Source organism: Camellia sinensis, chromosome 8, assembly GCF_055761805.1.
Source record: "Camellia sinensis isolate YWXY chromosome 8, ASM5576180v1, whole genome shotgun sequence".
NCBI lineage: Eukaryota > Viridiplantae > Streptophyta > Magnoliopsida > Ericales > Theaceae > Camellia > Camellia sinensis.
Genome location: NC_138968.1, coordinates 146,211,721 through 146,283,809, shown reverse-complemented (window position 1 = coordinate 146,283,809; position 72,089 = coordinate 146,211,721). Strand labels below are relative to the sequence as shown.

The 72,089-nt window shown below is 36.7% G+C and overlaps 2 protein-coding genes across 2 annotated transcripts; both read right to left on the bottom strand.

Annotated features, from left to right (window-relative positions):
* Positions 1-36,067: 36,067 nt before the first annotated feature.
* LOC145797180 (wax ester synthase/diacylglycerol acyltransferase 4-like) lies at positions 36,068-43,837 on the bottom strand. Its single transcript, XM_082883702.1, has 5 exons — positions 43,562-43,837; positions 41,872-42,471; positions 38,006-38,374; positions 37,111-37,248; positions 36,068-36,394 (listed from the first exon to the last, which is right to left on the bottom strand). The coding sequence occupies exons 1-5, from the start codon at positions 43,766-43,768 to the stop codon at positions 36,227-36,229; spliced, it is 1,482 nt and encodes a 493-aa protein (XP_082739828.1). The 5' UTR covers positions 43,769-43,837; the 3' UTR covers positions 36,068-36,226.
* A 19,554-nt stretch (positions 43,838-63,391) lies between these two features.
* LOC145797181 (wax ester synthase/diacylglycerol acyltransferase 4-like) lies at positions 63,392-71,063 on the bottom strand. The gene is made up of 5 exons (XM_082883703.1): positions 70,773-71,063; positions 68,824-69,423; positions 65,330-65,698; positions 64,436-64,573; positions 63,392-63,724 (listed from the first exon to the last, which is right to left on the bottom strand). The coding sequence occupies exons 1-5, from the start codon at positions 70,977-70,979 to the stop codon at positions 63,557-63,559; spliced, it is 1,482 nt and encodes a 493-aa protein (XP_082739829.1). The 5' UTR covers positions 70,980-71,063; the 3' UTR covers positions 63,392-63,556.
* Between the last annotated feature and the right edge of the window lie 1,026 nt (positions 71,064-72,089).

Sequence of the window (72,089 nt, the reverse complement as noted above, 5' to 3'; positions counted from 1 at the left end):
ATCATATTTAAAATTTATATGGTTAATTAATTGATATTTTAAAAGATAAAATATTAAGTTCAATTTGATGATAAATTTTAAAAAGATTAAGCATAAATATATGAGAATTCTATAACAAACTAACAAAAGATATATATAGATCGTTAAAAAAATGTCATCTTTTTGGGATATTTACATCCCAATCTTAATCTTTTTTATTTAAATATTTTGTTATCTTTTATTTGAGTTTTCATTTTGCAATTCAAATCTAAATAGTTATATTTTTATTTTTGTATATTTTTTCATCTCTATTATTTTTGTTATTCATATATAAATTGTTATCTTTTTTATTTTAAAAATTATCGGACTCATAATCTTTTTTATTTGAATATTAATATTTTATTTGAATTTTTATCAATTCAAAATATGGAATTGTATTAAATTTAAACTTTATATGGATAATTAATTGATGATTTTAAGAGGTAAAATAATAAGTTCAACTTGAAGATAAAATTTAAAAAGATTAAACTGAAATATATGGAAATTTTACAACAAATTCACCGAAGGTAAATATAGACCGTTAAAAATTTATCATCTTTTTGAGATTTATATCTCAATCTTAATATTTTTTATTTAAATGTATTTTTTATCTTTTATTTGAATTTTTATTTATGGAATTATATTATATTTAAAATTTATATGGATAATTAATTAATGATTTTAAAAGATAAAATATTAAATTCAACTTGAAGATAAACTTTAAAAAGATTAAGCCGAAATATATAAGAATTCTACAACAAACTCACATAAATATAGATTGTTAAAAAATTTATCATGTTTTTTGAATTTATATCTCAATCTTAATATTTTTATTTAGATATTTTTTTTATCTTTCATTTGAATTTTTATTTTTCAGTTCAAATCTGAATAGTTATATATATATATATATACATTTTTATCTCTATTTTTGTTGTTGTTCATATATAAACAATTATCTTTTATTTTAAAATTTATTTAAGTCATAATATTTTTTTATTTAAATATTTTGTAATTGCTCATATATAAATAGTTAAATTTTTATTTTTATAATTAATTTACTGGTAATATTTTTCATTTTGTTATATTGAATCTTTTATTTGACTCTTTATATTATTTTGTGGTTGAAATTTGAATAGTTATCTATTTATTTTATTTTGTAATTTTATCTTTACCTCTTTGTTGTTCATATCTAAATAGTTATCATTTTATTTAAATATATAATCATTTTGGCTTTTGAGATTTAAATAATTGACAAATGATTAAAAATTAGAAAAAGTGGAAGGGAAGACTTGAGATGTGACATGTAAGAGAGAGAATACGTAAGAGTTTAGCATTAAGAGTTTGAAAATTTTTCATATTCCACTACGCTTATATATATATAATATAGATAAGAAAATAAACGAAATAGAAAATTTAAATAAATAAAAAATTAAAAGATCTTAGTCTTAAATAATAATCCTAATCAAATACTAAAATAAAAAAATAAAATATATAATTTTTCAATTTCAATCTCCATCATTCTCCCCACTTGAAAAAAACTCGTCATCGAATTTGCATTACTTTAAGTAATTTTATATGTCTATACTTATTTGCATCAATCTTGTACTTCAAATTAACTTTTTTTGAATTTTAAAAAGAACTTTTCAAAGATTAGAGAAACAGTATCACCATCACCAACATGATCCAAAACATATCAATCCCTGACAACTTTGACAGAGAGTCAAATAAAATGTTAACAAGTTGTTTGTTGAAAGAAATATTATGACTGTGGTATTTATTAAGTAAAATGAATTTAAAGTTATATGTACCCTTGGTGACATTGGTATCAATTCAAGACTCCAAATTTAGACCAATAAATCTTAATGAGTTCTGAATTTTAACTTTTTTGTTTTCAACAATTTGAATCGATCTTCATCGTTACTATCCTCTCTAACAAGTAGAAAATCATCTACTTGTTTTAGATACTCGTCAAACTTTGGAGGTAAATCCCAATTAATTTGTGATTCCAAAAACAAAATATTTATGTCCAATAATATCTCATTGAACTCTTCCTCAGTCAAGCTAAATATTTTATGGATCACAATATCTTCTAGATCAATTTCAATTTCAATTTCATCTTCAACATCATTGATAAAATCTCCTACATCTCCCTCAACTAAAATTTCTTTTATGGCTTCTTCATTATCTTGATCATTATCATGATCCCAATGAATACTTGTTCTAACTTTGTGTTAGCAGATATTTTAATATTATAATATGTGTTATAGGTTTGATTTTCTTTTCTTTCCCTCCAAATTTTCTTTGCCTTTAAGTCAAGTTTTTCTTCTTCTCCAATTCTTCCAAAACTTACCCACCAAGTCTCCAAATCAAATCTTCATTCTTATCCACCAAGTCTCCAAGAAAACTTGGCCACCAAGAAAATTTGCCTTCGAAGTTACCTCTCCTATAAATTGAGCCTTTCACCTCTCTTTTTGGTAGCTCAAGTTTCTTATTTGAGAGATTATCAGGCAAAGAAATAAAAGGTGTATGTAATGAAGCTTTGGGTGAGACTTTACCTAACCGCAGAGAGCTTGAATCTCCTTAAAGAGAGCGAATTTTCTGCGTCTCAACCTTTACAATAGTTATTGTAATTTTTTTTATTTGTATTTTTTGGTGTTTTATTTGTAATTATCACAAATAATTTTAAGGAGATTCAAATAGTAAAATTCATGGAGCTAGTATTGGAGAAGCCCAACAAGAATACCGGCGATCTCAACAAGCCCTTCCGGTTCAAGGGAGCCTATTTCAAGAAATGGAAAGGTAAGGTGCTTTTCTACCTCAGTCTCTTCAAGTTGGCCTATATTCTGTCCGAGAAAAATCTGAACAAAGTTTCCATTGAAGAGATGACTGACGAGGAGCATGCCGCTCATTTTGAAAAAATCGAGAAATACAACACAGATGAGTATAAATGTCGGTATTATCTTTTGAATTGTCTTTCAGATCAATTTTATGATTATTATGATACTACTTACACCACTACCAAGAAAATTTGGAAAGCCTTGCAGAATAAATATGACACTAAAGAGGCAAGCGCTAAAAAATATGCAGCAAGCCGCTTTTTCCGCTATCAAATGATAGATGAAAAATCAGTGATAGAGCAAGTACAAGATTTTCAGATGCTAGTGGCTGAACTTAGATCCGAAGGCATCAAAATTGAAGACAATCTTGTTGTGGCAGGTATTATTGACAAACTACCATTATCTTTGAGGGAGTTTCAGAAGTCAATGTGTCACAAGCAAAAAGAAACGTCCTTGGAGACTCTAATCACACAGATTCGGATGGAGGAGGAAGCACGAGGACAAGATGCACTTATGGCACAAGAGTATTCCACTATAAAGGTAAACTTAACTTCTGAAAATACTTTACCTAAAGGTTGATTTCATAAAAATAGTCACTTGAAGCCAGTTAAGAAAATCTGAAAAAATACTGGAAGGCCACAAAATAAAAATTACCTGAGGCAAAAGAAATGGAACCAAGAACCCCCTTCACAAGATCTGACAAATGTGACATGTTTTGTGTGTGGCAAAAGTGGGCATATTGCTCGAACTTGCAAATTTCAGAAACAATAGTCTCGACCACAGGCTAATGTTACCGAGGAACCATTTGTGGCTATAATTACAGATATTTTTATGGTTCAATCTGTGGAAGGGTGGTGGGCAGACTCTGGTGCCAATAGGCATGTCTGCTATGATAAAGATTGGTTCAAAGATTTCACTCCTTTTAATGAGGAGAGGACTGTTATACTTGGTGACTCCAGTTTAACCAAGGTGCTCGGATGTGAGGATGTTGAGCTGAAATTTACCTCTGGACGTGTGCTTGTTCTAAAAGATGTGTTGTACACACCGTCTATGAGAAAAAATTTGATGTCGAGTTATTTGCTCAACAAAGCTAGTTTCAAGCAGACTATTGAATCTGACCAATATGTAATCACTAAAAAAAGCATATTTGTGGGGAAAGGGTATGCCTGTGATGAAATATTTAAATTAAATGTTGAGAATAAGAAAGCACATGTTTCTGTTTACATGCTGTCTTCTATGAATTTTTGGCATGCTCGTTTGTGTCATATTAATAGCCAATATGTGGGAGTCATGAGTAGTTTAGGATTAATTCCCAGACTAACAAATAAGTTTGAGAAATGTGAAGTTTGCAGTCATGCAAAAATAACCAAAATGCCTCATAAAAGTGTGGTGAGAAATACTGAATTGTTAGAATTAATTCACACTGATTTATGTGAATTTGAAGGAATTTTAACACGTGGTGGAAATAGATATTTTATCACTTTTATTGATGATTTTTCAAAATACATTTATGTATACTTGTTGAAATATAAAAGTGATGTTTTTGAAAAATTTAAAGAATTCATTCTTGAAGTTGAAAATCAATTTGGTAAAAAGATTAAAAGATATAAAAGTGATAGAGGCCGGGAGTATGAATATTTTGAATTCAACCCGTTTGCTCAGTCTTTGGGAATAATCTATGAAACTACTTTACCATATTCACCTACGTCTAATGGTGTAGCAGAAAGAAAAAATATAACTTTAACTGATTTAACAAATGTTATGCTAATTGAAGCAGATGCTCCTTCAAATTTGTGGGGAGAAGTAATTTTAACTGCATGTTATGTTATGAATAGAGTGCCATATAAAAAAACAAAAGTTACACCTTTTGAGTTGTAGAAAGGGCATAAACCAAATTTGAGATATTTGAGGGTTTGGGGTTGTCTGATTTTTGTTAGACTTGTGGATCCTAAAAGACCTAAATTAGATGTGAAAGCTACCACTTGTGCTTTTCTTGGATATGCAACAAATAGTACAGCCTATAAATTTTTTGATATTGAAAACAAAATAATTTTTTAATCAGGTGATGCAATTTTTCATGAAGAAAAATTTCCTTTTAAATCTAAAAATGGTGGGGGTCAAAATTATTAAGAAAATATTTTATTTGAAACAAGTTCCTTTACTCCTCTTTTATAAAACCAAAATACTGTAGTTTTTGAACCTAGAAGGAGTAAAAGAGTCAGATTAGAAAAAGATTTTGGCCATGATTATCATGTTTTTAATGTGGAGGAAACTCCATTAACTTTACAAGAAGTTTTGGCATCTCCTGACTTTGTTTTTTGGAACGATGCTGTAAATGATGAGATGGAATCATTATTATCCAATAAAACTTGGATATTAGTAGATTTACCACCAGGTTGTAAAACTATTGATTGTAAATGGGTTTTGAGAAAAAAACTTAAGCCGGATGAAATTATTGATAAATATAAAGTAAGACTTGTTGCAAAAGGCTTTAAACAACAAGCAGATCTTGACTTTTTTGATACATTTTCTCCAATTACTAGAGTTACATCCATTAGATTAGTAATTGCAGTGGCTGCAATTCATGATCTAAAAATTCATCAAATGGATGCTAAAACAACATTTTTAAATGGACACCTGGGTAAAGAAATCTATATGAATCAGCCTGAGAGTTTTGCGAAACCCAGTAAAGAAAGCAAAGTGTGCAAGCTAGTTAAATCCTTATATGGCTTAAAACAGGCCCCTAAACAGTGGCATGAAAAATTTGATTCCTGCATGATTGAGAATGGCTATAAAATGAATGAATGTGATAAATGCATCTACTATAAATCTGAAGAAAATTCACATGTCATTATTAGCCTCTATGTGGATGATTTACTTGTATTTGGCTCTAATTTGCATATCATCATGGAAACTAAAAATATGTTTAGTAGCCATTTTGATATGAAAGATCTTGGTGAGGCCAATTATATTTTAGGAATAAAAATTACAAAAACTTGTGATGGTATATTTCTTGATCAGTTGCATTATGTTGAGAAAATATAATTTTTATAAGTGCAAGCATGTTCTTACTTCTTTTGATCCTTATGGGCGTTTGTAGACACCCCATTTTTGACCGTCCTCAAGACTTGGATGTCACCGCTCGAACACTTGGTGATCATCCATGTTTTGTGTTCGCCTTGAGTCCTCGGAAGTCTCGGCCACGCGCCTTGCCTCAGGACCTCTCGACTCGACTGTTTTGTGTTCGGTTTTGCACTAAACACTTGTGTTTTTGCTTTAGAGGTCAGGGAATGGCTTGTTGGCCATCTCCACACTCCACCGGCCATGGCTTGAGGCCACCGGCTGTGTTTTGTTGCCATCGGCCAAATGTTTGGCTGACCGGCACTCTAGATGGTCGACCGGCCATCTATTTTGGTCAAATTACATTTTTGGCTGGCCGACCACTGTTCATCTGCTTTTTCAGATATTTTTGTGCCAGCTGTGATAGCTGGTACCCACTTTGCTTCCCTCCATACATGTGTATGGAGGGATCTCCCTCTTGACTAGCATACTTGAGAAGCTTTGCAAGAGTGAGCTCTATAAGAAGGAGCCTCTTCTCCCTCCATTAGGGTTGACAAAAAAAGCTCCAGAGCTCTGAGTTTTAGGGTTAGGGTTTACATATACTCTATCTCTATATCACTTCCTCCTTTTGGTGTATTAGTGTGTGTTAGTTCTTACTATTGCACACAAACACCTACCATTACACCTTTCCTTAGTTGCTGAGGCATTAGAGGGTTGATCTTGAACTTTTTAAGCTAGTTTTGATCCAAGAAGAGGTCTGGTCTTGTAATCTTGGATGTGTTCTTCAAGGGTGAGTGTTCTTGCCCTTTATTCCCCATTTTGCATTGCTTTTTTGACTACCTTACACCTGTTTTCGAGCTTAGCTTATAACATATAAAAGCCTTGTTTTTGCTTGCTCTAAATAGTTGTTTAAGAGTGTTTTGTTGTTTGGGGTTATTTGACCCCTCTTAGCCTTGTTTGGCTCTATTTTTGTGCTATTTTGGTGAGCTCCGGGACCACTTTGTTTGGGCCTCCTCACCACTGAAATCTTGAGGGATTTCAGTGGTGAGGATGGTGCCTTAAGGTCCTAAGAAGGAGAGGGCCACCCCCTCTCCTTGTTGTCCTTAAAAAGGTCCATTTTTGCCTCATGTGTGAGCACCTAGTTTAGGTTCATGTTGACCATGCATTAACTATTATTTGGTAGTATTTTGCCATGTATTACCTCTGTTTCATGTTGATTTGGACACACCTTGCATGCCTTGCATACATGTCTTGTAATGCCACATTTTTACCTTAACATGCTTTAGGTTTAGACCCTTGTTCTAGCATGATTTAGGCTTAGCTTTGTGAAGCTTTTATGCTTATTTTAGCATGTTGAAGTTCTGTTTTTGGTTGCTTTGGTCGACCATGGCATGCTTAGTATAGCCTCTTTGCATTCTTGGCTTGTGAGCCTCAAGTGCATGGACCATTGAGCATGCATTACTTGCATTATTTCAGTGGTTTAAAACCATTTACCATGTTATTTCAGTCCTTATAACATGCCTATATGCTTGCGTTTGATGCTCCTTCAATGTGTTAAAAGGTTGTTGCCTTATGTTCCATGAATGTGCCTCTTTGTATGCTTGCATATTTAGACCACCTAGATGCCATCTAGGTACATCCTTAGCTTCGTTCAGGTCTGCATTGGACCTGTTCTAAGTCCCCCTAGCCTTGTGAGGCTTGGTTGACTTAGCCTTGGTTTAAGCCTCCTTGGCTTGCCTCGAGTTTTGGCCATGCTTGCATGCTTTGCTTGTGTTGATTGGTCGGTTTGGCACCTATGTTCCATGCAATTTCAGAGCTTATAATGCATGCCATTGGTCCATGTTTATTCTCTTTTAAGTGTGCTTAAAAGTTGTCTCTACGTGCCTAAGTGTTGGACCTTGCATGCATGCCTATTTGTATGTGTTTTGGCCTCTATCCTTGAGCATGTTGGCCACTGTTTTAGGCTTGTTTGAGGGCAGCCTAAATTAGTCTAAGTCCATTCTCGCATGTTGTGGCATGCTCACCTTGTGTGTTGATTGCATACTTGGCTTATCATGTGTTGTTGCATGTTTAAATGGCTTTGCACTTGGCATGCATTTATCTTGGTTAAGTTGCCTAACATGTTGTCACATGCCTTGCCTACTTGCATGCCCACATTACATTTTGTATGCTTGTCTTTCCATGCCTTGCATGATTGATTCCTTAGGTTGTGTGCCTAGCATCATGACTTGCTTGCATGTTCATATTGCATGCCTAGTTCACATGCCTAGGTTGCATTACATTGGCATGCATGCCTCACCTCTTGGTCAAGCCATGATAGAGGTTGAAGGCTCCCTTGTATGTTTATATGCGTTGCATTACTTTTGAAATCAAAATGGTACACCTGGTCTCTTGGGCCATCACACATTGAAATGCGCGATTGGTGGTCCGAGAACCAAGAACCATGTCCCTTTGAGTCATAAACATGATAAGGGATGTGTTGGTGCACACATTTGCTTGGAATGCATTGTCATGCCATGTTTTGCCCTCTGCTGCTGTCAAAACAGGTTTCTGCAAGAAGCTTTGGCCGGTCGACTGAATAGAGTGCCGACCGACCAAAGATGGATGGCCGAGAGCTCAACAAATGGTCGATGACCATCCCACCATGGCCGGTGAGGTTTCTACTTGGTCGGTGATGATCCACAGTGTCCATGGAGCATTCCTTAGGAATTGTGCCATTTTCAGAGGAGCAGAGCAGGGAAAACAGAGGCAGCTTGTGCATGGCGACGGATTTCCGAGCAAACCCGAGCACGCGTGCATTGGACCCTCTTCCCGAGACCTTTTATTGCTTAATTAGCTTAGTTAATTTGCTTAACTAGTTAATTGTTTGTAATAATTAATTAGCTTATAGATTAATTAATTGTATTATTCTTTCGGTCCCTCCGAGCGAGGGTGAATTTGTAATAAGTGTGGGTGCGTGTGTGCATGTCTTCCAACCCCCACTTCTTTCTCCCTTTTACTTACCTGCTTTTGATGGTTAGTATTAGGGCATATTTAATTTAGCATCCTTATGCTATGCATGCGTGCATCATTCATCAGTATTGCATGCACCGGGCTCGGCGCATCATGCTAACTGCATAATATATTTTAAATCTAACTTGAATATATGTTATTTGTGCATTCCACATGCCATCCTAGGATTAGCCAAGCCTATTCTAGTGACATTCTGTATGCGTTGCATTAGCCACTTAACATGGACTTGGATCATGCATGATTGCTAACATGTTCCTTGTTTTGGCTTGGAGTAAGTTGTAAGTATTTATGCTTTAGCATCTCGCATGAGTGTGAATGTTAAACATGACAGTATGCTTGCCATGAGGCTAAATGCTTAGCTGATATAACTGCCTGAATGCCTGTGGGTGAAGGTTGGATCGCTTGAGTTGGAATAACTCATCAAAATCCGTGTTTTAGTCTACTCGCGAGTAGCAAATTTCAAAACATTTTCCAAACAAACGGATATGCGATGCTTTGTTCCAAATTAGGCGATCTAGTCTATACTTGTTTGCTGTGCGCATAACATAGTAAATCTAGGCTAATAACCGGAATAAGAACATGTAATGTTTTCAAAACAAGATATCATGGTTAGTAGAGGCCGATCTTTGATCGAGCGAGAGGGGGTGCTCATAGCCGACCTTCCCCAATCGTACCGAAGTTCCTGAGCCGAGGCAACTTTGGTGATGACGGACACGTGGCCTTTGGCATCGAGTCAGGGTTTCCTAAATTTTCCAAAATAAAATATTTAGGTGGCGACTCTGTATCTGGCAAAGCAGTCTATGTTTGGCACTTCTTTTTTAAAAATCTGCTTTTCTCAAAACGATTTGCCAGATTTGGACTCTTTGGTTCAGACTAAGAACCGTGACAATTTGAGAGTCCTGAACTGTAGTGAACCCACCAACGAACAGAACGGGACTCATCCTCTCGGGGCGTTCGGGGACGTCTACAGTTTCTGGCGACTCTGCTGGGGATTTTTGGAGAACTTGACTCGAACTCATGATATCTTGTTTTGACTACACTTATGTGTTTCTTTGCATTGCATGTGCATTGGTGCGCCTAGGACACCGTGTTTTCCATCTGCCATTCCTGAACGGTTTGCCGGAGGCTTGTCTTGTCAAGGCATGACCATAAGGCTGACCGGTTACGGGCTCTGCCAGTATGGGAACACAAACCCGGTTTTTACCGAGGCACCCTTTTTGGCCATTCGACCTAGTGTATATCGAAATTCGTAGTGACCATTCCAAACTAGGACAGGTTGCTTACCCGATGTTAGGTTGTTTGAAACCGCTGCGTGCATAGCGAAACCCTAGCTCCTGACAAAATAGGACAGGGAAACCCTACCCCAACATAGGGGTGTTTTGGCTCTCACTTTACTTGCTATGTGCTTTTAGAGTGTATCTCTACAAGAACGCACATATCAGTTTGCAAGTTTAGTGCTAGGCCTGAGGGCATCAGTATCAGTGTTTTGGGGAATCGGTTATATCTGCAGGTATCAGGTTCAGTTTTTTGGGACAGTGATTTTGCGGAACAGTGATCAGTAGTAGAGTACAGTTATTCAGCTATGCCTGTGTCTATTTCGTTTGGACTGAAATGCTGCTTGTTTTCCCTTTCAGTTCAGAGATTTGGTGTTCTCTTTCGCTGAGGCAAGGCAGACGTCTGATCTGTCAATTGCCGGTTGCATAATCTCCGTTCAAGTTCAACGGACTTATGACGACCCAAAGTTCAGAGGAAATTGTGGTTATGGCAGCCGCGTTAGACCAAGGGATCATCTTGCAGGATGAGACCAATGTTGATGTACCGCACCCGCCCAAGTCGCCTGCTGCACACCCGATCTGGACCCCCCAGTTGTATCAGGCTCGTGAGCCCACCACGTTTGAGTTAATGGGAATGATCGGCGACCTCCAGAGATCCGTGGCTGATCTGGCATATGGAATGTCGGCTTCGCCACCAGCCACATCATATGCCGGGAATCTTGTACCACAAGAGCCCCCGCTACTGGGGCGGATTGTGATCGAGCTCAGCCAACCAGAGGTTGCCTCCAGCTACAGCAATGACGTGTCAACAACAACTGGGTTTCGCTCTGATATAGTAACCCAAACCCTTGATCAGGCTGAGGCTAGAGGTAAGAATAAAGTGAGAACAGATGCTGATCTTGTTAAGCAATTGCTATGGGCAGTCGAGGCTTTGACAGCCGGGGGGATGAATAAGCAGCAAGTATTCACAGTTGTGGCTAAAGCTGTGGATGATGATTTCCCCACTCCAACCGAAGGCAGTTCAAGCCAGGCGGAAAATCGGGATAGGCCCCACCATGCCAAGACAGTTCCTTTCATTCCCAACCCTGCACCAAGAAAAGATCAGAAAGCCAAGGCAGTGCCTGCCGACCCTTTTGCTAGTGCACCTAGCAAGAACCCTCAGACTTCGAAGTACCTGCCTCGAGGGCGTAGAGTCTTTCACGCCCTCTACATGCCTTTATCTAGGGCATTTCAAATTTTGGCTAAAAAGGGACATCTTAAACCCCTCGAGCCTCGGCCTCTCCCGAAGAATCTCCCTCTTACACATAATGCTACCTTGTACTGCACGTACCACCAACAGTCCGGTCACAGCACCGACGGTTGTTTCCGCCTTCGTCATGAAGTGCAAGATTTGATCGACAATGAGGTCATCCTCCGACCTACCTCAGCAAAGTTTGTTACCACTGAGCTGTTGGACTTCGAGGATACTGCAAGTATGTGATCAGGGGTTAGACCACCTGCGAGCAGCGCTCTGTGTGCTTCAGATGTGGCGTTTGGCACGCACTGTCAGTCAGTTCTTTGTTTTGTTTTGGGTCTGTCTCATTGTCTTAAGTCAGTCTTTTTGCTTAAAGGGTCTGTCTTGTTGTGTCAAGTCGGTCCCATTGTATAGAATGTCAGGTGATTCCGGGGTTGTTGCTTCGAACACCGTTTTGTTTTGTAATTATCCTTTTGCTTTCTTTTGAGTCTGTCTCTGCGGTGGAGCCAGTTGCAACCAGGGAATCTGAATGAAACAGCTGCGGCTATCATGTTTCCGTGCTTACTGCTATTTTGAGCTAGTTGTGCCAGAGGATTTGAATGGAATAGCAGTACATTCCACTTGCTCTCTTGTGCCCTGAAAATCATTGCATTGACCTAAGTTTTTCAAAACCTTTTTGAACACTGCGGTAAAAACAAAGGGGAAGGAATTCCTCGGGATTTGCAAAACTTTGATCAAATTGAGAGAAAGAGAGGTGTGCTAAGCCCTTAATGATTAAAATCATGCTTGTCAGTGTGAGTACTGAGAAGGACCCTGGCTTGATCCAGACTGGTTCCACACTATCTTCAGCGCGAGCGATTTGTCGTTTCTTTAAAAACTTTCAAAAACAAAATGTTTTGCGCGGTCCTGCGAAGACCTGTGTGGAATCGCTCTTGAGATTGTGCAGCTTAGGATCGCTCTCAGCCTCAAGACTTGAGCCCTTGCTTTAAAACCTTGAACCACAATTCGGAGTGTTCAACGATCGACCATCAAGAGAGGCCTGCGTGGCCAGATTGGAAGCAGCCCTCGAATAAGAGGCACCAAAGTCAGACCAAGAAGATCAAATCTCATCAGAGGAAGTTTGTGAAGCTAGAACAGAAGCACCCCTCCAACTAGGGGCAAAAATGTCCGATGTGCTCGAAAAGCCGAAGATAGGTCCTTCAGCAAATCAATACAACAGTCATTTTCCTGGATTCAGATGACTTCAGGATCTCAAAACCATTTGGCATGGACTTATTACACTTTTACCCTTTGAGAGGCTCGCTGGGCCAAAAACCCGGAAGGGCGACCCAGGCAAAAGTTAGAGCAAGAGAAAATACAAAAAAAAAATGAAAAGAGAAAAAAAAAATGAAAAGAGAAAAAAGAAAAAAAATGAAAAGAAAAAAAAAAGAGAAAAAAAAGAAAAAAGAAAGAATTGAAAAAGGAAAGAGGAACAAAGCTCGCAAGGTCGAAAACCCGCAACGCGCACCTTGGCAAAAGTTAGAGCCTAAAAAGTGAAGGTTAATACCCGAGTGTACCTTAACCGGAACTACGTAAGGCTTGATTCCCATGTTTGGGATACGTAGGCAACTTCATCCTGAAGTCCAGCCCCCAACGCTTTCATAGCGACTAAGTCCATGTAATGGTTTTAATCATCCTTGATTCTCATGTTTGGGATACGTAGGCAGCTTCGTCTTGAAGTTCAGTACCACGCACTTTCAAAGTGACTGTGTTCATATATTGGTTTTGACCATCTTCGTCTTCTCCATGTCTGAGAGTTCGGTTGTGATCATCACTAATGAGGACTGTTTACAAAATACTGCGGCGTTATCCAGACAAAGGGTAACTTTCCGTTGCCATGAGTCACCGTTCAAACCAGGGACAACTTTCCGTTGCCATGTAGTGCCATCCAGACGAGGGGCAATTTTTCATTGCCTCCGATCCGAGGTTGCGCATCTCGAGAGCAAGTTCCGTGCTCGCTGAGCATTGACTGTTTGCAAAAATAGTTTTTGAAAATTTTTACTAAGGTTGACCATTTTCTTGAAAATTATTTCATTTTTCAAAATCGGACCATTTTCTTGGACCCAAAAAGGGAAAATTTTCAGTGCTCATAGCCTGACTTGCATGATTTTCAAATCAGAAAATCGGACAAGTATGTTAATCTAACTCTCATTTTGGTTTAAATTATTTTAGTAGAAGACCAAAACAAAAAGTGGTCAAAATGATGAAATTAGGGGCACAGTTGAGTCAGGCTCCCTGTCTTTCCCCCGATTGTCAATACTTTCCAGAAGGGCACTCTATTTGCCAGAAGAGGACACAACTGAAGCTGTCAATAAAGGGCTGAAAGCTCTCAACAACCTCCAAGCGACAAGGTATCGAGCCAAGTGCGAAGCACAAATTGGAATGGATCAGGATACTTTGTTCCTTTGTTTGGAGCATCGACCAAACGCCACCAGAAGAAATAACCGCGAGCTAACCGTATCGGGTATGAACCCACAACTTTCTATTCATCCATCAAACACCCCGGGGAGGGATAAAAAATGAGACAATGAAGAATAGAGAGGTGTAAGTTGAGAGAAAAAGCAAGCCAAAGGGTTTTGAGAAAAAAAAAAATCGAGCCTGAGAGTCGAGTGATGTGAGAATCACAAATAAGAAAGGGTGGGAGGTAATGCCCGGAGGAACTGGCTCCTCATGATTTAAGGTTTCTCATTTTTGTAAACACGTCGGTATGTCGTGTCTTTTGTTTTGTTTGTCTCGATTCTTGCTTTGAGTCATTTCGAGCGTGTCTTGTTGTGTTTAGGTTGTTTACCCTTTTTGTTTCCGCTGTTGAGTCTTTTTTCACTGAGTTCAGTTGTAGGCACAATACCCCGGTTTGAAAAACTTTTTTTTCAATCTCAAAAATTTTAATCATGCTATGCTCAGAGTGCTGTGCCATTCTCCACATTTATGCGAAGCAAAAAGGAAAGGGAAAATTTGGGGCGTCTGAGTGTGCTTCAACTTCAACCGATTCTACCTTTGTATTTCGCCTTGTCAGATTGGACTGTTTGTTCAGGGTTTGCCGTGTGCAGAATAAACAAAATGGCCTGTATGCAGATTAATTCCCAGCAGAGTATGGGCCAAGTGTTCAGACTAAGCAGTGGGTTGTATGAGTTGTTTTGCCGTTGGCCGGTTTGTTACCTGGTCATTACAATACAAATATTTGACTTTCAGACGGGAGATCAATTCCATTTACATTGTTATGTGATGTGATGTAATGTAATGTACCAAAATGCAACACTTTTTTAGAAAAAAAGCTTTGTTTCATTTCATCATCTTTTTCAAGTACAAAGTTTTGGAAAAAACAAAACCTGCCTGCGGCAGTACAAGGTACTCTAGCTACCAGCAAAAAAAGAAAAGCAAAACAAGAAGAAGAAAAGAAAAATAGCAAAAATTTGGATCAATGTTAAATGGTCTCAGGCCTAAGGGTCTGTCCTCGTCCTCTTCCTGGACGAAGGTCCAGGAGCATCATTATCAGCGCCGTCATCTGAACTTGAGTCAGTGCCATCTCCGGTCTCCTCCTCAGATGACTCTGCCTCCGCCTCCGCCTCCGTCTCCGCCTCAGACTCATCGTCATTGGGGACTGGGGCTCGTGAGCTACTCCCAACATGAGTGCGCCCTGCCTTGGTGCAGGGTATACTCTGCCCTCTCGAGTAGGAGCGGAAGGTCCAGCTGGAGCACCTCCTACAGTAGGAATCTGGAAGGGATGCTGAAAAGTACAAAAGGCAAATACATCAGTATGCTGCGCAAAACAGGGTACGAGTGCAGAATGCAGCGTTTGAGTACAATGTGTGAATACTGTGGGCAATGTATCAGTTCAGAATACAGCGTATGAGTACAGTGTGTGAATACTGTAGGTAGTGTATCAGTGCAGAATGCAATGTATGAGTACAGTGTGTGAATACTGTGAGCAGTATGTCAGTGCAGAATGCAATGTATAAGTACAGTGTATGAATGCCGCGAGTAGTGCTGCGAACAGTCTGTGGGCTACAGTATGTCAGATGCCGTGAGGGCAGTGTATCCAGTGTTGTGTTGTGCATCAGATATGTGAAACAGTTTATGTATGGTTTGAGACCGTGGTCAGAGAAACATACCGGAATATTGTAAATTGCCAGAAGGTCGAGGCTCTGCTGGAGCATCCCCATCACCGAAGCAGTCAGCTCCAGGGACTGGCGAGTGTACTCAGAAGAGGCCTGCAAAAGTGTTAGAAGCATCAGTATTCTGCGGAATATAAAACGAAATGAAATGAAATGACTGTGCAAGATGCAAAATGCAGTAGTACATACCGGAGGCAAGCCATAAAACCCAACTAGCTCGTGGTCCGCCGGAGGGGGAGCAATGGGAATCTGGTAAGTCGCCCCACCTCGCCTTCGACATGTCATCGTCACGAGCAGTGCTGGCCAACTAGCCCCCTGTCCCTTCCGAGCTCCACTTCTGCCACGGCCCCGAGCCACCCTCGGCGCTCCTGCTCCCACTCCTACTCCTGCTCCAGCTACCGGCGCTGCAGGTCCCCCTCTCTCAGCTCAGTGGCTGCTGCTCAAAGGCCGCATAATGAAGGTTCAGACATACTCTATGTAGTCGTCTATGCCTCTGAAACGCGTTGAGTCCCAACCGATCGTGTAGTTGGCCATCTGCTTAGGAGTGAACCTCTCGGTAACCCTCATGTGCTCAGGAGGGTGAACCGGGACGATCTGCTCCGGTAAACCCAAGGTCTGGCATAGGAAACGCTTACCCAGGTACCAAGCCCGACAGACCGGGCCCTCCAGCAGGAGCCTGAAGCGTGCAGTCTCCTCGGTACCGAAAAATCACTCCCGCATCGCGGTTGACAATGGAGCCCAAGGCTGCTAGGTGATCTGTAAATGGCGTGCAGTTTGTTATCTACTGTTATTGAAAATACAGTGTAAAGAAAAGTTTAAATAAACTCTAAAGTTGAACATACCTCTGCGGGGGTGATGGTGTCAAAGTAGCGGCGGAAGAAGGTGAACGTCTCCCGAGGCCTCCGCACACACCTCACGTCGAAGCGGCGGAAGAATGGAACGTCGAGTGGGGTCTCCACATCGGGTACTGGTGCAAGCCTCGGGAAGTAAGCGTAGACCCACAACTGCAGTATACCATTATGCTTATCAGATAAAGCAAAATGCAAAATAAAGCTGAAATGACAGAACCGTGTGTTGTGCAGAGTGTACAGTGTGTGCAGAGTGTACAGTGTGTGCAGTGTACAGTCAGTGTAAAGCAGAGTATATGTGTGCCGTGTGTGCAGTATACGGTCAGCGTGAAGTAAACCACAGTGTGTGCAGTGTACAAAGTATAGAAAATGTAGAGCAAAAATGAAAAAAAAAAAAAAAAAAAAGAAGAAGACATACCTCCCAAGCTCGCCAGTAGCCTCTGAGCAACTGCCCACTGCAACGGGAGGCTGAGCTCATGTACCCGTAGAGTGTGGCCAAGGCTGCTCCACCCCAGTGATAGCGCAGGATCCTGGTCACGTCCACCAGAGCGCTCAGCAAGCAGAGGGGCATGGTATTCGCCCGATCGGCGAAAATAGTCGTCCCCAGCAGAAACATAAGGAAGCCGCGTGCGTACTGCTCCTCCCCTACCCGAGTGGTCGGTGCCTGATCCCGGTCGAACCACAAATATCGCACATATCCTACCCGAGCAAGTAGCGGCTGAGTGCCAAGCAAGTGTATCTGGGCAGCGCCCACTCATCCATGTCGGTGTCGAAGGGGATCGGATCACCCCCTACCCCGATGCCGGTGAGTATGGAGAAGTCGTAGGGAGTCATCGTCATGTCTCCCGCGACAGAAAGGTGGAATGAGTCGGTGGTGTCCCACCACCTCTTTGCTAGAGCAGCAAGAAGAGGTCTGCTCGCAGTGAGGCGCGAGAGTCCTCTGCAGAAGACGCCAAAGCCGGCCTGATCGACAATGTGACGGACTCCGTCCGGTAACTCCATGTACCAATCCTTGGCGGCAACATTCCCATACCCGCGGACGGTATGGGAATCTCCCTGTTCAAAAGCAAACAGTTGCGAAGCAATATAAAATGTACAGTTTTGAAGAGCATTCAGAATTGGTGACAATACGGCGTGTGTGCACATTTTCAAGTTCAAACAAATATCGGGTGCCGGTGTGCTTACAGTGAACTACAACATGCGATGTGCCAGTGTGTTTGGGTGGTTCAGTAACAATACAGCGTGTGTGCACGTGTTCAGATTCAAACAGACATCAAGTGCAAATGTATTCATAGTCAACTACAACATGCAGTGTATCGGTGTATCCGGGTTAAGCCGTTAGGATCAACTTTGGCAGTTAAATGTTCTACATTGCGAAAATGAAACGGGAAAGAATCTACCTCGGAAGCGCCGTATGATAGATGTGACTCCGGCTCACGCAGGAGAAGCTCTGGAGGCGCCGTCCTGTCAAAGCTCTTGAACTGGCGAAGTCCGTCGGGAGGCAGTATGTGAATCGCCGGCTGGTAGGTCGCCGGATCGAACGGGCGGACGCTCAAGGGGAGGAGCTCGGCCTCGGGATCCATCTCATGCTCCGGGGGAGTCCCGCCCTGTGGAAGGTCATCTGCCATCTCAAAGAGAGTGTGAAAATGGCCGAAAATGTGGAAACCGGGCTAGAATGCGAAAAGTCAACGGAAAGTTAACCCCGGGAGGGTGAAAAATGGCCGAAAAAGCCGGGGTGCGAAAAAGGCACAGGGATCGAGGTGAACTCGAGGGAAACAAGCCCCGAGTGGCGGAAATCGAAAAAGAGTCACCGAAACAAAGTTTTGTTCGGTTCAAAATATTCGAAACGTGAAGGTATACGCGAATCGAACGACGAAACGGGTCCGAAAACACAAGAAAACGGAGGATCGAAGGAAGGAAAATAACCTAGAGAGAGGGAGGAGCAATTTTCAACCAAGAACAAGTGAAGAAAATAGGGCTAGAGGCCCTATTTTAAAAGACCCGAGGCCAAATATCCAAACTGCCCCGATTCAGGCATTTTTGGCCGGTCGGCCAAATATTTGGCCGGTGGAATATTTTTGTGGCCGGTTGGCAGCTGGTGACCTCCTCTGGTGGCCGGTGATCCTCCTACAACCTTGTTTGGGTCAAATGTGTGGTTTGGGGCCTTTATTGCTCAGGATAGTGCAAGACAGTACATTTCCAAAACTCAAACGGTCTCCGTTTTGACCTCAGACTGCGTCTTCTGCGCGTGGCACGTGAATACGAGCGCGGTGTACCCTTTTTGTATCCTTTGGTCTCTTTCAAAGATTTGAAGGTTGCCCTGCATGCGTTGCATTACAACGCTCTGCTGTGAATGCGCGCTGGTTATGCGTCCTTTCATTCGCACCGTTGTGCATATAACTCGTATTGTCATGCGCACGTCATACTTGCATCGCCATGCATTTTCATTCCGGTCTGGCGAGACCTTAAATCCGCTTGGTCTGGCGAGACCTTAAATCCCCTCGGTTGCATTGTCATGCATCTCTCACTCGCATTGTTATGCACACACCTCGTGCATTGTAGTACACATAATCCCTTGCATCGTCATGCATGTCTATACGTGTTGTAATGCGCACAATTTGCATCGTCATGCATTTCTCCCCAGCAGGCGGTCTAGGAGACCTTAAATCCTTTGAAGGTGTGAAACCTTTGGCGTCTGCATTGTCGTACATGATTCTCGTCACGCGTTGTCATACGCACCTTACATGCATCATCATGCATCTCAAAAGCTGCGCATTGTCGCGTATTTCAAAATCATGCACTTTCATGCATTTCAAAAATCCTGCATCGTCATGCATCTCAAAAGTCGCGCGTTGTCGCGCATTTCGAAACCATGCATTTTCATGCATTTCAGGCGACTTACGTTGTCGCGCATTCAAGTTCACATGCATCAACATGCATCATGCATTTCGAAAACAAAAACAAAAAAAAAACATGCATTTTCCCTTTATCATGCATTGTCATGCATTTCAAAAAAACAAAACAAAAGCGAACATGCATATGTCATGCATCATTGTAAATAATGCATATGGCATGCATCATTGTAAATAGTGCATATGTCATGCATCATTGTAAATAGTTCATATGTTATGCATTTCCTTGTATATAGTGCATATGTCATGCACCCCACTGTAAATATTGCATCTACCTCCATCCATTACATATTGTATATATCGCATTGTAGCTTCCATGCATTCATTGCATCACCTTCACCTATGGCTTGTGCCTTTTCTTGTCAAGCTTGGTCTGGTATGTGCCCACACTCTTCGTATCGAAGCACAGTTCTGCATGTGTACGCACCTATTCCACGCTGGTATGTTGGTTTGAGGGTTGCGACACCTTTTCTGTGTTAGATACGGTTGGTTTGTGTCCATTCCTTTCCTAGGCAAAATACGGTTTGGCCGTGGGCCTTATCCACTGCATCCATTGCATTCTCCCCAGCAGATCGCATTGTACATAGCATTCATTGTATATAATGCATTGTACATACATACACTCCACTGCATATCGTATATATTGCATTGTAGCTTGCATGCATTCATTGCGTCACCTTCCATCTATGGCTCGCGCCTTTCCATGTTGAGCTTGGTCTGGTATGTGCCGATAATTTTCACGTCAAAGCACAGTTCTGCATGTGTACGCGCCTATTCCACGCTGGTATGTTGGTTTGAGGGTTGCGGCACCTTTTCTGTGTTAGACGTGACTTGTTCGTGTACATGCCTTTCCTAGGCAATATATGTTTTGGCCCGCGTGCCTTATCCACTGTATCCATTCCATCCACTGCATATCGTATATATTACATTGTAGCTTGCATGCATCCATTGCATCACCTTCCATCTATGACTTGCGCCTTTCTTTGTTGAGCTTGGTCTGGTATGTGCCCATACTTTTCACGTCAAAGCACAGTTCTGCATATGTACGCGCCTATTTCACGCTGGTATGTTGGTTTGAGGGTTGCGGCACCTTTTCTGTGTTAGACATGGCTTGTTTGTGTACATGCCTTTCCTAGGCAAGATACGATTTGGCCCGCGTGCCATATCCATTGTGTATATTACATTGTAGTGTAATTTTTGCATCCAGCATTAGGATCATGCTCTTTCATTAGCGGGTCATTTCCCCACCTATGTCAATCCACCCAATTATTCGTTCTTTTGTCCGTCTACATCACTCATAGTTCTGCATGTGTACACGCTTTGAGGGTTGCGACACCTTTTCTATGGTAGACGGACTTTGCATCTCCATCATCTCTATGACATTTGTGTAGTTTTGAACTGTTCATGATTTGATCATGTTTCAAATGCATTGCATATCATTTGCATTGTTTCGAATACATTGCATATCATTTGCATTGTTTATATATAGTTTTGTATATATTGCATATCATTTTGCATTCATCTTGCATTGTCATGCATGTTGCTAACAATATTGTACCTGTTAAGTTGCTTTCTTTTACAGGCACGATATTGTATGTACGGTTCATTTGAAGCTGGCGCAACCAGACGAACCGCGCAGGTATTGTATTCTCCGAGTGAGACGTATCGAGAATTGCATAATTCTCTTACATCCTTTCTGCATCGTAATGTAGTTGGGTTTGCGTTTGCTAGCTTAAAACTGTTGCATTGTATGTGTTTCGTTACAGCTTTCTTTGCATGATCATAAGTTATGTTCGGCTTCTTGCATTGTCAGTTAGATTTTGCCCCTGCCTTCGGGCGCATATCTTATCTGTAGCTTGTATGTTTATCTAAGTCTTCGGCCTTGTCAAAAATGGGTCGTCTCTGGGCTTTGACACTCACTCTCGTCATTATTATGACTTTCAAGTTCTGTCAAAGAGAGGCAACTGTAGACACCCCATTTTTGACCGTCCTCAAGACTTGGACATCACCGCTTGAACACTCAGTGATCATCCATGTTTTGTGTTCGTCTTGAGTTCCCGGAGGTCTCGGCCACGCACCTTGCCTCAGGACCTCTCGACTCAACTGTTTTGTGTTCGGTTTTGCTCCAAACACTTGTGTTTTTGCTTTGGAGGGCAGGGAATGGCTTGTTGGCCATCCCCACACTCCACCGGCCATGGCTTGAGGCCACCGGCTGTGTTTTGTTGCCATCAGCCAAATGTTTGGCCAACCGGCACTCTAGATGGTCGACCGGCCATCTATTTTGGTCAAATTACATTTTTGGCTGGCCGACCACTGTTCATCTGGTTTTTCAGATATTTTTGTGCCAGCTGTGATAGCTGGCACCCACTTTGCTCCCCTCCATACACATGTATGGAGGGATCTCCTTCTTGACTAGCTTACTTGAGAAGCTTTGCAAGAGTGAGCTCTATAAGAAGGAGCCTCTTCTCCCTCCATTAGGGTTGACAAAAAAAGCTCCAGAGCTCTGAGTTTTAGGGTTAGGGTTTACATATACTCTATCTCTATATCTCTTCCTCCTTTTGGTGTATTAGTGTGTGCTTGTTCTTACTATTGCACATAAACACCTACCATTACACATTTCCTTAGTTGCTGAGGCATTAGAGGGTTGATCTTGAACTTTTTAAGCTAGTTTTGATCCAAGAAGGGGTCTGGTCTTGTGATCTTGGAAGTGTTCTTCAAGGGTGAGTGTTCTTGCCCTTTATTCCCCATTTTTGCATAGCTTTTTTGACTACCTTACACCTGTTTTCGAGCTTAGCTTATAACATATAAAAGTCTTGTTTTTTCTTGCTCTAAATAGTTGTTTAAGAGTGTTTTGTTGTTTGGGGTTATTTGACCCCTCTTAGGCCTTGTTTGGCTCTATTTTTGTGCTATTTTGGTGAGCTCCGAGAACACTTTGTTTGGGCCTCCTCACCACTGAAATCTTGAGGGATTTCAGTGGTGTGGATGGTGTCTTAAGGTCCTAAGAAGGAGAGGGCCACCCCCTCTCCTTGTTGTCCTTGAAAATGTCCATTTTTGCCTCATGTGTGAGCACCTAGTTTAGGTTCATGTTGACCATGCATTAACTGTTATTTGGTAGTATTTTGCCATGTATTACCTCTGTTTCACATTGGTTTGGACACACCTTGCATGCCTTGCATTCATGTCTTGTAATGCCACATTTTTGCCTTAACATGCTTTAGGTTTAGACCCTTGTTCTAGCATGATTTAGGCTTAACTTTGTGAAGCTTTTGTGCTTGTTTTAGCATGTTGAAGTTCTGATTTTGGTTGCTTTGGTCGACCATGGCATGCTTAGTATAGCCTCTTTGTATTCTTGACTTGTGAGCCTCAAGTGCATGGACCATGAGCATGCATTACTTGCATTATTTCAGTGGTTTGGAACCATTTACCATGTTATTTCAGTCCTTATAACATGCCTATATGCTTGCGTTTGATGCTCCTTCAATGTGTTAAAAGGTTATTGCCTTATGCTCCATGAATGTGCCTCTTTGTATGCTTGCATATTTAGACCACCTAAATGCCATCTAGGTACATCCTTAGCTTCGTTCAGGTCTGTATTGGACCTGTTCTAAGTCCCCTTAGCCTTGTGAGGCTTGGTTGACTTGGCCTTGGTTTAAGCCTCCTTGGCTTGCCTCGAGTTTTGGCCATGCTTGTATGCTTTGCTTGTGTTGATTGGTCGGTTTGGAACCTATTTTCCATGCAATTTCAGAGCTTATAATGCATGCCATTGGTCCATGTTTATTCTCTTTTAAGTGTGCTTAAAAGTTGTCTCTACGTGCCTAAGTGTTGGACCTTGCATGCATGCCTATTTGTATGTGTTTTGGCCTCTATCCTTGAGCATGTTGGCCACTGTTTTAGGCTTGTTTGAGGGCTGCCTAAATTAGTCTAAGTCCATTCTCGCATATTGTGGCATGCTCACCTTGTGTGTTGATTGCATACTTGGCTTATCATGTGTTGTTGCATGTTTAAATGGCTTTGCACTTGGCATGCATTTATCTTGGTTAAGTTGCCTAACATGTTGTCACATGCCTTGCCTACTTGCATGCCCACATTACATTTTGTATGCTTGTCTTTCCATGCCTTGCATGATTGATTCCTTAGGTTGTGTGCCTAGCATCATGACTTGCTTGCATGTTCATATTGCATGCCTAGTTCACATGCCTAGGTTGCATTACATTGGCATGCATGCCTCACCTCTTGATCAAGCCATGATAGAGGTTGAAGGCTCCCTTGTATGTTTATATGCGTTGCATTACATTTGAAATCAAAATGGCACACTTGGTCCCTTGGGCCATCACGCATTGAAATGCGCGATTAGTGGTTCGAGAACCAAGAACCATGTCCCTTTGAGTCATAAACATGATAAGGGATGTGTTGGTGCACACATTTGCTTGGAATGCATTGCCATGCCATGTTTTGCCCTCTGCTGCTGTCAAAACAGGTTTCTGCAGGAAGCTTTGGCCGGTTGACTGAATATAGTGCCGACCAACCAAAGATGGATGACCGAGAGCTCAACAAATGGTCGATGACCATCCCACCATGGCCGGTGAGGTTTCTACTTGGTCGGTGATGATCCACAGTGTCCATGGAGCATTCCTTGGGAATTGTGCCATTTTCAGAGGAGCAGAGCAGGGAAAACAGAGGCAGCTTGTGCATGGCGAAGGATTTCCGAGCAAACCCAAGCACGCGTGCATTGGACCCTCTTCCCGAGACCTTTTACTGCTTAATTAGCTTAGTTAATTTGCTTAACTAGTTAATTGTTTGTAATAATTAATTAGCTTATAGATTAATTAATTGTATTATTCTTTCGGTCCCTCCGAGCGAGGGCGAATTTGTAATAAGTGTGGGTGCGTGTGTGCATGTCTTCCAACCCCCACTTCTTTCTCCCTTTTACTTACCTGCTTTTGATAGTTAGTATTAGGGCATATTTAATTTAGCATCCTTATGCTATGCATGCATGCATTATTCATCAGTATTGCATGCACTGGGCTCGGCATATCATGCTAACTGCATAATATATTTCAAATCTAACTTGAATATATGTTATTTGCGCATTCCACATGCCATCCTAGGATTAGCCAAGCCTATTCTAGTGACATTCTGTATGCGTTGCATTAGCCACTTAACATGGACTTGGATCATACATGATTGCTAACATGTTCCGTGTTTTGGCCTCGAGTAGGCCGTAAGTATTTATGCTTTAGCATCTCGCATGAGTGTGAATGTTAAACATGACAGTATGCTTGCCATGAGGCTAAATGCTTAGCTGATATAACTGCCTGAATGCCTGTGGGTGAAGGTTGGATCGCTTGAGTTGGAACAACTCATCAAAATCCGTGTTTTAGCTTACTTACAAGTAGCAAATTTCAAAACATTTTCCAAACAAACGGATATGCGATGCTTTGTTCCAAATTAGGCGATCTAGTCTATACTTGTTTGCTGTGCGCATAACATAGTAAATCTAGGCTAATAACCGGAATAAGAACATGTAATGTTTTCAAAACAAGATATCATGGTTAGTAGAGGCCAATCTTTGATCGGGCGGGAGGGGGTGCTCATAGCTGACCTTCCCCAATCGTACCCAAGTTCCCGAGCCGAGGCAACTTTGATGATGACGGACACATGGCCTTTGGCACCGAGTCAGGATTTCCTAAATTTCCCAAAATAAAATATTTAGGTGGCGACTCTATATCTGGCAAAGCAGTCCACGTTTGACACTTCTTTTCTAAAAATTTGTTTTTCTCAAAACGATTTGCCGGATTTGGACTCTTTGGTTCAAACTAAGAACCGTGACAATTTGAGAGTCATGAACTGTAGTGAACCCACCAACGAACAGAACGGGACTCATCCTCCCGGGGCGTTCGGGGACGTCTACAGCGTTTATTTCCTGTTGAAAATGATGAGAATGTAATTAATCAAAAGGAATATGCTAGTATGATTGGTAGCTTGCGTTATGCGATTGATTGTACTAGACCTGACATTGCCTATGCAGTTGGAATACTTAGCAGGTTTACTAGCCAACCTGGTTGTGATTACTGGCTAGCCATTGAGTGTATTATGAAATATTTATCTGGTATCATAAAATATGGCTTGTTTTATAATAAGTATCCTGCAGTACTTGAAGGTTACAATGATACCGATTGGAATACCTTGTCAGGTGATTCATTATCAACCACTGGTTACTTATTTACCTTGGGAGGTGGTGCTATAAGTTGGAAATCAAAAAAATAAACAATTATTGCTAATTCAACAATGGAGGCTGAACTTATTGCTTTAGCTACAGCCAGTGAAGAAGCAAATTGGTTAAGAGATTTGTTAAATGAAATCTTTTGTTGGGAAAAATCGATTCCACTTATATTGATTCATTGTGATAGCACCACAACAATTAGTCGAGTTAATAACCATTATTATAACGGTAAATCTAGACCTATAAGAAGAAAACACAGTACTGTGAGATCTTATATAAATAATGGCTTTATAAATGTGGATTATATTAAATCTGGTGATAATCTTGCAGATCCATTAACTAAAGCTTCAGCAAGAGATAGAGTCTGGAATACATCGAGGGGATGGGGTTGAAGCGCATTGAATATAGCAGGAGCCATGTATGAGAATACTTAACCCAGGAACTAGAGATCCTGTAACTGGGTTCAATGAAAAAAACGATCATATGATGGCCGTGAGAAATGCACTAAATTACTTTTTACTCATTCTTATGATGTAAGTGCATTTATCCTATAACGTTGTAGAAGTTGAGTTATTAAAAACCTCTAAATGAATTTCTGTAGCTCTTATTGAGTGGGGTGTCATAGTTACAGGAGCATCCTTGACAGAATTCACCTATGTGAGTGTGGTAGTGGGGCCACTAACTATGAGATTTGGGCTAGTTCTCAAACACACTTGAGAAGGTAATTTATCTCTAAATTGGGCCAAGCTAAGTAGGAGACTTCTTTGGTAATTAGGCCGCAAGACGGACCAAGGTAAAAACAGATTTACTTCGGTCTAAAAGACTAAGTAAGTATGGGCCGAGTTATCTTGGCATTATGTGTTGGAGCGTCAAACTAACTCTTACCTCGTACTTGGTTAGCTCGGTGTTGAGTGGACAGCCCAGTTGGAGTATGTCAAACCGAGGAACACGCAGTGAAAAGAAGAACCGAGCTAGTTAGAGTTCAGTCTAGTCTGCGGCTTTAGCATGGCCACTTTAGCTCGGTCATATTGACATCCAACCGTGGTAAAACCATCTCACTTAGTTTAAGCAGTGAGGGGGTTGTTGAAGGATAAGCATTATCTTTCAGGAGTGTGACTCCTAGGAGGACTCTACATGGTAGAATAAGAGTCCTACGAGGATTGTGCCACACGGAACCTATAAAAGCTCATAGCATCACCTATGGAAAGATAACACAACTTTGATTTTCGAATACACAAAGCTTTTGTCTATTTGTCTATTTTGTTGACTTAGGCATTGGAGTGGTATCCGGCACACACCTGCCGACTAGCTCACGTTTGTGTTTTCAGGGAGTAAAGCAACGACGTTTGGAGAAGTGCAAACTTGATCAACAGGATTATACGAGAACATTATTTCTTACTCATACAACACTCATGAATCCTGGGATCGCACAAGGCAGTAATGTGCTGGCTCTTAAAGCTTATGTGAACAGCTGGAATATTATGTGTGTGCAATAATTATTTATTTCCCTTAAGCAATCATAGTTCAATGCTGAGCATATTATTGGCTCTAGAGTAGATATTATTGTTTCACTAATGGAGGTTCAATGCAGAGTACACCTACCATGATGCATAATATCCTTCTTTGCCTAATAATCTCAGATTTTGCTACCTATAATATTAAAATAGGTAGGGGAATGTTAACAGATATTTTAATATTATAATGTGTTATAGGTTTGATTTTCTTTTCTTTCCCTCTAAGTTTTCTTTGCCTTTAAGTCAAGTTTTTATTCTTCTTCAAGTCTTTCAAAACTTGCCCACCAAGTCTCCAAGTCAAGTCTTCATTCTTATCCACCAAGTCTCCAAGAAAACTTGGCCACCAAGAAAATTTTCCCTCCAAGTTACCTCTCCTATAAATTGTGCCTTTCATCTCTCTTATTGGTAGCTCAAGTTTTTTATTTGAGAGATTATCAGGCAAAGAAATAAAAGGTGTATGTGATGAAGCTTTGGGTTCAACCAATTGTGCAGTATTGGTGAACCATACGACTTAGTCGAGCTGTTGTATCTTGGGGGGGACAAGTCATGGTTTTTTCTGCTGCACCGGTGTGAGGGTTTGCCTAACCGCAGAGGGCTTGAATCTCTTTAAAGAGAGCGAATTTTCCGCGAAACAGCCCTTACAATAGTTATTGTAATTTTTTTTATTTGTATTTTCTAATTTTTTATTTGTAATTATCACCAACACTTTGGAACTTGATAAAAAATTAGTCAGTACGTATTTTCTTTCCCTTGAAATTGAAAAGAAATTCGTATCTTGAAGAGATTGCGGAAACTCATATTGTCTCTAAAAGGTAATTTTGTCGATAAATTTTTGTCTCTAAAACCTTATTTTCTTATCAACAATGCTTGGTAGTCCAAATTTTCATGGCCTAAATGGCTCGAATGTCTCAAAACGACGTCGTTTTATAACGATATCGTTTTGGTGATAAAACGACATCGTTTTGATACATTTGAGCCATTCGAGTTACACAAATTCGAGTTACCAAGCATTTTTCTTTTCTTATAGTGCTCTAAAAAAAAAAAATCAAAAGTAAACCAAACAAAATAATTTTATAGGAAAATGCCAACTATGGTTCTTTAAGGTATTCAAAAATCAGGTTTTTGGCTCTAGACAAATCAAGAACCAAATTAACTTTTTTCGATTTTAAAATTTTAGGAATTAAACAGAATTGTGAATTATCTAGAATCGGACTACAATCACAGGACACAAATGTAGTTCAGAAACTATCTTCTAATAAAAAAAATTCTGCATATTTTTTTATGCACATAATATTGTTGTTTTAATTTTGGTATCTCTCACTTTCACAAGTCATTTGCTTGAAAATGCCTCATCATAGAGGAGTGACCTTTTGGGTTAGACCCTACGGGCCAAGGTCATAAAGGTCATTCTTAAGTGGTGTTACATAGCAGGAGCACTCAACATAAGTCACGGACTTATACATAGGTCGGGATTTGAACTCACACTCTTGACACTAGGTACGATTCGTCTACATCTAGAAGGTTTGTCCTTCCAACCATATGGGTTGTCGCTTAGGTGACAGTCTCTAGGAAGAATCGAACTTGAAATCTCAAAGTTTTTTCATCAAAACTTTACCAAGTTGCCACACTTGCGTGTTTGCTAAAGGTTCCCTTGAGTTTACAAGGATCCCGAGCTTGCAAGAAAGGTTGTACGAGAAATCATAAATTCATAGGTAAATATGATCAAATAATATGATTATAATCTAGATTAATAATATTTTTTACAAATAATTTACAAACAAAAATTCAGTATATAAACAATTTAAATCACATAAGGAGACAAGTAATTGGTCCACTAGTCTAAAAGTCGCGCTAGTAGGTTCACAATTTTAAACAAAATTGAAATGTGCAAACAAATTTTATTTTAGATCTGACTCACAACATATTTATTTTAGAGAAAATAGCATACTAGGTAATTCAAAAAAATAATTATCAATAAACGATAAATATTATAAATATTAATAATTAAAATTATAAAATTTTTCACTAATGTGTAATAATTTTTAAAAGTTAGCATTGAGTGATAATTTTCCATTCATTTTAAACCTACATCTTACACTTAAAAATTTTCATTAAATTCTTAAATACAATAATTATTATTCTCTTTCGAGGAAATTGTGAATCAGTTGAAAGATCTAAAAAAATAAAAAATAAAAAATTACAAAATGGTGAAAACATTATAATTTTAATTGTTAAAATTAATAAACTTCCACATTACTTTAAAATTTATTTTCAAAATATAGCTGAATTGTAATTTTTCCTTATTTTTAAATCTCAAGACATGCACATCACATCACAAAAGTACATCTTCTACTCAACTCAAGCTTAGGCTTGTGTGAACAGCATACGGTTACATTTGCTAAATTTTTAGAATTATGATTTGAAAATAGAATTGTATTTTGAATTTGTGAGTTTTGAAATTATAATTTGAAAAGAGAAAATTTGTTTGATTATAAATTTTGAAAATATTTTTAAATTGAGTTTTGAATTTTTGATGTGATATATGAATTGAGAAAATTTATTTGGTTATAAGTTTTGAAAAGAATTTTCAGAATTTAATTCAAAAAGGTATTACTCATAACCAAACGCACAACTTAAAATTCTATTGCAAATTCTGTTCAAAACTCATAACCAAACTCTTTTTAACATTCAATTCAAAAAAATAATTAGTCATTTTGGTTTAAAAAAATGAATTCTATATTTAAAAAATATAAAAAATAAATATAATTTTTTTTTCCAAATAACTGGTGGTGATTGACAGTTGCAAAAAAATTAAAAAATTAAAAATAAAATAAAATATTACACCGTTCCTGTCAACCGGCCAGATGTCTGGGGGGACGTTCAGAATGATGACCGGGTAGACACAAAATTCAAAAACTCCTCTACTTTTCAGAATGGAGAAGACGAAAGAGAGAGATATGCCAAACGTGAAAAAGAAATATGTTTTGAAATGTGTGGTGGAATCATATTTTCAAAACTGTATCCAAACGGAGGGTGCAAATGGAGGGGTGAAATTATAATTATAAAGCTTCACCAAACACAACCTAAGATTCTCATTGGTTTATGAAAAAATTAATTACAGTCCCATCTTTAACATATTATTCTTGTAGAAAATAAATAATATGTATAATTTTAAATATAATCACTCATTTCCATTTTATGAACTTTTATGAGCATAAGGCGCCTTTTGTTTGGGTTCAGAAGACAAGCGCACAATTTGTTTGGGTCCATAAAGACATGCGCACAAGGACAAGCGCATAGCGTTGTTTATCTGTCTAAATTGTAGTATGTTCATCTGTCTAAATTGTAGTATGTTCATCTGTCTAAATTATTATTTGTCCAAATTATGAGACAAGTAAGTTAAAATAATTTGAACAAATAAATTATGGCATGTGTATCTATACAAATTACGGGACAAATAAATTAAAATAATTTGGACATACAGGAATTGGCGTGTTTATCTGTCCATGTTAAACGGATTCCAAGAACCCTTTTGATTATTGCTATGATTTAAGGTCAGTTCTACCTAGAGACTAATGTTGTGTTTGGTTGGAAAATTTGAGTAGGAATTTAGAAAAGGAAATGAAAAATGTAGGTGAAATGTGAATACAGCATACTCATATTTCACCTATTTTCACATATATTTTCCCTTTTCCTTTCCAAATCCCTCTTTAAATCCTCCAACCAAACACAGTATAATAGTAACTTTGTTCTTGTAAACTTCTTTTGAGCCATCGAGAATTGACTCTTTTTCACATCCAGTGCAAATCAGACCAGCTTTGAGACTGCATCATTGAATTTAACCATGAATGGTGGAAAACAATTCTTCATTGCTTGTTGACAAATAATTATTAAAAAAAAAAAAACAACGTTATTCACATTGACGTGTTTATGTGTCCAAATTATGGAACAAATAAGTTAAAATAATTTGGACGAATAGATTCAATTTGGATATATAAGTAAAAAATATTAAGACAGATAGCCAAAAATACTAGGACAGATAGATTCAATTTGGTCAGATAAAAAAAACTAGGACATATACATTAAAACAATTTGGATAGATAGATTAAAAATATTAAAATAATTTGCATAAATAGATTAAAAATATTAAAACAATTTTGATAGATAAATTAAAAGTATAAAAATATTAGCATACATACGTTAAAATAATTTGGATAAATTGGTTAAAAATATATTCGAACAGATGTGCTAAAATAATTAAAAATATATTCGAATAGATATGTTAAAATAATTTGAACAGATTAACATACATAGGTTGAAATAATTTAGACAAATAAGTTAACAATATTGAGAAAGATAGGTTAAAATAATTTGGATAGATAGGTTGAAAAATTGAACAAATATGTTAAATAATTTGGATAGATAGATTAAAAAAATTGAACAAATATGTTAAAAATATTGTGAAAGATAGGTTAAAAGAATTTAGATAGATAGGTTCAAAAAATTGAAGAGATAGATAAAATTTGTACAGATAGATGGTATTTATGAAATTAAATTTCTTAAATCCTTAGCACATGAACTTTTTACCAATAATTGTCCTCATGTCTTCAATAAAATCACTCATGTTCTTAATGACTTATACGGGTAGGAATATGAATTTATCAAGGATTTTCTTTTCTTAAAAAAAAAATATATGTATATAATAAAGCTCACGAACCCAATTAAAGTGTCCCGTCAACAAAAATGGATGATTTTTTCTCTAGTCATATCATTAGACCTCTCTTTAGAGTTCTAAAATTAGAGTTCTCTATCATTGTTGTATTTCTATCAACATAATAGTTTATAGCATCTCAACAGATATCTTATTATCAATTTTTAGCTATTTTAAAAAATGAAAACTCTAAAAATCATCCCCAACAAACTCCTTAAAAAGTTTTCTAATTTAACAAATGCCATAGTGGCTCCCTATATGTGAGAGTTACTGTTCATTCTCTAAATATATAATATTAATTTCTCTCTTATTTTTTCTCTTACTGTCTCTAATCTAATTGTCACATCAATTATTTAAAAAACAAGTTTAATTGAAAAAGAATAATAAAAAAATATTTAAATAAAATAGAAAAAGAATAAGAAATATTGTTGAAGAAAGTAATTGAAAAAATAATCAGAATGCACAATTGGAAAAATGTAGGCAACATTGTTTTTGGGTGGGTATAGGTAACATTGTTAGGATGCTTACTTGACTTCTTTTTTTTTTAATTTTTTTTTTTTTATTCAGAGTTTAATTGACATTGGGAACCTGTTTTGTGGACCTTGTCATAAATGTTACTAGTTTTTTTTTTTTTTTTTGAAAAAAGTCATAAATGTTACTAGTTGGAGGTTGGAGAGTGTAACTACAAATGTTAAAATCTTCAATAAATTGTAAATACATTGCTTAATATTTATTTAAAATATAGACTGCTTCTTATAATTTTAAAAATTATATCTTATTTTTTGAAATTTATAATTTCATAACAAATAATTTTTTTATTTATAAATTATTAAGTCAATTAATAATTTTTAATGATGTCAAATATATTTTAATTAATAATTTAAGTAATTAAATTATTGTATAAGAGAACAGTTATTAATTTTGTACAATAAAAATATCTGATAAAGAGATATTTTTAATTTTTAAAACTATCTTTAATGCCAAAGGAAAGGGCTTAATCGGCATCATCACCTTGACTTGGTGGTGGTTTGTTTTTAAGAAAATGTTGTCTCACATGGGGGTTGAGGTCATAAAAATATGGACCCCATCCCATATAAGACATTTAGTCATTCATTTAATAGAAAATATTTATGTTGTGTTTGGTTGGAGAATTTGAGGAGGGATTTGGAAAGAGAAATGAAAAATGTAGGTGAAATGTGAATAAAACATACCTATATTTCCCCTAGTTTCACATACCTTTTCCATTTCCCTTTCCAAATCCCTCAACCAAACACAGCGTTAGAGATTTTTGCCAATATAACTACATTTGATTATATATATGGTATAGATTTATCTATACCATTATCCTTTTAGTCTAACGAGTCATTATCTCTGTATTAAAGCAGATTGTTAAAATTTAGTACGAAAAACTGTCCCATTCAGTGAAAGTTCAACTCATCCTCTTCGCCACCAAATTCAACATCTGAAAATTTAGGATGGCCATGGCCACTGTCCGATCACCTTCCTCTTTGCTACCGTATCCACAATATGCATTAATTAGTTCAACCTCGTCAAAGTATATGAAAGTAGCTGGGAAAAGTATTCCATTCAAAACCAAATGAATGACTTTCAAGCTCAATTATATGGCTCACTTCTGACGTACCAACAGTAGAGTTCTTAAATTGTATTTAGTTTGAAGATTGATAGAAAGATTTAAAAAGAGAAAAAGAAAATGACGGTAAAATATATATATATATATCTATTATATTTAATTTTATGCACCTTTTCACGTTCTTTTTTCAAATCCTTCTCTAAATTTATGAATCAATTAGAGAATCGTTTAATGTTAGAAATGGTAAATATAAATATATATATATATATATATATATTGAAAGTGTATTTAAAATTTGGCGACTTTTGTAATTTTTATAAATTGTGTCATTTTTTTTTGTTCAACCAGCACTTATTAGCATGACGCTTCATTCAATAGTACAATGATATGAACATGATCGGTGTGCCTTTTCAGTTAGATTTTGGAAATTTATTTGAAGAGTAATACTATAAAAATTAAAAAATGTTATGGTACACATTATTAAAAATGGCATGTTTTTTCATAACTATAACATAATAATTGATAGCAAAATTTAAAAAATAAAAATAAAATCATGTTCATAACTTTCTAATATTCACAACATAATCAATAGTTCGTAATTAGTAAGATTTTTATTATGGTGTGCTCCTTCTAACATAACCACAATTAACCAACTAACAAATCTTTCTATGAACTTTAAATTTGCTAATTTGTTATATCATTCTTTTAAGATAAGCTCATCTCCAAATCAATTTCCACCATAATCATCCAAACCATGCTTCAAAAAAATGTCACATCATCTTTGATTTTATCCAACGTTTGGTGGCTCAGGGGCACAGGTGAAATAGAAATTCGGATCAAGCTGGAAAGAAACACTACCAACTCGAACAATCCAAAATCCTAATTATATATATTATTAGTCGTTAAACGGTTAAAATTATCTGAACAGTAAAATCATATTTACTTTACTATATGTTATATACACAAAGTAATGCAATACAAAAAATCATATCCATTGATGTTCTCACTCAAAAATGCCAAAGAACATCGCAGTGGTGCATTGGTTTCTTTATTCTCATCTATCTATTTTTTTGTCTCTCTTTCACCATATAAATTATTTATTTTAATATTATTAATAATTTTACCAAATGTTAATAAAGTCTAACTTTAACAAATTAATCAAATCTAACTACAAAAATAAGTTGGATTTACACAACCAAACCCGACCGTGGCCCAAGGCAGCCAAGGTCACTGTTGCCTTGGAACCCTAAAATTTAAGGGCCCCAAAATATTTTTATTCTATGTAATATTAGTAGCTCAAAAATGAGGCCCAGCCCAATATTCTTTAACTTCAAACACAGTCAAGACAAAGCCCCCCCCCCCCCCCCCCCCCCAAAAAAAAAAAAAATTAAAATAAATACAAAACATATTGGGTAAAGTTTGTAAATAACAAAACTCTATCACCAACTTTTGTGCATTCTATTCCTTTTTTAGCACAACTCTTACATTATGTTTGGTTGAGAGATTTGAAAAGAGAAAAGATATGTGAAATTAGGTAAAATATAAATATATTTTATTCATATTTTACCTACTTTTTTCTCTTTCTCTTTTCAAATCTTCTAATCAAACACAATATTACCTACACGTTGGAAGCAAACTTCTAGAGCAAACGGGTACCATGCAGACGGTGACTTTAAATTCTAAGGACCACAAATCAGTATAGTGATTTTTAGGGTATCAAATCACTTACAATGAGTTTTTTTTTTTTCCTTCTCCTTGTGTCCTAAATCTAATTTATGCGTCCTAATTACTATTTTAAATTCTTTGCTCTTATTTGATTGGAGAATTTTGCTTATTAATCTATTGTTGATTGCATTGTTTATTTATTTATTTAAGGGCTTGCTTAATTTTGATTTGTGCCCTAAATTTAATTTCAATGCCCTATTTTTTTAATCTAATTTTTGTGAGATAATTTTGTTAATTTCTATCTAATGCAAATTTTATCGTGCTTTTGTTTTGCTAGGATCATATATTATCTTCAATTGTTTGTAAATTCTATGATTTTTCTTTGGATTGTGACTTAAATTTCTGTTGAGTTTTAGATTTATGTGGGTTGAATTTTTCTTGATTTTACAATTATGGTTCCTAGAATGGATGTGAAAAAAGGAAAAAGAAACAAAAAGTCGAAAAATTAATTCAATTTTAGAAATATAAGTACTTTTCATTTCACTTTACAATTTTTTTTTTGGTTATTGTTGTCATTATATATAAAGGCCCCATTTAATGGTTCATCTTAAGCTCGAAAAACTCAAAGCCGGCCTTGAATTTACAAATATTAAAAGTATAATATAAAATTAGATAATTAAAGCCTAACAATAGCTAGAAAATCAATAGTCAACTAACCCAACAACTATATCATAAACTAGAGAAGAAATAAATAACTATATAAAATCTCATATTGGGAAAAATAAACACAAAACATATATCAAACTCTTTTCTACATGAGTTTTAACAAGCAACCTCACATCATAAAGTGTTGTTGCACGACCACAAGGCTAATGACTCTGGTTAACTCTCTCTTAGTAACTCATATAATTTTATTGGAAGAGCAAGATACAATGATTTGGCTCAACAAAAAATCCATAACATACATAAGAATAAGATAGTACAGTAATAATTAGAATTAAAAATACCATATAGGAATTAAAAACACAATATGTAATGACATTATAAAATTGTAACGCAAGAGTATTATTATATAAAACAAAAACAATCCAAGAATCATGACGCGTGTAAATGAAATAGTAGTAAACATTGTACTGTATTCGATGGATGGGGGCTCGGATGTCTGATGATGATCCTCTATATATAATTTGGTGGTTGTGAAGCAGACTTCACAGCAGCTTTGAACATCATATGGAAGGCATTTTGGATGCATGACTTGTACTTTTTTGAATCTATGTATCCTTTCTCTGTTCCCACTGCAACCCTCAGATTTCCCATGTAACTTACCATTGTTATGGTAAGACTCTGCAACTCCATCAACACCATATAGTTAAATAAATACAACTGCTATGTGTATATACATTCGTGAAATTCATTATATTCAAAAAATAATGGTAGATCCCATTATTTTTAAAATTTCGTGAATCTCGCATATACACATTGTGACATTGAGGAGCACATAAATAATAACATTACCCCCTCTCTAATGGGGGAGGGGAGGGGTCCTTACTGTGAAGGTCGGATGGGTCCATCTTAAGCTTATTTCGATAATTTACACCGTCATCTTGTAAAACTCGTCGAAGATATCATTTATGGTTAATTAGACATTCATAGCTATGTGAGTATATCACATTTGTTTTTAAAAAATGAAGGACAAGTATGATTTTGATAATAGACTATTCAATTTAAACAAACAAGTCTTAATCATGTGACTAACAATATCTGATTAACTTGATTTTTGTATGAGTGACTTGCTCAATGAATTCTATAAAATGAACGAGTCGAATTACTAGAGTAAGCTCGAAATAGACCTATTTGACCCTCACAACCGCCTATTGTACCTTATGAGCAACAAGGATTCTTTTAAATTGCATAAATTTGAAAATAAATTGATAATTAACAATTTAATATGACATCATATCAACGTCGGCAATCATGTAAACATGGTAAAATGCATCTAAACCTAGTCAAATTAAGTAATGGTTTAGAAAGGAAAGAATAGTGATATGATATATGATTACCTGGGGAACACCAACTACCATGAAGTATATGCCAGAGCATGGATCGTTAGCTAAAGCCATTTGTTCAATGGGTCCGATCATGTTTGACACTGTCATGCTTGAGTTCTTCAGCGTGCTATGTATGTATCTAGCTGTTGCCTGTCACAACCAACTTCCACCACATTTATCCCTCTTTCAATTATTTCTTTTCAAAAAAATTATTACATTTTACACTCATATTTTACCCACCGTTATTCTAGTTAAGCTCTTAGATTTTGAGTGAAATTGCAATTGTATCCAGTCTTATAATCCCGTTTTGAAAAGTGACAAAAAGACTAAAGTAAAATTTTAATAAAAATATAAAGATGCTAGGCAAAATTAATATTATTATGCAATTGTTTTCCTTTAATCTTCGAAAAGGTTTTTTACAAATGGATCCAAATTGCTATTTGACTCAAAATCTGAAGGTTGAGAGAAATAATTAAAAGGTCAGATAACATCGTGATACTAGCTATATAGTAGAATTGCAAAATGAATTTTACTCATAAAATAGAGATATGCTATGTACCACCATTTTTTACACTCTTTTATATCACCAAGGTGTGTGGTAAGATATCATTTTGTCTTCAATAATTCGTTAAAAAATATCTTTAAACAAGGGTAACCAATTATTAATATTCATGTAGATGGTAACAATAAAAAAAAATGGGTATGTATAGCATTTTCTCCATAAAAAAATAGCGGTCATCATATTAGTACAAGTGCTTTAACTATACAGAATTAGACACAATCTTTTCTGACCCACACATTTGGCAATTCCCGCCTCATGTGAGAGAGAGTTGTATTCAATTCTGCCATCGAATTCTATGTACGTACTTGAAAATTTCTATTAGAATACCTAAAGGAGTGCACATACCTCAGGTCCTCTATATTTCCTGGAGGTGTCCAAAAGCTTGCCGGTGAGAAAAACAGCAGCAGAGTTTCTTTTTCTGAGGATGACTTGCTGGGCTTTGAACACAAAGTTGATTGGGTTTGAAGAATCAGATGGACCTAACTCAGGGACTGACACGTGCAAGAACCCAAACTGGTTGCCCCATTTGGTGTCCGTAATGTTAGGTTTGATCATCTCTTCCACAGACGTGTATCCAGAAACATTCCTGGTGTTGAGCAATACCAATGCTGTAGACTTGGAGTTTGATTTATTCAACTCATTCTCATGCCCTGTTTCTTTCATGTATAACCGAGTTCCCAAGAATATTATCCCCGTAATTACATCATTTACTGTCTAATTAGGGGAAACAATAAATATTGAGAGTCAACTTCGCATAATAACAAAATATGTACAACATAATTGAGGAAAGTGAATTGCTTCAACAAAATTAAAGAGAGCAGGATTGCGTGATTTTCAATCTATTGAGCAGAGAAAGTGAGAGAAGAGACCCATGTTATGATGTAAACAGAAGGCATCTTATTTGAGTGTTTTATTTTATAGTGATAACATTAAGCGGTAGTAAATTCCATACAAAAGTTTTAGAGTAATTTAAGGTTTTAAAAAACGGTTACGGTTGCGGCAACGCTGTTGTGGTTGTGGGTTGTAAAGATCATAGCGTAACGGTTGCGATAATCGAAATCGTGATTTTTTTTTTGTATTTTTCACACAATTTGAAAAAAACTTATCCGATACACATATTTTTTTTTTATTCATAATTACATTTATTGAAGTTTAAAATAGATTTTGATTGATTTTTGTTAGTTTTTAAATATGATTCAATATATTTTATATTTTTAAATTACTATAAAATGAGTTTTTTATAATTTATTTCAACAGTTAAAGATTTTATATGTCATAAATCCATATTGTACCTTTTATTTTTATTTATTTTTTTAAGAATAATTGATTTTAAATATCTATAAAATTATTTTTGACCAAAAATAAAAAATAGCGATTTTTTTTTTTAAATTCCCGATATTAAGATTTTTATAAGATAAAGTACATACAATATTTTCATAATAGTTAAGGTCCCTCAACATTTTTATAGAGAAAATTCAACTCAAAGAAATTCCGGTCCCGACACAGAGAAATTTCAATTGTCACTTAGAGAAATTTCAAAATTTTTCTAATAAGATCACATAAAAATTTTGAAATTTCCCTAGTATGATCACAGATAAATTTCATCGAAGAAACTTAGCTAATAAAATAAATAAATTTTGGGCCTCTCCTACTGCATAAAGTTGGGGAGGGATGTTTGATTAATTTTTCCTAAAAAATATTTATAATTATTAAATGAAATGATTATAAAAATAAAAATTGAGACATAAACAAAAATTATTTTTGAGCTACTGAATATTTTAGAATGTGTATAATGTATATTTTTTAGGCTTTTTTTTTTAAGAAAGAAAACTATTTAGAATATTATAAATGTGTGTAATGGGTTGTTACAGTCGTTATATAATATTAAAAATGTCGTTATACGTGTGAATTTCTGACATACCGCAAAAGCGAGTGTGACGGGTAGTGCCTACCGCTACAACCATTAAGTAATGGCCACAACCATTACATAATACTACTTTATAAAATCTTAGAGCAATGCCACATGATTTTTTATATATTTTATTTAAAATACGACATGATATGAGATATACACCTACAACAACTCTTAGTATAATGAATTCTACATAAATAATATTCAACAATTGTGAATTTAATATTTATGACATTAAATAAACAAAAATTAATATAAAAATGTTTTTAGTATAAGATTGTTTTTATTTATTGTGTCTCATTGACGATGATTGTTGTAATGGATTCCACAAATAATTATGCCACATTATTAAACAAAGCAATACATAAAAATATGACAAATATAATATTACTTTTCTTTTTCTTTTTTTAAATATTGATGTCAATTTATGAAAAGATTTAAAAAACAGTTGCACAAAACTGTATAATTCTAACAAATTTCCGAACTTCAGTGGGTTTAGCAGCTCCACACACAAACAATGGAGTTTTTTTTTTTTCCCACATATATATGGGCGTAGTAATTGGAATTGTTAATGTTATGGGGAACCCAAAAAAAAAATAATAATAATTAAACTTTCTATGGATTTAACGTCATTAAAGTATGGTGGACAGTTGCTAGGGCCAAAGTGGTTGACTATGAAAGAGGTCCCCAATTATTGACTAGTTATAAAAAAAAAAAATAATAATTAAACTTTCTACGGATTTAGCGTCATTAAAGTATGGTGGACACTTGCTAGGGCCGAAGTGGTTGACTATGAAAGAGGTCCCCAATTATTGACTAGTTATAAAAAAATAAAGTCTACCTTCTAAGGCGGTTCATGAATGATCTAATGGGTCGTCCTCTCTCTACAGTCGACAACTCTGTAGGGGGAGCTTTAATGTGACTCTGATTTAGGGTGTTAAAAAAAATATTTTTGATCAAATCACAAATGGATCCGAGTCAATGGCATTACGGTCTTGTTTGGATCTTGATTTACCTTCTAACTAAATCAAACCGATCACGAGCAAGGATCCTCTAGAGTGATTTTTTCCTAAAGTTTCCTAGAGTGCTCCATTGTGTGGTTGAGATTTACTGGCAAATCACATCAATTTTTCTGATGTAACTTGCCAGTAAATCTCAACCACACAATATAACACTCTAGGAAACTTTAGGGAAATTTCACTCTAGAGGATCCTTGGTGACCGATCACTCCCAATTTCTGAATATTAATTACATTTATATGGAATTTATTATACCCAACAACTATGAGTACTAAACAAAATATGGTAAGAAGAAATAATCCGCATAGAATTATTGATTATGAAATGAAATTATTTGTTTTTGATAAATAAAGTGAGAAGATCAGACACTTGAATCTCTGACATGTTCTAATAATTAAGAACACATTTTAAAAATATTTACTGACTTGAGTGTTAATTGTATCATATATATATATATATATATATTTTAAAAAAATGCTTAAAAAAATCTTGAACAAAATTAATTTTACCTAATAAGACTTTATCTCTTATCTTTTGAAATGTATAAAAATATTTTAAAATATACGAAGAGTATATTGAGATTATAAATATTTTAAAATTTTATACCTTTTATTGACAGACCAAGAAGAGCCGTCATTAGCGATATTTTTTTTTTTTTTCTCTTTCCCATTTCGTACAACTCAAATAGCATATAACACTAACAAAAAAATACTACAGATATATGTATTTTTAATTTAATTTTCATAATCTTCTTAACCCAATAAAGAGCAAAGCACACCATAATAACAATGCAAAAATAAAATATAATAAAAAAATAAAAACAATGCAGTGGTAATTTTGAAAGTTAATTATAAATTGTATAAATATTAATAATTAAATTCTTAGGCCTTGTTTGGTTTAACTTTCAAAATACAATTTTTGAAAAAAAAAAATCAAAATTTTGTTTGGTTAGAAGTTTTTTGAAAAAATTTCCAAAATCACTTTTTCTCTCCTACACATCAATCAATTACTTTTTCTCTCTCCTCTCTCTTTCTCAATCATTTTTTCTCTCACACTTATCTATTCAACTATAACAAAATATCAAATCATCACAAACTCTCCTATTCTAAAACTATTTCCAAAATATACAATCAAACAAATCAAAAATAATTCTAAACTCTTTTCCCAAATTTTTTTTAAAAAATTTATCTCCCAAAACCAAACCAAACACACCCTTAATCTTTTTCATGCATCTGTAATAATTTTGTGAGACCAGCGCTGGAAAGAATTGCGAAACTTACCACTTGAAGATTGGACTTAATTTGTTTGATCTGATCAAGAGAGAACGTTATAGTAGTTATAGTCACCGGCCTAAACTCCACACCATCATCTCCAGATCGAATCGGACTCCGATCATCTTCAACAAAACTACTCTTCAAAAGACTCCATCCAAAATCCAAAATAGTGTTACAAAACCCAGTTAAAATCCTAGGCACACTCTTCATAACACCCTCCTTATTCTTCTTCTCATCTTCTTCTTCCCTCCCATTCACATTCATTCGAACCTTCGGGAACGTTAATGGCAGAGAAGGATCATCAGCTCTCTGTAAACAAGAAAGCAGAGCACCCATCATCGAAAATCCGTCTCCCATAGCATGGTGAAGCTTGAACACCACATGCCCAGCTGCATTCCTTGTTGGGTACTTGATCAGGTGAATTTCCCATAATGGCCTGCTCTGTGGAAGCTCTTCCATGGCTATTTTCGTCAAGTAGTTGTCGAATTGCTCGTCGTAGAGCTCCCCCGAGTCTCCGGTGGGTGGTGGGAAAATGGGGATGTTAATGTGGTCTTTGAGGTTCACCTTCACTCTCTTCCATTGTTTTACACCATTTTTGTCTAAAACCTGCTTAGAAAAAAATAAAATTTAATTATCTGTCATTGTTAGTAGTACTACTGTTCTGGAACACAAATGCAATAAATTTCAAGCAAAGTTTACTCTGTTTGGGACGTGAACGAATCAATGTGCGTGGTTTTAATTCATGTACGACTCACCTACCTACCCTTTGTTGATGAACTTGTATTTACTAATGTTGTGTTTGGTTGAGGGATTTGAGGAGGGATTTGGAAAGGGAAATGGAAAAGGTAGGTGAAATGTGAAAAAAATATACCTATATTTCACATAGTTTCACACACCTTTTCCCTTTCCCTTTCCAAATCCCTCCCTAAATCCCCCAACCAAACACAGCATAAAAGATTTGGCAACAAGATTGCATTATTATTAGTGGTGATCAAACACAATGATAATTAATTTGATGAGCTCGATTAAGTATGCAAAACTTTTATCAGAAAAAATAAAAATATGAATCATACTTGTTCTGAATGTAACATATATGTAACTAAATTTAAATCTATAATATAAATTAAAATTTGGAGTACATAAGTTTGCATTATACTTCGGAAAAATATATGAACATATATAGATGATAAAACCGAAAACAACTCTTGGTCTCACTTTCTTGTGAGTCTCACATTGTTCATGTCAGAAAGTTACATCTCAATTTATAATTAATTTATATGTAAGTAGAAAACTGTTATGTGGTTAAGACAAAACTATCATATTCACTTATTACCACAATTTGCTAACAAACAATGATGGATCTAGGGGGGCTAGGGGGCGGTTGCACCCCCAAAAAATTTGAAAAATATTATATATTATACTAGAAATTTTAAAATAATTTAAAATTATAAGAGTTTGCACCCCTAAATTTTTTTAGATAATTTCAAAATTATATAGAATAGCCCCCTATTTTTTAAACTACAGAGTAGCTCTCTAAAGTCATAATCTTGAATCTGTCTCTGCTAACAAAAACATATGCATTCCAAACACTTGAAAATGTCTAGTAACACAGAAATCGATTCCAGAATCGAACACAATCCTATTTCACTAGAAATGTGAGAAAAATGTGTTTGATTTTTAGAGAGAGAGAGAGTACCATGACGGAGGCAAAGCGGGGGTTGATGGGGAGGAAGACATCGTTGAGAAGAGACACGGTTGGGGAATCATCAATGGGAACTTGAAATTCCAAAACCGAAAGAACTGAAACAGAGAGAACAGAGCTGTTGAAGTATTGCCCAGTTGGACTCACTGGCTCTTCTCCCACTTCCTCCTCTTCTTTCTTCTTCATTAACTCCATCGCCATTCTTGTGTCACTGGGTGTGCTCTCCACCCCTTGTGCTATCTTAGCTTCATCTACCAATACAAAAGTTTCACTATTTATAGCAACATTCCCTTACAATTATGAATTTATGGTTATTTCAAAATTTTTTTAGAATATTGTTTTATCACAATAAATGACACAATTTTTTTAGAAGCACCAAGTAGATCTTTTCATTTCCCGTGTCAATAAATCTTTCATTTACATTATTTAAAACATCATAAAATAATAATGAATTTATCATTACAACAATTGAAATGAATTTTCACAACCACTATATAAGGATGTTGTTTCCATTACTGGCTACACTTCCAATTAATGACAGTAGAACACGCCTATCCATTCGGGAGAGGGTTGTTGTTATGTCTAGGGTACAACAGTAGTTTTTTTGTCTCAATTTGAGATTTATTATGAATTTATTTTTATGATCTAAACTGTTTATTTTTTAAGATTATCAAGTATTTCAAGCATGCCAAAATTATATTAATCAGATATCCGTAACCATGTGATCGGATTACATTTATCATAAAAAAAAATTAATAACAAACAATCTGCTTTTCTTTTAAAGTAGTATAAAAAATATGCAATCCGATCACATAATTACCAATATTCGATCAATATAATTTTTTGATATGTATAAGGTACTCGACAAATTCTGTAAAATGAACATTCAAATCATAAAAATAAGTTCACAATAAGTCCCAAATTGAAACACTATCAGTTATTATTGTGTTAACAGCACAATAGCAATCCCATACCCCAACTTTCCCCCTCTATTGGGTAAGACTTTTATTTTTATTTTTTTTGGGGGTGCATGTACTGTTGGGTAAGACTTTGGTACACCAATTAATGTAGGATAAAAAAAAAAAAATTACAAATAACATATAACATAATACTTTTTCTAGACAAAAGTGAGGTATGCCAATAAGACTACAAATGAATATAACTGTTTGTGAACAGACTCGAATTCGGTTTGATAAGAATTTGTTCAAATTCAATTTATTAAATTTTTTTTGTGCTCGAGTTTGAGCTCGAACTCGTTAAATTTTTAATAAATAAGCCAAAACATTTTAAAGCTCGGTTCGTTAGCTGGTTTGTTTAATATTTATTATCTATATACTAAATAATATAAAAATAGATATAAAAATAAGATAAATATGTTATTTATATATTTAAAAAATATAAATGTAAATAATAGTTAACTATAAATAGTACATTTATATAATAGTGGCAGTAGATATTATAATTTTGATAAAATATTAACTTTTTTAATATGTTTATATATATTGTATATATAATTGTATAATCAAAGTTTTAATTGTAACTTTAGTCTTCTACGCAAGTATGAATTTATAAATTTTTTGTCTCGTTAAGGCTCGTGAACAAGTTCGAGCTCAAGTTAAGCCTAAACCAATTCGGCTTGAACTCAGTTCGTTAAATTTTTATTTAGCTCAAACTCGAGTTCAAGTATGTTAAAATCTTAATAAACAAGTCTAAACATATTAAAACTCGGCTCTGGTCGACTCAACTTGTTTGCAACTCTATCTACCTATTGAAATTTTCAACCATATGTTGTCTGACCGATAGAGTCACCTTTCTGTTTATGTAGGGGTTCGGCTTCATTGACGAGGGATATTAATTTCGTTGGATAAATTAAATCGTTCATTTTATAAAAATTTTAATATATATATTATTAATAAATCACCTCAATGAACACACTACATGTTAATAAATCACCTCAAATTACAAAAAAAACACACGAGAGAAAGAGAATGTAGTGTCACTGGGATCTCGCAAGGAATTGAGGCTGAGAGGGAAAAAACGACAATGCTACGTAGCTCAAATTTTGTGGCTCAAAAGTGGCTCAAATGGCCAAAACGACGTCATTTTGAGTACAGAACAACATAAAAATGGCCAAAACGACGTCGTTTTGGCCATTTGAGCCACTTTTGAGCCACAAAATTTGAGCTACGAGACATTTTCCGGGGAAAAAAAATATTAATAGTTACCTATGTTATTTGTTAGTAAAAAATCACAAATAAATTAAGTCAGACAATTTTTATCTTTCAATTATTTAACAATATTGGCCATGTTTGGTAGAGCTATGGAAAAGTGCTTATAGCTTATGCCTCAACAACTTATAACTTATAACTTTCAGCTTAAGCTGATTTCCAGGTTATTCTTAAAGCATCTCCTGCCCTACTCAAAGAATAAGCTGATTTCTGACTTTCAAAAAGTTATAAGCTATAAGCTATAAGTTATAAACTAAACCAAACACATCAAAATAGCTTAAATTAAGCTGAAAGTTGAAATAAGCTGTAATTAAACTCTGCCAAACAGGCACATTGTAATTCATATCACAAAATCAAATTATTTATTAAATAATAATATTATCATATAATATTACTCTTACATTTAATATTTATCCTTTATCTTGGTTGGCTTCACCTATGTAGCATGTAACCTACACCCAGGGCTACACTGAGAGTATTTGGTGTGAATTATAGGAGATGATTATAACTTATTTTAATTTGGAAATTTGTGTCAGATTGTTTGGTGTAACTTCTGTTTGGCTTGGTTTGGGAAGTGGGTTGGCTCTTTGGCTTTTTTGGTTATTTTAGCCTGGGACTAAAAAGTTTGGTTTGGGAAGGATTTTTTGACTTTTTGACTTTTTTAACTTTTTTTGTGAGAGAATAGTGTAATGATTATGGGTTGGATGTGATTTTTTTTGTGGCTAAAATAGCTTATTTTGTCTTTTGTGGCTAAAATAGCCAAAAAAACTCCTAACCCAACTTGTCAAACGGAGGCAATTATGACTTTTTAGAAAAAAATGGTTTAAATAAGTTAAGAAAAATTAATTATTTAAAAATTAAAAAATAAATACTTTTAATTTATACTTTTTAATTATCAATTTTTAATTTACAATTGCACCAACACCGCAACTGGAGAGACGCTGTAGAGCCGAGAGCGAGCTCCATGTGATTAGAGCGTGAGAAACACGTGACCAAACCCAAAGACGCAGCCATGCCTATAATAAATATATGCAACTATACCTTTCCCTACTGCATATATATTGCGTGATCGCATTAATGTAATTTAACAGTTTTTTCTAATAATAATAAATATGAAGTTACAAGAAAAAAAATAATTATATAATTAAACACAATTCTCTTTGAGTGTTATCTCTTTGTGAGCCTCATTTTATATGAAAAGATTGTGTCTAACCAGTAGCGGAATCAGAAAATTAAATTAGATGAGACATTTATTAATTACAATATCTGTACAGAAAAGAAATAAACCTTCTCATATAATCCTGTTGATCAAGTTTGCGCTCCTTCAAACGTCGTCGCTTTACTCTCTGAAAACACAAACGTGAGCTAGCCGGGGGTGTGTGCCGAATACCTCTCCGATGCCTAAGTCAGCAAAATAGACAAAGACAAAAAGCTCTGTGTATCAAAGTTGCGTGTTACCTCTCCATAGGTGATGTTATAAGCTTTTATAGGTTTCGCGTGGCACAATCCTAGTAGGACTTTTACTCCTCCATGTAGAGTCCTCATAGGATTCATACTCCTAAAAGATAAATACTTATCCTTCAACACCCCCTCACTACATAAACCAAGTGAGATGGTTTTACCATGGTCAGACTTCAACACGACCGAGGTAAGCATAGCTATGCCAAGCCGCAGACTAGACTGAGATAACATTAGCTCGGCTCTTCCATTCACTGCTCTTACCTTGGCTCTTCTTAATGCCAACCACAATATGTCTAGACCGGAATAGCCAATACTCCGGTCCAAATCGGGATAACTTTGTGAGTGACGACCAAACTTACCATAAGCTCTTTGGGACCGGAGTAACTTCAGGTCTCTAGCGGACCAGAGTAACTTTACACCTCTCTTGGGCCGGAGTAACTTCATGGCCTTTTTACTCAGTCCTTCGCAATGTGGACCATAACAATCCATTACCCAGCTCGGCCCAATTTATAAGTATAAATTACCCTCTCAATTGCCCCTTAATTCCATCTGCGTAGCATGATAGGGATTACCTATTACCAGCCGAGCTAAAAAATTTCAGAATTCCAACCGAGCTAAAACCATTTAGCCTTTCCAGCCGGGTAAAAAACCCTTTAAGCCTTTCTAGCCGGGTTAAAAACCATTTTAGCCTTTCCAGCCGAGCTAAATTCACACCGGGCTGTACCTGTCCGGTCAAAATGTCTCTTCAATCACAGCAACTGAATCGCTTCTCATTCCTATGACACGTGGCCCCCTCTAATTGGCCCAATGCAACTGTCACGCCGTCTTCGTACTCCGTGAATTTTGAACAGTTCCCGCCTCTAGTCCTTCCATCAAAACAAAACTCTTTGTTTTTTCGAATCACTCACCACACTATTCATTTCCTCATCTCTCTCTTTTGTTCCTGAACTTCTTCAACCCTGAATTTGCTGAGTTCGTGTTCTTCATTGCCGTTGCTTCCATATCTAATTTCTTCCTCTTAACCTGGTAAGTTTACTCAAATCTGCTTTGTTTTTGTTGTTTTCGCATTTGCTTTTACAATACATGTATTTTGTGTGTTTTTTCAAAACACATACTTTTCTTTCGTGTAATAAAACCTCTGGTTTGTCACGAATAAACTGAAAAACAGTGATTTTGATCCAAAATCATAGTATAACCGAACTAAAAAGTAGTTTATAGTTGATGTCACTCTAGCCAGGCCATTCAACCGAACTAACACTTCACGTTATAACAATAGTTTCAACAAGTCAAACCACCTCTTGTTTTAACTCAGCCGAGCTAGCAATCCGCACTAAGTCTGCGCAATAGTGTGTCTGTTAGTCTCAACCACGGCTGAGCTATAACTTGGGGCTAACCCAGCCTTCGTAGTTCAAACCGAACTAAGAGCGCTGCCCCTAGAGGTTCAACCGGGCTAACACTAACCTTTGCACAAAATGAAATAACGAACCCCTTGCACAAACCGAGATACCAAATTCTTTCTTCAAACCGAGCTAGGACTATATTTATCTTGCCCCTTTTTGTTCTTTTAGCACGGTCCCACGAGCTGTGCTTAACACCTCTTTTTTCACTTTGCAGACTTTAGGTTGCCCAAGCACTCCTTTGAGCGCTCAACCGAACTACTCAGCACCTTTCTCCGACCGAGCTAACACAAGTTTAATTTATTCGTAACTTAAAAGAGAATGGGTAAATATAGGTTCTTAGTAAACACACCTGGGGGTTTGGCCGAATTCCGAAAGGATTATAACATCCCTGATGATGTTCACCTCACCTTAGCCGAACAAGATATTATACTTTGGGGAAACCCTGGTTTTGTTCCCTTTACCCTCCTTTCCATTGTAGAAACCGGCCTCAGATTCCCTGTATAGTCTTTGCTTTGTGAATTCCTTAGGCAAACTAGGATATGCCCAACTCAGCTTTTCACAAACTTATACCGCATAATAAATGGTATAGCCGAGCTGGTATTAACCTCGGCTTAGCCAAACTCTTTCACCAATATTCAATAGGATCAAAAGAAGATGGCTGGGTCTACTATCTAAGAATACGCCGTCGTCGAAAGAAAATAATAACGGACACACTAGATAAAGATTTGAACGATGATGATTTCTTCTGGGTTTCTAGGAACTTTGAAGACCATGAAGCCCAGATTCCTGGTGACCGAATAAACTGGAATAAAGGAACCACCGGTATAATTACCTCGGCTCTATTGCATGCTTCTCTTTATTTCAGCCTCTTATTTCTGAACCGAACTAACACTTGCCTTCTTTATACAAATTCAGCCCACCTTAAGTCATTATACAGTTACCCCAACCTAGGAACACTTCGCGCCGCACTACGATACCCTGAGAGAAGCTAGGCCAAACTACTGAATTTTGAGCCGACGTATAGATATAGCAGCCGACAAAAAGCCAGAGTAACAGATTTTTTGCTAGAGGCCTCTCCTGAACCGGACCCGACCTTGCCACAAATCAACCTAGTCCGTACTACTGCTGAAGAAGAAATGGCGAAGAGGAATAGAGTAAGGGCCCTCTTAACCGAAACCAACCGAGCTGAGGTACCACCGTCCAACCAGGCTCAGGAGACCGTGGTGGCCCATCCATCTCAACAACCGTCCTCATCTTGCCCAAACAAGAGTGCCCGGATTACCCAAACCGAGCAACACCTAGTTGATGAAGACGAAACCTTTCTTCCACCTAGCCCTCCACCGAGCCCGCAACCGGAGCACTCCGACCGGGCCGGCTCCTCCAAGTGGACGCCCAAAATCACTTTTCAAAACCGAGCTATTCAGGATACTAACTCGATGGTCGCTGAGAAGGATCACGTGATGGCATTCAATCTTGCCAGGAGTGTTTGCCTTCCAGCAGAAATGGAGCATCACAAAAATCTGACTGAACTAAAAGCCATTCGTTCGGCCACAAAATCCATGGTGCTTGTAAGTAGCTTTTTCTGTTGATCTTTCTAATTTGCACAACTTTCATCTTGGTTTGATTATAAGTCTTTCCCCTTCTTTTGCAGGCCATGCAGAAGAGCCACATCGCCCATAAGCGAGTGCTTGAACTCCGCAAGACTACAAGGCAAGCGCTGGTCGAAGTGACAGAAAAAACTACAGAGCTAGAAGAAGCCAGGAAGCAAATAGCCGAGCTAAATTCTGAAAATGGTCGTCTGGCCAGACTTGTTAGCTCGGCTGAAGCCGAAAAACAAAAAGCTGCAGCCATGATCAAAGACAAATATTTGCGCGAACTTGTTAAACTTGAGGGCAAGAAAAACGCCAAGATAGAGCAGCTGAAGAAGGATGCTGATGATGCCGAGCTCCGAGGTTTCAAGGAGGGGAGGCGACTTACATTAAACAATGTGAAGCTACCAAGGATCTCTTCTTCAAGTGCGGTTGGAGGGCGGCTGTAGAGCAGCTCGGTCACGATCTAGGGACCGAGGTCTTCAACACTCCAGCATACTTCATTCCGGGCTCTATGAAGGAATATGCTGCTGCTCTTCAGCAACAATTTCTTGAGGGCTCAGATGATGAAGAAGAAGCCGTGCCAAAGGATACTTCGGTTGTCAATGATCCTGTCGAACAATTAGTTCGGTTAGAGCCATTGGTGGAAGACCTGACCAGCGAGCTGCCTACTGAAACCGTTCATCCAACTGAGATCGCGCTACCAAATGAAACCGGACTCCGTGTAAATATTGATGCTGATCTTGATGACCTGTTTGACTGACTTTGCCTTTTTTTTTTTTTTTTTTTTTTTTTTGGCTGGACGCAAATGTAACCATGCTGGGGCCCCACCCTTTGTACTTGCTTTTGAATTTTGAATGAATGCTTCTACTTTGCTGGGGTGGACACACTTTAGATAAGGTCCTGAGAATGACTTTTTGTACAATGCCATAGATGGGGAGAGCCAAAATCGCTGCGACTTTGCTCAAATTTTGTTGGCTTCTTTCTTGTCTTCCGGTAAGACGCCGTCTTTTAAGAACAGTACGATGGAATCCATCCATGAGGGGCCTAATTCGGCGCAACATACCTCTTCTACTTCGGGGTCCTCAATGCTTGGTCTCGGTAGGTAGTCAATTAGTAGTGGGTGAGGGATGGATGTATCTTCCATTGACGCAAAACCTGCTAGTTCGTCTGCTCTGTTGTTTTCCTCCCTGCCAATCTGTTCTATTCTTACTACTTCAAATTTCTTGATCTCTGTTCTGACTAATTCTTGGTATTTGGCCATCCTGTCATCCTTTGCTTCATAGTTGCCAGAAATTTGGTTTACCACCAGCTGTGAGTCGCTGTAGATCATTAGTTCGGTGGCCTTCATGTGGAATGCTGATTTGAGTCCTACAAGAAGTGCTTCATACTCCGTTTCGTTGTTTGATGCTGGGAAGTCAAGGTTGATTGCTTGCTCCACAACCAGGCCGTCTGGTGAGATGAAGACTATGCCAAGTCCTGCACCATGCCGGTTGGATGCTCTATCCACAAAGAGCTTCCACATCTCTCCAACGAATAACTTCCAGCAGGTGGAGGGGTCAGATGATGCCGTGGGGTTAGGGATGTTGCTGGTGTTCTCTTCAAGGTCCATGCTTGCTGTCTGCCCCTCGCTATCTGATTGTTTCAAGTCTTTATTTGTTGGTGAGTCGTGGCTCGGTATAGCTTGGTTTACTTCTTCCTTGCTGTCTTTACTCTGGTCTTCCATGGGGTCTGACTGAGTATACTGCACCAGGGGTTGCGCTATTCCAACGTCAACTTCTATCCTCAGTTCGGTTGTGTCAGTCAGGTCGACTGGGCAGATATGATGATTTCCTGGGGTAAATTCTGCGACAAAGTCTGCCAAAGCTTGGGCCTTTATCGCGGTTCTGGGTTGGAACTTGATGTCGAATTGTCCCAACTCTACTGCCCACTTCAAGATTCTCCCAGAAAAGTTCGCTCTTTCAAACAGAGCTTTTAATGAGAAAGTTGTGAGGACAACTATGGTGTGGGTGTGAAAGTAGTGCGACAACTTCCTTGATGCCATCATTAAGGCTAAGACCAGCTTTTCTAGTGGCAAATACCTTGTTTCGGCACCCAGCAATGTCTTGCTGACATAATAGATGGGCAGATGTTGGATTCCTTCCGCACAGACCAACACTGCACTAATCGCGTGCTGTGAGACCGCCAGGTACAAGAAGATTTCTTCTCCAGGTATTGGGGTGACCAGCAGTGGTGGAGAAGACATGTATTCTTTCAAGCTTTCCAGAGTGCGGTCGCATTCTTCGTCCCACTCGAACTTGGCTTTTAACGCTTGAAAAAATGGTCGTAGTTTGTCTGACGACCGGCTAATGAATCGGTTGAGTGCAGCTGTTATGCTGGTGAGATGCTGCACTTCCTTTACTGAGTTAGGCCTCTTCAGATCCTGAATTGCTTTGATGTGGGAGGGATCTGCCTCAATACCCCGGTTGGTCACTAGGAAGCCCAGGAATTTTCCAAATCCTACACCGAACGCGCACTTGGATGCATTAAGGCGCAGTTTGTGCTTCTTCAGAATCTGGAACATCTCACCTAGGTCCCTTAGATGGTCGTTCTTATTCTTGCTATTGACCACCATGTCGTCGATGTAAGCTTCCATTGTTTTGCCTAACAATGATTCAAACATCTTGGTGGCCATCCGTTGGAATGTTGCCCCTGCATTCTTTAGGCCAAAGGGCATGACCTTGTAGCAATACAGTCCTCTTGGAGTTGTAAAGGACGTGACCTCTTGGTCTGGTTCGTACATGGTGATCTGATGGTAACCTCTGTACGCATCCAGAAAGCTAAGTCGGTTGTGCCCCGCCGTTAGGTCTACCAATTGATCTATCCGGGGTAGGAGGAAGCTGTCCTTTGGGCATGCTTTGTTGACTGTCTTATAATTGACGCAGACACGCCATTTGTCATTTTTTTTGGTACCACGACCGTGTTGGAAATCCATCTGGAGTAGTGCACCTCTCTGATAGCTCCTGCCTCTAGTAGATTTCCCACTTCTTCTGCCACTAATTCGGCGTGGTGGAGTGCCGATCTGCGAGTGCGCTGAATGATTGGTCTGGTGGATGAGTGGACATTGAGTTGGTGACAGATGAAGTTTGGATCGATGCCTGGCATGTCGTATGGTGTCTAGGCAAACACATCGATGTTAGAGGTCAAGAATTTCAAGACCTCTAATCTCTTAGTGCTGGACAACGACGAACCGAGCAAAAAGAACTTATCCGGGTTCTTATCATCTATTCCTACCTTTACCAAGTCTTCCACCGCTTTTTGGTCAGCTGCTTTGCTGACATCTGCGAATAGTTCATTGCTCTCAGGTTCTTCCACCGAATGAACATATCCCTTGGCAGCGCGGCTACCATTAACCATGACAAAGCATTGCTTGGACATAATCTGGTCTCCAAGGACCTCTTCAATTACTCCGGCTCCGTTGGGGAACCGCATTACTTGATGATAGGATGACGCTACTGATTTCATGGCATGAAGCCATGTTCTTCCCAAGATTATGTTGTAAGTGGAAGGGACCTTTAACATCCAAAATTTCACTTGTTTTGTCACGCTTCCTGCCCTGACTGGCAGGATAATTTTGCCGACTGGCCATTCTGGCATTGAGTTGAATCCGATCAGGGGGGATACAGCCGGTGCCAGGTCTTTGTCCTCCAATTTCAGTTGTTTGAAGGTGTTGTAGTACATTATCTCACACGAGCTACCTTGGTCTATCAAAATTCGCTTGACGTCGTAATCCTTGACGCGGAGGGTGACGACCAGTGCATCGTTGTGAGGGCAATATATTCTTTCCAAGTTCTTGTCTGAAAAAGGCATGACGTTCGTAGGGTCTGTTCTCCCATTTTTAATGGTAGGTTGAGCGCTTAGTACTTCTCTTAAGTGCTCAGCCTTCTTGATCGATCCTCTGAGCTCGCATACACGCTCAGGTTTGAATACTCCATGTATCACATTGATCACACCTTGAGGTGGGGCGTCAATTGGCATTCCATTGGGGTTATTGTGGTCTTGGGGGGCTGGTTGCGTCCCTCCTTCAATGTATTTATCCAAGTGACCGGCAGCCACCAACTCCTCCAGATGCTATTTCAATGGCATGCAATTTTCAGTGCGGTGCCCCTTTTCTTTGTGGAAGGTGCATCGTGATCTTTCGTCGTAGTCTTTCTGTGCTTCTCCTAGCTTAGCTGGCCATCTGACGAAAGGTTCATCGCGTATTTCGCTCAGAATCCGGTAGATTGGTTTCTTAAATACCGTGGTTATGGCAGTGCGGACTCTCAACCATCTTTTATCCTGGTCCTCTCCGTTGTCTCGCCTGCCTTGTCCGTTTTTGTTAGGACGTTCTATCGCGTTGATCTTTGTTGTGGTCTTTTTATCTGGTATTGCGGTCGTGCCAGATTTTGTTTTGGCTCGGGCGCTATCTTCTTCCACCCTGATGTGCTGATACACTCTTTCCATCAAGGCCTCCATGGTGAGGGGCGGTGTCATGGTGATTGAGTTCCTTAGTCTGTTTCCGACTGGAATGCCTCTTTTGTATTGTGCAATGGCGAGATTGGTGGGGCAGTCCCCAATCTGGTTGAATGTCTCCCAGTAGCGACTATTGTAGGATCTTAGTGTCCCCTTTTCGCCCATGTCGATGGAGAGTAACTGGTCAATCTCCACCGGGGTTTTGGTGTTCGTTCTGAACCTCGTGACGAACGCCTCTGCCAATTGTGCCCAGGAGGCTATGCTGCCTTCTGGAAGTTTTTCGAACCAAGTCAAGCCTAGGTCACCAAGGCTTGATGGGAAGAGGATGCACATCAAAGCCTCGTTTCGCCGATATACCGCCATAACCTGGCAGAAGTGGGTTAGGTGTATGTAGGGGTTCGTCTTCCCCTCGTACATGGTGAATTTGGGTTGAAGGAAACCTGAAGAAAGGGGCGCGTTTTCAATTACCGGAACGAACGGCGAGGTCTGCAGCCTTGCTAATGTTTTGTCCATTAGTTCGTAGGCAGGGTGTGGTAACGACATTCCGACCTCGACGCTTCCATGCGTCCGAGGAGCCAACCGCTGAAAGGCAGATACCCTGCGAGGGTTGCGCGCCCTAGTATCCTCCTTCCATCGTGCCTTTTCTTCCAACCTGTTCCACAAATCGGACGATCTTGGCAACTCTGTCTGCCTGGATGATGTCTGGTGCGAACGCGAGGGTCGATAGGTACTTCCCTCCGTATAAGACCTCAATGATCTCGTTCTCTCAGACCTGGAGAGACGAGTTCTGGAGGTTCTGGATTAAGTGTCGCCTGTCTTGAGGCTTCTACTCTCTACTTGTGATGGTGTGGAATGCCTTCCACAGTCTTCTGAGCGGCAAGGGGGCATCTTGCTTTTGCGCCCCTCTCCTGTCGCCACTCCTTTTCCCTTCATCTGGCGCTTCATGGCCTCTATGTCCGCCGCCATCTTCCTTATTAATTCAGCTTGCTCCTTCACGCGGTCCTCCAGAACTTGAGGATCAATCCTCCGCCTTTGTCTGTCAGGACTTCGTGAACGAGAGTGACGGGGGTTGTTAGTCCGCCTCCTCCCCCTTGTATCCCTCTTGGGATTTTGTCGCTGTGGCTCTAATCCGCCATGGGAGGGATAGAAGGTAGGCCTTCGCCTCTTGCACCCCCCTCTGGTGTTTGTTCATCGATGGCGGACTGCGGCAAATCTTCGTTGTACGCCATTGCTTCTAAAGAGGAAAAGCTTGATCAAGAGGTTTTGTTTTTGTCTGAATTCCCACAGACGGCGCCAATTGTACGGGAAAGAAATAAACCTTCTCGTATAATCCTGTTAATCAAGTCTGCGCTCTTTCAAACGTCGTCGCATTACTCCCTGAAAACACAAACGTGAGCTAGCCGGCGGGTGTGTACCGGATACCTCTCCGATGCCTAAGTCAGCAAAATAGACAAAGACAAAAAGCTCTGTATATCAAAGTTGTGTGTTACCTCTCCATAGATGATGTTGTAAGCTTTTATAGGTTTCGTGTGGCACAATCTTAGTATGACTTTTACTCTTCCATGTAGAGTCGTCCTAGGATTCATACTTCTGAAAGATAATACTTATCCTTCAACACCCCCCCTCACTACATAAACCAAGTGAGATGGTTCTACCATGGTCAGACTTCAACACGACCGAGGTAAGCATAGCTATGCCAAGCCGCAGACTAGACCGAGATAACATTAGCTCGGCTCTTCCATTCACTGCTCTTACCTTGGCTCTTCTTAATGCTAACCACGGTATGTCTAGACCGGAATAGCCAATACTCCGGTCCAAACTGGGATAACTTTGTGAGTGACGACCAAACTTACCATAAGCTCTTTGGGACCGGAGTAACTTCAGGTCTCTCGCAGACCGGAGTAACTTTACACCTCTCTTGGGCCGGAGTAACTTTACACCTCTCTTGGGCCGGAGTAACTTCATGGCCTTTTTACTCAGCTCTTCGCAATGTGGCCCATAACAGCCCATTACCCAGCTCGGCCCAATTTATAAGTATAAATTACCCTCTCAATATCAAAATTTTTTATAAAAATATTTCACGTAAGTTTTTACGATTGATTTCGAGAAATATCAGAAAAATAATGTTATTTGTAACTAGTGTATTATGGACAATATAAAAAAATATGGATATAAGTCTTAAAATAAATTATATAATGATAAAAAAAAAATTTATACAAAATTTGATTGCAAATTCAATATAATGATAATACCATGTCATCATTGATATGTGATATCACTAACTAATAGTACATAAACACATAAAGAATGAACCTCATATGTCAAATGTAATTAACAATCTAATAAATTTCATATCTTTATAGTGAGATTGCTTATACTTGTATGTCACTAATAATGGCATCACCGTTACATTCAAAAAATTTCATAGATAATATGATTTATAGTAATCTTTTCATTTTCAATTAAAACAACTATTATTATTTTCATAATTTTTAAAATGTCATTGACATTTCACTTTAATAATATTTTTGCAATTTTTTTTATTTAAAATATTTTCTCTATATTTGCAAAAAAAAATTTAAAAAAAAACTCAAAATCTAGGAGGGGCACGTAACCCCTCTAGGCTTTACCTCCCTCCACCACTATATCAAACTCTATAATCGATTTAATTTTTTAGATTTTTTTATATAATTTAATTGACATTCGATAAAAAAGTGCACGATGTTACTAATTTATATCTAGTAACTACCATCCCGCTATTGCTCACATTAGGAAAGAATAAAGTAAGGGAATGTATCTATTATCAAAAGTAATAGTTCACATCCCGCTATTTTGATTAAGAATAGAATAAGATATGATTTTATTAACATAAATTATACTTGTTCTCTTCTCTGGAATCCTACACAAGTCTCAGTTAATGCATATGTTGCTAACCACCAAGTAATCCAAGCCACCATAAAAAGGGCCAATTATGAGGACTGGGTGCTGCGCGTAGTATATGCAAGCCCCAACATCAGGCTCCGGCAAAACCTTTGGCATGACTTAGAAGACATAGCCAGCTCTATGACCAAGCCCTGGCTCATTGCAAGTAACTTTAATGAAATCAGTAGCTACCATGAAAAGCAGAGCTTCACTCAAACTGCTCATCAGAATCGAAGTCAGAATTTTTTAGACCAAATCAACCGTTATGGACTCATGGATATGGGTTACACAGGGCCTAAATTCACCTCGACTAACAATAGAAAAGGATTAGCCAATACTATGGAACACTTGGATCGTGCGCTGTGCAATGCTGAATGGAGCACGCTGTTTCCAAATAGCACTACGTGAAACTTACCTCGAACCTACTCTGATCACTCTCCCCTCATTGTCTACATTGAAGGTATTTCTAAACTTTCTCCTTGTAATCGTCCTTTTCGCTTTGAGATAGCTTGGCTTTCACACCCCTAGTACAGAAATGTGATCTCTTCCTCTTGGAATCATAATCAATCCCTTAGTACTAATTTATTACAAGTTGTTGATGATTCCCTTAAATGGAATAAGGAAATTTTTGGCAATATTTTCAAAAGAAAAAGGTGTCTTCTCTCTCGCATTGAAGAAATTCAAAAAGCCCTTGCTAATCACTTCTCCCACAACTTGTTTTTACTTGAGAAAGACCTGATTTGTCAATATAATAAAACCCTCTTACAAGAGGAGATCCTTTTGTTTCAAAAATCTAGGGTCAACTGGATTACTCAAGGGGAGAGAAACACTCGTTATTTTCATGTTTCTACTATTTCTAAATGGAAAAGACTAAAAATTGACTCCTTACGGAGTGATACTGGGAACTGGATATTGGAAGCCCAAGCTGTCAGAGCACACATCCAAGATTACTTTATAACCATGTTCCATGCTACACTAATTGTCAAACTTAATCACTGGAATAATATCGCTACTTACACCATTTTACCTGAAGAGAATCACAGAATCTTTAGGGATTTAACAAGTCATGAGATCTGGGAAGCCACCAAGCATATCAATGCCTTCAAAGCTCCTGGCAGAGATGGCTTCCAGACCATCTTCTATCATAGTTTTTGGGACACTATTGGTCTGGATGTCTGTGCTTTTATTAAAAGTTGTTTTCTTGATAAGGCTATACCCTCAAAAATTAATAGAACCCTCATTGTCCTCATCCCTAAGACTGATAGCCCTAAAACTATTAAACAATTTCGGCCTATAAGTCTTTGCAAGGTGTCTTATAAGATCATCCGTCCTAACCAGTGTAGCTTTCTCCCTGGCCACACCACTCATGATAACATCATTATAACCCAAGAGCTAATCCATACCCTTCACCATAGAAAAGGTAAACATGGTGGCCTCATTCTTAAATTAGACCTTGAAAAAACCTATGATAAGATTTCTTGGGATTTCCTCAAAGATACCCTCTATGAATTTAATTTGAACATTCGTTGGATTGATCTTATTATGTCTTGTGTATCTTCCACTAGATTCTCTTTGTTATGGAATGGGGAAACCATGGATGAATTTACACCTGGCAGAGGTTTGAAACAGGGTGACCCTCTATCCCCATATTTGTTTGTTCTCTGTATGGAAAGATTGTCCAATATGATTAGATGCAAAGTGGAGAAAAATCAGTGGAAAGGGCTTAAAGCAGCCAGAGATGGCCCATCTATATCCCACCTCTTCTTTGCTGATGACCTCCTCTTTTTGCTCAAGCTAACGAATCTAACTGTGAGACCATTATGGATACCATCAATGAATTCTATCTCATCTCTGGTCAGCATCTCAATTTAAACAAATCAAAAATGTTCATCTCTCCAAATGTGGATAGCAGGAAGGTAAAAGAGTTAAGTCAGTTTTGTGGAATAGGCCTTACAAAAAATTTGGGCAAATATCTGGGAGTTTCACTCCTTCACAGTAGAGTTCAAAGGGGTATGTTTAATGACGTTTTGGAGAAAGTTAAAAAAAAACTATCCACTTGGAAAGCCAATACCCTATCCCTTACTAGTAGAACTACCCTCATTCAAACTGTCACTTCTTCCATACCTTTTCATATCATGCAAACTAATAAACTGCCTCAGAGTGTGTGTAAACAGTTGGATAGACTCAACAAAAACTTCTTTTGGGGAGACCAACTTACCAAAAGGAAAGTCCATCTTGTAAATTAGAGACAAGTCTACAAGAGCAAACAAGAGGGAGGCCTTGGCATCAAAAGAGCTGAAGACCAAAATCTAGCACTTCTCACTAAACTTGGATGGAAATTACTGAGTGATAAGAATTCTCATTGGGCCGCAGTCCTCAGAGGTAAGTATCTCCAGAGAGAATCATTGATGGATTGGCCTAGTAAAAGATTGGCTTCTCACACATAGAGAAGCATTATCCAAACCAGGGATCTTCTTAAAAAATGTGTGAAGTGGTCAGTTAGTAATGGCAAGAATATATCTTTCTGGAATGACTGGTGGTCTGGAGAGACTACTATTACAACTCAATGCCCAGGTGCCCATACCGCTAACTGTTTGAAAGGTGCTGATATTATCAATGAAGATAGGTCCTGGAACCTTGATTCAATACCTAAGTTCATTCCACAATCCATCCTGCTAGATATGTCCCAAATCCATTTGCCTTAGTTTGTTGAAGTTCCTAATAACCCCCATTGGAAATGAGCTCCTATTGGCAACTTCACTGTCAATACAGCCTATGATCTCTTAACAAATTTGGATCAGGACACTGATCATGCTAACTGGCAGTGGATTTGGAAACAAAAAATCCCATACAAACTCAAAGGATTGTGCTGGTTACTCTTTCATGAGAGGCTCTTGACCAACCATCATAGGAAACCAGAGGCTTGACCATGGATGATAGTTGTCCCAGATGTAATTCAACTCAAGAAGACTTATGCCACCTCTTTAAAGATTGCCCTAAACCCAAGGCTGTATGGCTAGCCATCAGTAGCCATAGATGGCTACAGATCAGTGAACATCAATCCTGGAATCAATGGCTCCAAGTCAACCTGAAATACAAGGAGAAAAAAATTTACCAAATCCCTTGGGGCATTGTATTTTTATTCACTGTATGAAAAATCTGGAAAGATAGAAACAACTTTGTCTTTAGGAATGAAAATTGTAATGTGTATGAAGCCGCAAGTTACATTCAACAACAAGCAACTGAAACCTATGAGGCATTCCAATCTGATCATTTTACTGGCCAATTCATACACCTTAATTCTAAATGGGTTTTGCCTTTTGCAGGTACAATCAAACTCAACAGTGATGGATGCTCAAAGGGCAACCCTGGTCCAGCTGGGTATGGAGGCCTTTTAAGGGATGAGAGAGGAGCTTGGATACATGGCTATCATGGGCGACTGGAGGAAGCAACTGGCTTGGAAACAGAGCTTTAGGGAGTGTATAGGGGCCTTACTATCATACTAGAGAAAAGAATGAGAGACATTATTGTTGAAACTAATTCTGTGGAAGTAGTTAAACTTCTCCAAGAAGATTCTAGTCCAACGTTTCAACATAGAGCCCTCATTGAGGATGCAAAGTTCCAGATGCAGAGGTGCAAATGCCCCATCCAACACATTCTCAGAGAAGGAAACAAAGCTGTTGATGGCTTGGCTAATTTAGGGGCTAATCATCAAGGCTCATTTGTTTTTTTGAATGACCCTCCTACTGAGGTTGCAAGTCTGCTTGTTGCAGACATATGAGGAACATCATCTGTGTGATCTAGGCTTCATATCTTTCCTCTTTGTCTTTATTTTTTTTGAAAAAAAAAAACTCGAACAATCCAAAATCCTAATTATATATATTACTAGTCGTTAAATGGTTAAAATTATCTAGACAGTAAAATCATATTTACTTCACTATATATTATATACACAAAGTAATGCAATACAAAAAATCATATCCATTGATGTTCTCACTCAAAAATGCCAAAGAACATCCCAGTGGTGCATTGGTTTCTTGATTCTCATCTATCTATTTTTTGTCTCTCTTTCACCATATAAATTATTTATTTTAATGTTATTAATGATTTTACCAAATGTTAATAAAGTCTAACTTTAACAAATTAATCAAATCTAACTATAAAAATAAGTTGGATTTACACAACTACCACCACGTTGAGTCTAAATAACCTCTCAACCAAACCTGACCGTGGCCCAAGGCAAGCAAGGTCATTGTTGCCTTGGACCCCTAAACTTTAAGGGCCCCAAAATATTTTTATTCTATGTAATATTAGTAGCCCAAAAATGAGGCCCAGCCCAATATTCTTTAACTTCAAACACAGTCAAGACAAAAGCCTCCCCCCCCCCCCAAAAAAAAAATTAGGGGTTCCAAGTTAAAATAAATACAAAACATATTGGGTAAAGTTTGTAAATAACAAAACTCTATCGCCAACTTTTGTGCATTCTATTCATTTTTTAGCACAACTCTTATATTATGTTTGATTGAAAGATTTGAAAGGGGAAAGAGAAAAGATATGAGAAATTAGGTAAAATATAAGTATATTTTATTCACTTTTTATCTATTTTTTCTTTTTTTCTTTTCAAATCTCCTAATCAAACATAGCGTTACCAAAACATTGGAAACAAACTTATAGAGCAAACAGATACCATGCAAACAGTGAGTTTAAATTCTAAGAACCACGAATCAGTGCGGTGATTTTTAGGGTATCAAATCACTTACAATGAGTTTTTTTTTCTTCTCTTTGTGTTCTAAATCTAATTTATGCACCCTAATTACTATTTTAAATTCTTTGCTCTTATTTGATTTGAGAATTTTGCTTATTAATCTATTGTTGATTGCATTGCTTTTTCTTTTTCTTTTTTTTTTATTTAAGGGCTTGCTTAATTTTGATTTGTGCCCTAAATTTAATTTCAGTGCCCTATTTTTTTAATCTAATTTTTGTGAGATAATTTTGTTACTTTCTATCTAATGCAAATTTTATCATGCTTTTGTTTTGCTAGGATCATATATTATCTTCAATTGTTTGTAAATTCTATGATTTTTCTTTGGATTGTGACTTAAATTTCTGTTGAGTTTTAGATCTATGTGGGTTGAATTTTTCTTGATTTTACAATTATGGTTCCTAGAATGGATGTGAACAAGGAAAAAAGAAACAAAAAGTAGAAAAATTAATTCAATTTTAGTAATATAAGTACTTTTCATTTCACTCTACAATTTTTTTTTTTTTTTTTTTTTGTTATTGTTATTGTTGTCATTATATATAAAGGCCCCCATTTAATGGTTCATCTTAAGCTCGAAAAATTCAAGGCCGGCCCTGAATTTACAAATATTAAAAGTATTATATCAAATTAGACAATTAAAGTCTAACAATAGCTAGAAAATCAATAGTCGACTAGCTCAGCAACTATATCGCGAATTAGAGAAGAAATAAATAACTATATAAAATCTCATATTGGAAAAAAATAAACACAAAAAATATATCAAACTCTTCTCTACATGAGTTTTAACAAGCAATCTCGCATCATAAAGTGTTGTTGCACGACCACGAGGCTAAAGACCCTGATTGAGTCTCTCTTAGTAACTCATATAATTTTATTGGAAGAGCAAGATATAATGATTAGGCTCAACAAAAAATCCATAACATCCATAAGAATAAGATAGTACAGTAGTAATTAGAATTAAAAATACCATATAGGAATTAAAAACACAATATGTAATGACATTATAAAATTGTAACGCAAGAGTATTATTATATAAAACAAAAACAATCCAAGAAACATGACGCGTGTAAATGAAATAGTAGTAAACATTGTATTGTATTGGATGGATGGGGGTTCGGATGTCTGATGATGATCCTCTATAGATAATTTGGTGGTTGTGAAGCAGACTTCACAGCAGCTTTGAACATCATATGGAAGGCATTTTGGATGCATGACTTGTACTTTTTTGAATCTATGTATCCTTTCTCCGTTCCCACTGCAACCCTCAGATTTCCCATGTAACTTACCATTGTTATGGTAAGACTCTGCAACTCCATCAACACTATATAGTTAAATAAATACAACTGCTATGTGTATATGCATTTGTGAAATTCATTATATTCAAAAAATAATGGTAGATCCCATTATTTTTAAAATTTCGTGAATCTCGCATATACACATTGTGACATTGAGGAGCACATAAATAATAACATTACCCCATCTCTAATGGGGGAGGGGTCTTTACTGTGAAGGTCTGATGGGTCCATCTTAAGTTTATTTCGATAATTTACACCGTCATCTTGTAAAACTCGTCGAAGATATCATTTATGGTTAATTAGACATTCATAGCTATGTGAGTATATCACATTTGTTTTTAAAAAATGAACGACAAGTATGATTTTGATAATAGACTATTCAATTTAAACAAACAAGTCTTAATCATGTGACTAACAATATCTGATTAACTTGATTTTTGTATGAGTGACTTGCTCAATGAATTCTATAAAATGAACGAGTCAAATTACTAGAGTAAGCTTGAAATAGACCTATTTGACCCTCACAACTGCCTATTGTACCTTATGAGCAACAAGGATTGTTTTAAATTGCATAAATTTGAAAATAAATTAATAATTAACAATTTAATATGACATCATATCAACGTCGGCAATCATGTAAACATGGTAAAATGCATCTAAACCTAGTCAAATTAAGTAATGGTTTAGAAAGGAAAGAATAGTGATATGATATATGATTACCTGGGGAACACCAACTACCATGAAGTATATGCCAGAGCATGGATCGTTAGCTAAAGCCACTTGTTCAATGGGTCCGATCATGTTTGACACTGTCATGCTTGAGTTCTTCAGCGTGCTATGTATGTATCTAGCTGTTGCCTGTCACAACCAACTTCCACCACATTTATCCCTCTTTCAATTATTTCTTTTCAAAAAAATTATTACATTTTACACTCATATTTTACCCACCGTTATTCTAGTTAAGCTCTTAGATTTTGAGTGAAATTGCAATTGTATCCAGTCTTATAATCCCGTTTTGAAAAGTGACAAAAAGACTAAAGTAAAATTTTAATAAAAAAATAAAGATGCTAGGCAAAATTAATATTATTATGTAATTGTTTTCCTTTAATCTTCGAAAAGGTTTTTTACAAATGGATTCAAATTGCTATTTGACTCAAAATCTGAAGGTTGAGAGAAATAATTAAAAGGTCAGATAACATCGTGATACTAGCTATATAGTAGAATTGCAAAATGAATTTTACTCATAAAATAGAGATATGCTATGTACCACCTTTTTTTACACTCTTTTATATCACCAAGGTATGTGGTAAGATATCATTTTGTCTTCAATAATTCGTTAAAAAATATCTTTAAACAAGGGTAACCAATTATTAATATTCATGTAGATGGTAACAATAAAAAAAATGGGTATGTATAGCATTTTCTCCATAAAAAAATAGCGGTCATCATATTAGTACAAGTGCTTTAACTATACAGAATTAGACACAATCTTTTATGACCCACACATTTGGCAATTCCCGCCTCATGTGAGAGAGAGTTGTATTCAATTCTGCCATCGAATTCTATGTACGTACTTGAAAATTTCTATTAGAATACCTAAAGGAGTGCACATACCTCAGGTCCTCTATATTTCCTGGAGGTGTCCAAAAGCTTGCCGGTGAGAAAAACAGCAGCAGAGTTTCTTTTTCTGAGGATGACTTGCTGGGCTTTGAACACAAAGTTGATTGGGTTTGAAGAATCAGATGGACCTAACTCAGGGACTGACACGTGCAAGAACCCAAACTGGTTGCCCCATTTTGTGTCCGTAATGTTAGGTTTGATCATCTCTTCCACAGACGTGTATCCAGAAACATTCCTGGTGTTGAGCAATACCAATGCTGTACACTTGGAGTTTGATTTATTCAACTCATTCTCATGTCCTGTTTCTTTCATGTATAACCGAGTTCCCAAGAATATTATCCCCGTAATTACATCATTTACTGTCTAATTAGGGGAAACAATAAATATTGAGAGTCAACTTCGCATAATAACAAAATATGTACAACATAATTGAGGAAAGTGAATTGCTTCAACAAAACTGAAGAGAGCAAGATTGCGTGATTTTCAATCAATTGAGCAGAAAAAGGGAGAGAAGAGACCCATGTTATGATGTAAACAGAAGGCATCTTATTTGAGTGTTTTATTTTGAAGTGATAACATTAAGCGGTAGTAAATTCCATACAAAAGTTTTAGAGTAAGGTAAGGTTGTAAAAAATGGTTGCTGTAACGGTTGCGGTGATGCTGTTATGGTTGTGAGTTGTAAAGACCATAACGTAACGGTTGCAGTAATTGAAACTGTAATTTTTTTTTATTTTTCACCCAATTTGAAAAAATTTACCTGATACGCATATTTTTTTTTATTCATAATTACATTTATTAGAGTTTAAAATAGATTTTGATTAATTTTTGTTTGTTTTTAAGTATGATTCAATATATTTTATATTTTTAAATCACTATAAAATGAGCTTTTTATATTTTATTTCAACAGTTAAAGATTTTATATGTCATAAATCCATATTGTACCTTTTATTTTTATTTATTTTTTTAAGAATAATTGATTTTAAATATCTATAAAATTATTTTTGACCAATACCTGAACTAACTAAATAAAAAATAGCAATTTTTTTTTTTAAATTCCCGATATTAAGATTTTTATAAGATAAAGTACATACAATATTTTCATAATAGTTAAGGTCCCTCAACATTTTTATAGAGAAAATTCAACTCAAAGAAATTCTGCCTGACTCAGAGAAATTTTGGCCCCGACACAAAGAAATTTCATCCGACTCAGAGAAATTTGCACGACTCAAAGAAATTCTGGTCTCGACACAGAGAAATTTCAATTGTCACTCAGAGAAATTTCAAAATTTTTCTAATAAGATCACATAAAAATTTTGAAATTTTCCTAGTATGATCACAGATAAATCTCATTAAAGAACCTTAGCTAATAAAAAAATATATTTTGGGCCTCTCCTACTGCATAAAGTTGGAGAGGGATGTTTGATTAATTTTTCCTAAAAAATATTTACAATTATTAAATGAAATGATTATAAAAATAAAAATTGAGACAGAAACAAAAATTATTTTTGAGTTACTGAATATTTCAAAATGTGTATAATGTATATTTTTTAGGCTTTTTTTTTTTTAAGAAAGAAAACTATTTAAAATATTATAAACGTGTGTAATGGGTTGTTACAGTCGTTATGTAATATCAAAAATGTCGTTATACGTGTGAATTCCTGACATACCGCAAAAGCAAGTGTGACAGGTAGTGCCTACTGCTACAACCCTTAAGTAATGGCTACAACCATTACGTAATACCACTTTTTAAAATTTTAGAGCAATGCCACATGATTTTTTATATATTTTATTTAAAATATGACATGATATGAGATATATACCTACAACAACTCTTAGTATAATGAATTCTACATAAATAATATTCAACAATTGTGAATTTAATATTTATGACATTAAATAAACAAAAATTAATATAAAAATGTTTTAAGTATAAGATTGTTTTTATTTATTGTGTCTCATTGACGATGATTGTTGTAATGGATTCCACAAATAATTATGCCACATTAATAAACAAAGCAATACATAAAAATATGACAAATATAATATTACTTCTTTTTTTTAAAAAACAATGATGTTAATTTATGAAAAAATTTAAAAAACAGTTGCACAAAACTGTATAATTCTAACAAATTTCCGAACTTCAGTGGGTTTAGCAGCTCCACACACAAACAATGGAGTTTTTTTTTTTTCCCACATATATATAGGCATAGTAATTGGAAGTGTTAATGTTATGGGGAACCCGAAAAAAAAAAACCAATAATTAAACTTTCTATGGATTTAGCGTCATTAAAGTATGGTGGACAGTTGCTAGGGCCGAAGTGGTTGACTATGAAAGAGGTCCCCAATTATAAATGTGTGTAATGGGTCGTCCTCTCTCTAGAGTCGACAACTCTGTACGGGGAGCTTTAATGTGACTCTGATTTAGGGTGTTAAAAAAAATATTTTTGATCAAATCACAAATGGATCCGAATCAATGGCTTTACGGTCTCGTTTGGATCTTGATTTACCTTCTAACTAAATCAAACCGATCACTCCCAATTTCTGAATATTAATTACATTTATATGGAATTTATTATACCCAACAACTATGAGTATTAAACAAAATATGGTAAGTAGAAATAATCCGCATAGAATTATTGATTATGAAATGAAATTATTTGTTTTTGATAAATAAAGTGAGAAGATCAAGCACTTGAAATCTTGAACAAAATTAATTTTACCTAATAAGACTTTATCTCTTATCTTTTGAAATGTATGAAAATATTTTAAAATATACGAAAAGTATTTTGAGATTATAAATATTTTAAAATTTTATACCTTTTATTGACAGACCAAGAAGAACCGTCATTAGCGAGATTTTTTTTTTCTCTTTCCCATTTCGTACAACTCAAATAGCATATAACACTAACAAAAAAATACTACAGATATATGTATTTTTAATTTAATTTTCATAATCTTCTTAACCCAATAAAGAGCAAAGCACACCATAATAACAATGCAAAAAAAAATATAATAAAAAAATAAAAACAATGCAGTGGTAATTTTGAAAGTTAATTAAAAATTGTATAAATATTAATAATTAAATTCTTAGGCCTTGTTTGGTTTAACTTTCAAAATACAATTTTTGAAAAAAAAATTCAAAATTTTGTTTGGTTAGAAACTTTTTGAAAAAAATTTCCAAAATCACTTTTTCTCTCCTACACATCAATCAATTACTTTTTCTCTCTCCTCTCTCTTTCTCAATCATTTTTTTCTCTCACACTTATCTATTCAACTATAACAAAATGTCAAATCATCACAAACTCTCATGCTCTAAAACTATTTCCAAAATATACAACCAAATAAATCAAAAAAAAATTCTAAACTCTTTTCCCAAATTTTTTTTAAAAAAATTATCACTCAAAACCAAACCAAACACACCTTTAATCTTTCTCATGCATTTGTAATAATTTTGTGAGACCAGCGCTGGAAAGAATTGCGAAACTTACCACTTGAAGATTGGACTTAATTTGTTTGATCTGATCAAGAGAGAACGTTATAGTAGTTATAGTCACCGGCCTAAACTCCACACCATCATCTCCAGATCGAATCAGACTCCGATCATCTTCAACAAAACTACTCTTCAAAAGACTCCATCCAAAATCCAAAATAGTGTTACAAAACCCAGTTAAAATCCTAGGCACACTCTTCATAACACCCTCCTTATTCTTCTTCTCATCTTCTTCTTTCCCCCGATTCACATTCATTCGAACCTTCGGGAATGTTAATGGCAGAGAAGGATCATCAGCTCTCTGTAAACAAGAAAGCAGAGCACCCATCATCGAAAACCCGTCTCCCATAGCATGGTGAACCTTGAACACCACATGCCCAGCTGCATTCCTTGTTGGGTACTTGATCAAGTGAATTTCCCATAATGGCCTGCTCTGTGGAAGCTCTTCGACGGCTATTTTCGTCAAGTAGTTGTCGAATTGCTCGTCGTAGAGCTCCCCCGAGTCTCCGGTGGGTGGTGGGAAAATGGGGATGTTAATGTGGTCTTTGAGGTTCACTTTCACTCTCTTCCATTGTTTTACACCATTTTTGTCTAAAACCTGCTTAGAAAAAAATAAAATTTAATTACCTGTCATTGTTAGTAGTACTACTGTTCTGGAACACAAATGCAATAAATTTCCAGCAAAGTTTACTCTGTTTGGGACGTGGACGAATCAATGCGCGTGGTTTTAATTCATGTACGACTCGCCTACCTACCCTTTGTTGATGAACTTGTATTTAGGCCAAGTTTGGAATGTTTCAAAAAAGTCAAAAAGTCAAAAAGTTACTCAAAAAGTTAAAAAGTTAACACTATTCACCAAAAGTCAACAATTACGGCTGCACAACTCCCAATTCAAATTTTTCCCTACAAATCAATTTTTATAATTTTTTATTACACATTTTTCAATAAAAAGTCAAAAAGTTAACCCAAACATCCATATTTTCAACCCCAATTTTTTAGTCCAAAAAGACAAAAAGTGCACTTATTTAGTCTTCCCAAACTTAACCTTAGTATGCTGGGTTTGATTAGAGAATTTGGAGAGGGATTTAGAAATGGAAAGAGAAAAAATATGTGAAAATAGATGAAATGTAAGTATATATTTTATGAGAAAATGTAGGGATCATGAAAAAATTTTCATGAAAATGATCATGAAAGATTTATGACCCTTGATGATCATGAAAGATTTATGACTCTTGGATTACCTTAATTAGTGTGTGGTGCTTTATTTTAAGTGTAATCCAACAGTCATAAATCTTTCATGATCATTTTCATAAAATTTTTTTCATGATACCTAGCATTGCTGTTATTTTATTTGCATTTCACCTACTTTTTTCATTTCTCTTTCTAAATCCATTCTCAAATCCCCTAATCAAACACAGCATAAAAGATTTGGCAACAAGATTGCATTATTATTAGTAGTGATCAAAAACCATGATAATTAATTTGATGAGCTCAATTAAGTATGCAAAACTTTCATCAAAAAAAATAAAAATATGAATCATATTTATTATGAGTGTAACTTATATGTTACTGAATTTAAATCTATAATATACATTAAAATTTGGAGTACATAAGTTTGCATTATACTTAGGAAAAGTATATGAACATATATTGATGATAAAACCGAAAACAACTCTTGGTCTCACTTTCTTGTGAGTCTCACATCGTTCATGTCAGAAAGTTACATCTCAATTTATAATTAATTTATATGTAAATAGAAACTGTTATGTGCTTAAAATAAAACTATCGTATTCACTTATTGCCACAATTTGCTAACAAAAGCATGTACATTCCAAACACTTGAAAATGTCTAGTAACACAGAAATCGATTCCAGAATCGAACACAATCCTATTTCACTAGAAATGTGAGAAAAATGTGTTTGATTTTTAGAGAGAGAGAGAGAGTACCATGACGGAGGAAAAGCGGGGGTTGATGGGGAGGAAGACATCGTTGAGAAGAGACACGGTTTGGGAATCATCAATGGGAACTTGAAATTCCAAAACCGAAAGAACTGAAACAGAGAGAGCAGAGCTGTTGAAGTATTGCCCAGTTGGACTCACTGGCTCTTCTCCCACTTCCTCCTCTTCTTTCTTCTTCATTAACTCCATCGCCATTCTTGTGTTACTGGGTGTGCTCTCCACCTCTCGTGCTATCTTAGCTTCATCTACCAATACAAAAGTTTCACTATTTAAAGCAACATTCCCCTACAATTATGAATTTATGGTTATTTTCATTTTTTTTTTAGAAAAAAAAAAAATTATTACAATACTTGACATAATTTTTTTAGAAGCACCAAGTAGATCTTCTCATTTCCCGTGTCAATAAATTATTTAAAACATCATAAAATAATAATGAATTTATCATTACGACAATTGAAATGAATTTTCACAACCACTATATAAGGATATGAAAAATGCCTGGGAGCACTAATTAGTGTTCCCACTAATTAAGTGGCAGTGGGTCCCGCGATTAATGATGTGATGTTTTGGTCTTGGAGTTATATTTTTTTTTTTTTTTTTACTTTTTAATGCATTAGTACCATTAGTGGTGATATTTTTAGTGGGATGAATCATTGTTGACAAGGATATTGCTTCCATTACTAGCTACACTTCCAATTTATGACACTAGAGCCCGCCTATCCTTTGGGAGAGGGGTTGTTGTTATGTCAAGGGTACAACAGTAATTGTCTTGACTCAATTTGAGGTTTATTATGAGTTTATTTTTATGATTCAAACCGTCATTTTTTAGGGCTCATCAACTGTTTCAAGCATGTCAGAAATTATATTAATCAGATATCGATAATTATGTGATCGGATTACATTTATCATAAAAAAAAATAAACAATATGTTTTTCTTTTGAAATAGTATAAAAAATATGCAATCCGATCACATACCTATCAATATCCGATCAATATAATTTTTTGATATATATAAGATACTCAACAAATCTTACAAAATGAACGATTCAGATCATAAAAATAAGTTCATAATAAGTCCCAAATTGAAACACAACAGCTATTGTTGGGTTAAGGGCACAATAGCAATCCCATACCCCTACTTTTCCCTCTATTGGGTAAGACTTTTTCACATTTTTTTTTTGGGATAAATTACAAATACACCCTTGAAGTTTGCTTAAAGTATAGATTGCCCCCTTTAATTTGAAAAATTACAAATATTCCCTTATTAAAAATTTTTATTTAACAGAATTGACTTAAAAAAAGAAA

Excerpts from the sequence above, each read along its gene's own strand:
- LOC145797180 (XM_082883702.1), bottom strand. The coding sequence starts at position 43,768 with ATGGCGATGGAGTTAATGAAGAAGAAAGAAGAGGAGGAAGTGGGAGAA. Across the intron at positions 38,375-41,871 it reads TTAAGTCCAATCTTCAAGTG|ACAGTAAATGATGTAATTAC; the intron begins GTAAGTTTCGCA and ends TCCCCTAATTAG. Across the intron at positions 37,249-38,005 it reads GGAAATATAGAGGACCTGAG|GCAACAGCTAGATACATACA; the intron begins GTATGTGCACTC and ends TGGTTGTGACAG.
- LOC145797181 (XM_082883703.1), bottom strand. The coding sequence starts at position 70,979 with ATGGCGATGGAGTTAATGAAGAAGAAAGAAGAGGAGGAAGTGGGAGAA. Across the intron at positions 69,424-70,772 it reads CCCGCTTTTCCTCCGTCATG|GTTTTAGACAAAAATGGTGT; the intron begins GTACTCTCTCTC and ends TTTTCTAAGCAG. Across the intron at positions 65,699-68,823 it reads TTAAGTCCAATCTTCAAGTG|ACAGTAAATGATGTAATTAC; the intron begins GTAAGTTTCGCA and ends TCCCCTAATTAG.